The sequence below is a fragment of the Cucurbita moschata genome, unplaced genomic scaffold, assembly GCF_002738365.1.
Source record: "Cucurbita moschata cultivar Rifu unplaced genomic scaffold, Cmos_1.0 Cmo_Scf00007, whole genome shotgun sequence".
Classification (NCBI taxonomy): domain Eukaryota; kingdom Viridiplantae; phylum Streptophyta; class Magnoliopsida; order Cucurbitales; family Cucurbitaceae; genus Cucurbita; species Cucurbita moschata.
The window spans coordinates 1,023,848-1,089,774 of record NW_019268523.1 but is presented as its reverse complement, the minus strand read 5'-3'; the positions used below and the strand labels follow the sequence as shown (position 1 = coordinate 1,089,774).

At 37.3% G+C, this 65,927-nt stretch overlaps 16 protein-coding genes across 27 annotated transcripts in view; 11 read left to right on the top strand and 5 right to left on the bottom strand.

The window, feature by feature from the left end:
- LOC111444861 (cell polarity protein mor2-like) overlaps positions 1-1,818 on the top strand; it is a 15,131-nt gene extending 13,313 nt beyond the window's left edge. For both annotated transcript variants that reach the window (XM_023082950.1, XM_023082951.1), the window contains one exon: positions 1-1,818. This exon is cut by the window's left edge and continues 1,458 nt beyond it. In XM_023082950.1, coding sequence (XP_022938718.1) covers positions 1-1,611 — 1,611 coding nt within the window. In that variant the 3' untranslated portion in view covers positions 1,612-1,818.
- Positions 1,819-2,407: 589 nt separating this feature from the next.
- Positions 2,408-5,449, bottom strand: LOC111444737 (pentatricopeptide repeat-containing protein At3g02330, mitochondrial). Its single transcript, XM_023082761.1, has one exon. The coding sequence runs from the start codon at positions 5,357-5,359 to the stop codon at positions 2,699-2,701; it is 2,661 nt and encodes an 886-aa protein (XP_022938529.1). The 5' UTR covers positions 5,360-5,449; the 3' UTR covers positions 2,408-2,698.
- Positions 5,450-5,747: 298 nt separating this feature from the next.
- LOC111444905 lies at positions 5,748-9,604 on the top strand. 6 transcript variants are annotated; one of them, XR_002710755.1, is made up of 3 exons: positions 5,748-7,054; positions 7,164-8,452; positions 8,591-8,910. XR_002710755.1 is itself a non-coding variant. In XM_023083031.1 (2 exons), the coding sequence occupies exons 1-2, from the start codon at positions 5,781-5,783 to the stop codon at positions 9,324-9,326; spliced, it is 1,320 nt and encodes a 439-aa protein (XP_022938799.1). In that variant the 5' UTR covers positions 5,749-5,780; the 3' UTR covers positions 9,327-9,604. The 6 variants fall into 6 exon arrangements, 5 of the variants coding, with proteins under 5 accessions (XP_022938799.1, XP_022938800.1, XP_022938803.1 ...); XM_023083031.1 differs by lacking the exons at positions 7,164-8,452; positions 8,591-8,910 and adding an exon at positions 9,281-9,604 and having other exon boundaries at positions 5,749-7,054; XM_023083032.1 differs by lacking the exon at positions 7,164-8,452 and having other exon boundaries at positions 5,749-7,054; positions 8,819-8,917.
- Positions 9,605-14,677: 5,073 nt separating this feature from the next.
- Positions 14,678-15,923, top strand: LOC111444906 (basic leucine zipper 43-like). The gene has a single exon (XM_023083036.1). It carries the CDS (start codon positions 14,924-14,926, stop codon positions 15,461-15,463), a length of 540 nt encoding a protein of 179 aa, XP_022938804.1. The 5' UTR covers positions 14,678-14,923; the 3' UTR covers positions 15,464-15,923.
- A 3,794-nt stretch (positions 15,924-19,717) lies between these two features.
- Positions 19,718-23,686, top strand: LOC111444702 (6-phosphogluconate dehydrogenase, decarboxylating 3). Of its 2 annotated transcripts, none has more exons than XM_023082711.1 (2): positions 19,718-19,971; positions 22,023-23,686. In XM_023082711.1, the coding sequence occupies exon 2, from the start codon at positions 22,031-22,033 to the stop codon at positions 23,492-23,494; it is 1,464 nt and encodes a 487-aa protein (XP_022938479.1). In that variant the 5' UTR covers positions 19,718-19,971; positions 22,023-22,030; the 3' UTR covers positions 23,495-23,686. The 2 variants fall into 2 exon arrangements, with proteins under 2 accessions (XP_022938479.1, XP_022938478.1); XM_023082710.1 differs by having other exon boundaries at positions 19,718-19,973; positions 22,026-23,686.
- A 2,922-nt stretch (positions 23,687-26,608) lies between these two features.
- LOC111444700 (protein NSP-INTERACTING KINASE 1-like) lies at positions 26,609-33,662 on the bottom strand. 2 transcript variants are annotated; one of them, XM_023082706.1, is made up of 14 exons: positions 33,523-33,662; positions 33,270-33,392; positions 30,116-30,300; positions 29,849-29,981; positions 29,638-29,709; positions 29,402-29,545; positions 29,248-29,319; positions 29,100-29,159; positions 28,921-29,018; positions 28,670-28,819; positions 28,166-28,507; positions 27,666-28,045; positions 27,089-27,405; positions 26,609-26,627 (listed from the first exon to the last, which is right to left on the bottom strand). In XM_023082706.1, exons 1-14 carry the CDS (start codon positions 33,543-33,545, stop codon positions 26,624-26,626), a joined length of 2,103 nt encoding a protein of 700 aa, XP_022938474.1. In that variant the 5' UTR covers positions 33,546-33,662; the 3' UTR covers positions 26,609-26,623. The 2 variants fall into 2 exon arrangements, with proteins under 2 accessions (XP_022938474.1, XP_022938473.1); XM_023082705.1 differs by lacking the exon at positions 26,609-26,627 and having other exon boundaries at positions 26,677-27,405.
- LOC111444701 (pentatricopeptide repeat-containing protein At3g02490, mitochondrial-like) lies at positions 33,619-37,565 on the bottom strand. 2 transcript variants are annotated; one of them, XM_023082707.1, is made up of 5 exons: positions 35,420-37,565; positions 34,844-34,975; positions 34,688-34,740; positions 34,003-34,355; positions 33,619-33,749 (listed from the first exon to the last, which is right to left on the bottom strand). In XM_023082707.1, exon 1 carries the CDS (start codon positions 37,468-37,470, stop codon positions 35,485-35,487), a length of 1,986 nt encoding a protein of 661 aa, XP_022938475.1. In that variant the 5' UTR covers positions 37,471-37,565; the 3' UTR covers positions 33,619-33,749; positions 34,003-34,355; positions 34,688-34,740; positions 34,844-34,975; positions 35,420-35,484. The 2 variants fall into 2 exon arrangements, with proteins under 2 accessions (XP_022938475.1, XP_022938476.1); XM_023082708.1 differs by lacking the exon at positions 33,619-33,749 and having other exon boundaries at positions 33,927-34,069; positions 35,267-37,565.
- A 1,006-nt stretch (positions 37,566-38,571) lies between these two features.
- On the bottom strand, positions 38,572-38,863 carry LOC111445473 (late embryogenesis abundant protein 2-like). Its single transcript, XM_023083874.1, is given in 3 exon segments — positions 38,572-38,649; positions 38,651-38,692; positions 38,786-38,863. Coding segments are annotated over 3 exon segments (180 nt in total). The 5' UTR covers positions 38,846-38,863.
- Positions 38,864-40,118: 1,255 nt separating this feature from the next.
- LOC111445472 (stress-induced protein KIN2-like) lies at positions 40,119-40,316 on the bottom strand. Its single transcript, XM_023083873.1, has one exon. The coding sequence runs from the start codon at positions 40,314-40,316 to the stop codon at positions 40,119-40,121; it is 198 nt and encodes a 65-aa protein (XP_022939641.1).
- Positions 40,317-41,361: 1,045 nt separating this feature from the next.
- LOC111445537 (probable inactive ATP-dependent zinc metalloprotease FTSHI 3, chloroplastic) lies at positions 41,362-44,060 on the top strand. Its single transcript, XM_023083979.1, has 4 exons — positions 41,362-42,651; positions 42,913-43,236; positions 43,322-43,622; positions 43,724-44,060. Exons 1-4 carry the CDS (start codon positions 41,602-41,604, stop codon positions 43,921-43,923), a joined length of 1,875 nt encoding a protein of 624 aa, XP_022939747.1. The 5' UTR covers positions 41,362-41,601; the 3' UTR covers positions 43,924-44,060.
- Positions 44,061-44,973: 913 nt separating this feature from the next.
- LOC111445322 (proline dehydrogenase 2, mitochondrial-like) lies at positions 44,974-48,145 on the top strand. The gene is made up of 4 exons (XM_023083624.1): positions 44,974-45,730; positions 46,428-47,073; positions 47,607-47,847; positions 47,926-48,145. Exons 1-4 carry the CDS (start codon positions 45,182-45,184, stop codon positions 47,981-47,983), a joined length of 1,494 nt encoding a protein of 497 aa, XP_022939392.1. The 5' UTR covers positions 44,974-45,181; the 3' UTR covers positions 47,984-48,145.
- Positions 48,146-48,548: 403 nt separating this feature from the next.
- On the top strand, positions 48,549-51,302 carry LOC111445435 (tryptophan synthase beta chain 2). Its single transcript, XM_023083814.1, has 5 exons — positions 48,549-48,690; positions 49,450-49,976; positions 50,129-50,666; positions 50,758-50,856; positions 50,977-51,302. The coding sequence occupies exons 1-5, from the start codon at positions 48,651-48,653 to the stop codon at positions 51,228-51,230; spliced, it is 1,458 nt and encodes a 485-aa protein (XP_022939582.1). The 5' UTR covers positions 48,549-48,650; the 3' UTR covers positions 51,231-51,302.
- A 298-nt stretch (positions 51,303-51,600) lies between these two features.
- On the top strand, positions 51,601-55,058 carry LOC111445377 (protein FLX-like 2). Of its 3 annotated transcripts, none has more exons than XM_023083720.1 (6): positions 51,611-51,775; positions 51,969-52,093; positions 52,179-52,758; positions 53,109-53,254; positions 53,351-53,445; positions 54,449-55,058. In XM_023083720.1, the coding sequence occupies exons 3-6, from the start codon at positions 52,199-52,201 to the stop codon at positions 54,815-54,817; spliced, it is 1,170 nt and encodes a 389-aa protein (XP_022939488.1). In that variant the 5' UTR covers positions 51,611-51,775; positions 51,969-52,093; positions 52,179-52,198; the 3' UTR covers positions 54,818-55,058. The 3 variants fall into 3 exon arrangements, with proteins under 3 accessions (XP_022939487.1, XP_022939488.1, XP_022939490.1); XM_023083722.1 differs by having other exon boundaries at positions 51,946-52,093; XM_023083719.1 differs by lacking the exon at positions 51,969-52,093 and having other exon boundaries at positions 51,601-51,775.
- A 611-nt stretch (positions 55,059-55,669) lies between these two features.
- LOC111445117 (protein trichome birefringence-like 19) lies at positions 55,670-59,121 on the top strand. The gene is made up of 2 exons (XM_023083348.1): positions 55,670-56,504; positions 58,084-59,121. Exons 1-2 carry the CDS (start codon positions 56,004-56,006, stop codon positions 58,882-58,884), a joined length of 1,302 nt encoding a protein of 433 aa, XP_022939116.1. The 5' UTR covers positions 55,670-56,003; the 3' UTR covers positions 58,885-59,121.
- Positions 58,599-62,533, top strand: LOC111445116 (protein trichome birefringence-like 19). The gene is made up of 4 exons (XM_023083347.1): positions 58,599-58,730; positions 60,720-61,246; positions 61,313-62,068; positions 62,441-62,533. Exons 1-4 carry the CDS (start codon positions 58,715-58,717, stop codon positions 62,462-62,464), a joined length of 1,323 nt encoding a protein of 440 aa, XP_022939115.1. The 5' UTR covers positions 58,599-58,714; the 3' UTR covers positions 62,465-62,533.
- Positions 62,474-64,913, top strand: LOC111445114 (endo-1,3(4)-beta-glucanase 2-like). The gene is made up of 2 exons (XM_023083346.1): positions 62,474-62,549; positions 62,613-64,913. Exons 1-2 carry the CDS (start codon positions 62,531-62,533, stop codon positions 64,820-64,822), a joined length of 2,229 nt encoding a protein of 742 aa, XP_022939114.1. The 5' UTR covers positions 62,474-62,530; the 3' UTR covers positions 64,823-64,913.
- The last annotated feature ends 1,014 nt before the right edge of the window (positions 64,914-65,927 follow it).

Sequence of the window (65,927 nt, the reverse complement as noted above, 5' to 3'; positions counted from 1 at the left end):
GAAAACAATGATGGAGAGAACAAGCAACAGGTTGTGAGCCTGATCAAGTATGTTCAGTCAAAGCGCGGAAGCATGATGTGGGAGAATGAAGACCCGTCTGTTGTGAGAACAGAGCTTCCTAGTGCGGCACTTCTCTCTGCACTGGTTCAGAGCATGGTAGATGCTATCTTCTTCCAAGGTGATTTGCGTGAGACTTGGGGATCAGAGGCACTGAAATGGGCTATGGAATGTACATCGCGACACCTTGCTTGTCGCTCACACCAGATATACCGTGCACTGCGGCCAAGTGTTACAAGTGATACTTGTGTGTCTCTCCTTCGTTGTCTGCATAGATGTCTTGGAAATCCGGTACCCCCTGTGTTAGGGTTCATTATGGAAATTCTGTTGACCTTGCAGGTAATGGTTGAGAACATGGAGCCTGAAAAGGTGATACTCTATCCTCAACTCTTCTGGGGATGTGTGGCTATGATGCACACAGATTTTGTCCATGTATACTGCCAGGTTCTTGAGCTCTTCTCCCGTGTGATTGATCGTTTATCTTTCTGGGATAGAACAACTGAAAATGTACTCCTTTCAAGCATGCCTCGGGATGAACTTGATACTAACAACGACATTGGAGACTTCCAACGGATTGAATCTAGAATGGGCTATGAGCTGCCTCCATCTACTGGGAATCTTCCAACTTTTGAAGGGGTGCAGCCTCTTGTTCTTAAAGGGCTGATGTCAACTGTTAGTCATGGTGTCTCAATAGAGGTTCTTTCACGGATTACAGTGCACTCATGTGATTCCATATTTGGGGATGCGGAAACGAGACTTCTGATGCACATCACAGGCTTACTCCCATGGCTCTGCCTGCAGCTCAGTAAGGATCCACTGACAGGGCCAGCTTCACCACTCCAGCAACAGCATCAAAAAGCATGCTCAGTTGCATCTAATATTCATATCTGGTGTCGAGCAAAATCATTGGACGAATTAGCTACTGTTTTTATGGCATACTCTCGAGGTGAGATCAAAAGTATCGAAATTCTTCTTGCTTGTGTCTCCCCTCTACTTTGCAACGAGTGGTTTCCAAAGCACTCTGCATTGGCTTTTGGTCACCTACTACGTCTGCTGGAGAAAGGACCAGTCGAATACCAGCGCGTAATACTCCTAATGCTGAAGGCATTGCTCCAGCATACTCCTGTAGATGCTTCTCAAAGTCCACATATGTACGCAATAGTCTCACAGTTGGTGGAGAGTACGTTATGCTGGGAGGCATTGAGTGTATTAGAAGCACTTTTACAGAGTTGTAGTTCAATGACAGGTCCACACCCACACGAACTAGGGTCCTTTGAAAATGGACATGGTGGAGTTGAGGATAAGATGCTTGCTCCTCAGACATCGTTCAAGGCTCGCAGTGGGCCCTTACAATATGGCATTGTATCATCAACTTCTGGACCGGGTTCCATCCTCGCGCCAGGGGTTTCAAATGAATCAGGACCCTCACCGAGAGAGGTGGCTCTGCAAAACACACGACTTATTCTTGGGCGGGTTCTTGATAGCTGTATACTGGGAAAGAGGAGAGACTACAGAAGGTTGGTTCCTTTCGTCACAAGTATTGGGAATCCTTAACTCCACGTCTCTGTAAGTAACTTCTTTTATGTAGAGGCAATGTATATACACGTCAAAAAGTAGTTTTGTAGCTAGTCTTGAATTATGTTGTGTAGTTCTAGCCATCAGAGATCCTTTCCATTTACAAGTCACTATTTAATCTTTGTAAATGTAAATATATTTCCTTGCGAACAATGTTAATTTGTTTCCTATTTCCGTTCCCCTAAATTTTTGTTCCTCGGAGATAAATTCAACCTCTTTGATCATGGAAGCTGTGAGATGTAGTGGCACTCCCGGACATAATGTGCACAGCTCGAGTCCTATATGTTATTTGATATCAATCTTTTTAAACTATCTTTTATTCTACAAAAGATTTCAATTTAAGTAGGGGAGGGGTATATACATTATTCTTGGACACAACACTAACAAATGCATCCTCCGTAATGCTATGATTAGGAGTTGAAATGAACTAAACTCGAGGCTTCTTGAATGATATTGTTCTAGTCACCATTAATTTTTCTGTATGATTTCACTGGATTTAGTCAATTGTTTTGATGGAAGGATATCACTCAGAAGTAGAAATCTATGGTATCGAAGAATTTTCAGCCATTATTTATTTTATGGAATCAGTTAATGAACTTTGGCATCTTATTGAACACTCACGATAATATTGTTCCTCCTTTGGTTTCTTTATCTCCTTTGGTTTCTAGGAAGTAACATGATCCTCCAATAAGAAATCCACAAAATCTCGAACTTATTCGGATTTTCTTAAATTAAAAAACTTTCAGAAACTAAAAAGAGAAAAACTACTTCACACTGCATTTGAACTCGATGGCCTCAAATTAAACAATAAAGAATTAACATTGAAGTTTATATCAACTATTTTGCTTTGGGTTAATGCACAATAGTACGCAAGGTTACCATCAAAAGTTTGTAAGAAGCCCAGCTAGTTCATCCTATCATTTGTTGGGAGCTCATGACTCCATTGTGCATGTGGGATTGTTTGTGCCAATACTTCAAGAGTCTTCTTCCCACCAAAAGAAAAAAGAAAATACTTCTGATGTCCTAGTTAACAATCCAATGCCCATCATCATTCTCAACACTGACACTAAGAAAAGCCATAGGATTTGACCTCCTGATGCCCATTTTCTTCAATCCCTTCAACCTGTATGGTGTCTGTATCAGGCGCATACCCAGCCCTTCTCATATCACAAATCAGCACATCAAGCAGCTCGTAGATCTGTTTGCATTTTGGATGTGCTTTCTCACAAACAAGAAATGTATGTACTTCATCCTTAACCTCAATCCAGCTGCAACCTGGCTCCTTTTTCAAATTGTGATATCTCATTGTTTGTCTCATCTTTGAAACTTGTTGCCACATGCCTGCATCAGCATAGATATTTGATAGAAGGGTGTAAGCAGCCGAGTCTTCTGGCTCCAATTGCAAGAGTGAACCAGCTGCCTTCTCTGCAACTTCTACATTCCCCTGGATTTTGCAGATGCTAAGCAGAGTTCTCCATATAATTGCATCTGCTTCAAATGGCATGTCCTGTATGAGCTTTAATGCCTCCTCTACTTGGCCTGATCTCCCTAGAATATCCACCATACACGAGTAGTGCTCGAGTTGGGGGTCTAAACCATAGATACTTGCCATTTTGTGAAAATAACATTGGCCCTTCTCAGCATTTCCCACATGTGAACAAGCTCGAAGAACCGAAACAAAAGTTGCATGGTTTGGTTTCATATTCTCAAGGAGCATATGTTCAAAAATCTCAAGGGCCTCTTCCCCTAGACCGTGGTGAGCACATCCACAGATCATGGCATTCCATGTGACAGAATCCCTCTTGGGAGCTTTCTGAAACATAAGTAGAGAATCGTGCATATTTCCACATTTTGAGTACATGTCAACAAGAGTGCTTGTAATATACACATCTGATTGCAATTCCAGCTTGATAATTTGTGCATGGATTTGCTTTCCCAGTCCAACAGTAGCCAAGTTAGCACAAGCGTCCAGAACGGTTGCATAAGTAAAATTGTCAGGTTCTACACCCATTTCCAACATATGAGAGAAAAATTTTTGTGAATCTTCACTTTTCTTTTGCAGTGAAAATCCTGAAATGATTGCATTCCATGAGACCATTGTTTGTTCTTCCAGCCGGTAATGGATCTTTTCTGCCTCTTCCATCATTCCACATTTGCAGTACATATCAACGAGGGCACTTCCTACAAACATGTCCAGACCCATTCCAGATTTGATAATTCTTCCATGAACCTCCATGCCAGTGTTGAAAGCTTGCTGACCTGCACAAGCTTTTAAAACACTACCATATGTGAACTCATCAGGTTCCATCTTTGTGTGTAGCATTGTAGCAAAATGTGAGAGCGTTTCCCGGTCGCTTTCATTCTGTTCACAAGCTGTAATGATAGCATTCCAAGACACCGCATCCCTTATTTCCATTTCATCAAACATGCAAGAAGCTTCAACTAAGGCTCCACATTTGCCATACATATCCAGTATGGCATTTGCAACACAGATATTTGATGAAAAATTAGACTTAATGGCTAATCCATGTAGCTGAACCCCCTCAGAGAGCACTTTGATCACTGCAGCTGCACTCAATGCACCAGAAAGAGATATTTCATCGAAACTGAAACCGGTTTTCTGCAACTGAAGAAATAGCTTTAAAGCTTGAAACCCTTGCTGATTTCGAGCATACCCGATTATCATGGCATTGTAAGATTGCAAGTTATGGTCTGGTAACAAGCTAAACAGCTTGTGGGCATCAGACATGTTGTCACACTTAGCATACATATCCATAGTAGCAGTTCCTACAACAACATCAGATCCAAAATCAGCCTTCAATGCATGGCAATGCAACTGAGTACCTAATCTAGAGGCAGATAATCCTGCACAAGACCTGAAGACACTAGCATAAGTAGATTGACACACCCCAATTCCCCTTCTCTGCATCTCTTTGAATAGTTTAAGGCCCCTAATCAACTGATCATTTTGAACACAGCCTGCAATTGCAGCACTCCATGAAATCCAATTCTTATCTGGCAATTCAGAGAAAACACTAAGTGAATCCTCTAGTTTGTTACACTTGGCATACATATCTACTAGAGCACTTCCTGTCACAACATCATAATCAAAACCCATTTGGACTGCAATACCATGAATCTGAATTCCCAGAACGTAATTTTCCAACATGGAGCAAACTTTTAAAGAAACCGCCAGGGTAGTTTGGTCTAACAAAACTCCCATTTCTCTCATTTTCAAAAAGACAGCAATTGACTTATGTATGTCACCATTTTGCAAGTACCCAGAAATCAAAGAATTCCATGAAACCACATCACCATGATGAGGCATGGAATCAAACAACGCCTGCGCAACTTCCATCATTCCACCCCCTGCGCAGCCAAAAATCATGGTGTTCCAAGACACAATGTCCCTCTGCGGCATTTTCTCAAACACCTTAAATGCATACTCCAAAGCGCAACATTTAACATACAATTGAATTAAACAATTAGTTACAAAGACAGTGGGCTCAAACCCAGATAGAATCATGTGAGCATGAGCTTCTTTTCCTGGTTTCAGAGCTCTCCGGTTCGAGCACTCCTGAAAAATATGAGAGAAAGTCTTCCTGGTGGATGGGATTGTTTGGGTCGCAGAGAAAGTTGAAGCTGCACATAATTGCAGAAACTTGCTCGACGTTTCCAATGGGAGATATAAAGTTCTTACAGACCAAAAGCGAGAAAGAAAAGCCATCAACAATGGTACTCATGCTTTGGCGGGCCTTGGACGTTTGAACTTAGGCTTCACTTGCCTCTGCCATGGAGCTGTGCCCGCACATTTGCACGCTGCACTACTTAATAAAACAAATACAAATCTTATATTATATCTTTAAATTATACGTGTATATATATATAGTAGTATTTTTTAATTTTTTAAAATGTTAAAATGTATTAATTAAAAGTAATTTCAAAAAAAATTAAGATATTAATGCAATTTTGAAGGTATTTTTAAAACAAATTATTAATAAAAAAATCTTATATTCTTTTTTTTTTTTTTCCTTAAAAATTAATAATTAAATAAATTTCTGAATTTTAGTTTATTGAGAATGGAGAAGAAGGGGTATAAAAGCGTGACTTGGTCAAAATCCGCGAACGTCATTTCCCCCAAAATTTCTATGGATTTTCTCTCCATTCCTAAACTTAATCTTCAACCTAACGTGGCTCTTCCTGATCAAACCCACTCCGATTCTCCTTCTCCGGTACCGTCTGTCCCATCCCTCCGCCGCGACGATCTCCCCAACACCATGGATTTCAACCCCTTTGCCACTATCTCCTCCATCGTCACATCTGCCGACGATTCCTTCCCTTTCGACACCGATTGGTTTTCCGACGCGGATTCCGAGTCCGAGCGTGATGTTAGTTGCTTCGTGACTGATCTTTTTGAGAATCGTCGCTTCACCGATCATTTGCACGCTTTCAGCGATTACGATCGAGGTCTGGATTCTGGGCCAGACCCATTTACGCATTCTGCTAACGACTTGGGCATTTCGGGATTTGAAGATACCGGTGAGATTGAATCTCACTATATTGAGGAGCTGTGGTCGGCTTTCGCTATGGAATCTGATAGCCGGGTTTCGGAGGTGGATGTGAGCATGCCAGTTGCGGATTCGACTACTAGTGGCCTTCGGATTGTTGATGTGGATTCGGACTCGGAGTCTGATAACGGGATGATTGGTGCTCTGCAACTCGTGACAGGGGATGATGGCGAGAATGATGCTAATTGGGTTGAAAATCCGAATCCTCTCTCGGATAGCTTCAGCTTTTGCTTTCAGGGCCAGAGGATTCCGTACGAGGATTTTGAATGGGAGGAGGTCGAGGAACGGGTGGACGAAAGGGATAATTTGAGCGCAGTGGTAGATGGAGCTGAGGAATTGTCTCTTGCATCGGGTTTTTCCAACGAAGAAGAAGCGGGTGAAGAAGCGGGTCGATGGGAAATCCTATTGGTAATGAACGATATCGTAAGGAATACGAACTGGGAACGGGATAACGATGCTGAGGCGTACATAGCGGACCAGGATGATTACATGTATGCAGGAGAATACGATACCCTTTTTGGACAATTCGTTGAAAATGAGAATGCTTTGAAGGGTAGTCCTCCAGCAGCTAAGAGTTCTGTGGAGAACCTTCCTCTGGTTGAGTTAAAAACAGAGAATCTGCTGACAGAGGAACTCGTTGCCTGTGCCGTTTGTAAGGATAAATTTTCAATGGAGGAAAAGGTGAGGAAGCTCCCCTGTGCTCACTATTACCATGATGATTGCATTCTGCCGTGGCTGAATATTCGAAACACATGTCCTGTTTGTCGATATGAGTTGCCAACCGATGATCCAGATTATGAGCGCAGGAAGAGTCGGAGGGCGGGTGGTGGCCTGCAAACGGATTTGCGGGTCAGGTACAATTTTGAACTGATAGCTTAAGATTAGTCCAATCTGTGAAATGCAACCTGTGAATAGCGTCACTTTTAGATGAAGAAAGTTGCTTACGATTTTGCATTTGTAAAGGTTTTGTGGTAAGATTTCTTTTAAAAGTTCTCCTCCTGGAACAACTAGCATTGCTGTTGATACGCTCAAATTGTCTTCACAGGTATCCATTGTTATTCAAATGCTTGGTAAGTTTTAGTCGCTAATAGTAGGGGGAAACTATACTATCTTACCTTTGTTGAATTCAATTTAGGAATTATAAAGTTTGAGACAAAGCATACTAAGTGCTGAGCTTTGAAACTGTTTACTTGTGAAGTATTAAATTTGTATATTTATATGCTTAGAGTATCCGTTGGTAGACTTGTTAAATAGGAAACTCCTGGCGTAAACTTTTGTGTGGCGCAATTGCTTGATTTTGGGTCAAAATAATTCTTGTAAGTTTGCTTAATAGGCGTGGGAAGGATGATGCTTCTGTCATCGTGTTCTGGTTATTAATACTTCATCCGGTTATTGGACATAGAAATCTTAGTGGATATGCTTTGGCCTTTTGATTGTGTTTGGGAGTGTTTTCTCTCCTAGTATATTAAAAGTGCTTTGTCAAATAAAATCATTTTCACTGTGCTTGACTACGTGTGAAAATTTTGTTTATGGATGAAGAAACGTTTAGTGGACACTTCTAATCATTCATGATATTGGTTCAGAATCGGGATTCTATTAAATGAAATCTTCGTTTTTGAGAAAAGAAGTATCTTGAGAAATGGCTTCCCGCTTATTGATTATTGAAGTGTTGTGGTGTGAATCATACTTTTTTTTTTTTTTTTCTTTGGAATTATTTTGGGTTTTTTGTTTAAAGATTTTTAGAAAAGCATTTCTTTTATCAAACAATCTTTCAAAGTCACAGACTTCTGAATTCTGGTGTTAGCTATTGTTACATTTACTCGCCTGTTATCTTATTCTTCCCTTCTTTAAAATCTCTCAGAAATTGTCTTATGAAATATTATTCTGGTGTTTTTTAGTTTCTATGAGTTGAATCTCGGATAACTTGAGCAGTAGATACAATGATCGTCGTTTACTTTTATGCCTTATCATAATATCCATTGATTAATTGATTTAGCTACTAAAAAAAGCCTGCATTTCCTTCATGATCTATATGATGTTTGCTGCTTCTTGAACACAATGTAGACTATGACATTAACCCAATGAGTTGTGTGCCTGTATTTCTTTCATGGTCTGTATGCTGTTTGCTGCTGCTAGAATGCAATATAGACTATGACATTAAACCGAGGGTGTGTTGTGCCTGTATTTCTTTCATGGTCTATCTGATGTTTTCTGCTACTAGAACGCGATATAGACTATGACATTAAACCAAGGTTGAGTTGTGCCTGCATTTCGTGTTTTCTGCTACTAGAATGCGATATAGACTATGACATTAAACCGAGGTTGAGTTGTGCCTGCATTTCGTGTTTTCTGCTACTAGAACGCGATATAGACTATGACATTAAACCAAGGTTGAGTTGTGCCTGCATTTCGTTCATGGTCTATATGATGTATGCTGCTGCCAGAACACGATAAAGACTGACATTTAAGGATGAGCTGTTGTAACAACTTCCATGATTTATCCTCATGTTCTGGATCAGGATTATTCTCTCTTCTCACTTGTGATTTGTGAATCTGTGATTGGTACTTTTGTTATTATCGTTGAGAACCATATTTGTTACCATATTCTTCTTATCCAGGTTCCCCTTCCACCCAAGTTTTGATTGAATGATTCATTCGGTTGAGTGAAACTCTTTCTCCTGAATTGGAAATTGGATTTGAAATTATTGAAGTGTTTACTACGCCTCTGCAATTTCGCCCTTTTCGATAAAGGTTGGTTTGAAGTATTCTTTCCAGGTTTAAGATGCTGAACATATGAAATTAGCTGCGTTGGTTATGGAGTTGTTTGCTATAGTTTTTTTTTTTTTTTCTTTGTTTTTTGCTTTTTATAATAATTTTTTGTTTTAAACATATAAAAAGTTGTCACGAGATGATTAATCGTGAGAGGTACATAGAGAGGTCTTAACTATGCCTAAGAAACTTAATTGAATATAGATATGTTATATTAATGATTATGGATAAATTTTTCTAAATGTTTTTAGTATTACTCGTCTCAACATTGAAGAATCTTTCTTTTATCTTTTTATCTCTCGACTTCTCGGGATGGGGGCAACTATGGAAAAGCTATGCTCGTGTTGGTATATGTAAACGTATGAATGTGCACATACTTTGAGAAGGAAATGAAACTATTACATGCACATGCTTGAAGAGAATAGTCCAACTCTAGAATTCACTTTGCATTCGTAGGTAAAATTTCAAGTAGATTTAACTAGTTAGCTTTGTCTTTTGCATCTCTTTGCCTATGATTCTTGTCTCATCATGCATCTATTTATAGCTTCTTGCCTATAATTCTTGTCTCACTGGAGGAGAGTGCAAGGGATCACCAATCAAGACTTTTTCACACTTTTACCAAAGAGTAAAAATATTTCGACGATCAAACTTGAATTAGGTTTGGCACTATTGAATGTGTATTAATGGGAAACTAAAAAGCATGAAACGGAATTTAACAAAGATAATTGCTTTAATAACTTTAAGAGATTCAATATATGCTTAACGCACGAAAGAGAGCATCTACTAAAGCGACTTTAATGTTAAATCCCAAAGACTTGAAGGAAACGTTTCCAAGTTAAGCTAGACCATAATTAATATCAAGTGTAATACCTTGTAGTTCGTAGAATTGCATTACGTCATTTATGGGTCGGTAATCTCAAGGACTAAAATGGAGTATTATTGAAATGTCCTGTCAAAGAGAGAGTTATGCCTCTAAAAGATCGCTTATTAGCATGGGCAAGGAAGAGAAGAAGAAAAAAGCAGGGCAATATGATGAGTGGTAGCTATCTTGTCAAAAGGTTGCCTAATGTTATTGTGGTTATCCTCAAATTATGATAGTGGATTAGGATTTTAATCCAAATTTTGGTGAGCAAAAAAGAAGCTTAAGTGATTGTCTTAATCCAAATTAAAAATGCACTACCACTCCCTTAACTGCACTTAGCATCATAATCTAAAGCATATACATTCATTGCACGTTTAAGTATGGAAAATCACACAAAGTTCAAGATGTTACCCAATGAGTTAATCTATCCGTGTGTATAATTGAAGCAAGAAAACGATAGGCATAAAAAAGCAACATAATGGTTCAATCTCATGAAACATCAATTATTCAAAGGAAGGAAATTGAGACCTCAATGTGCTTAAAAGTTTGATTTGTCTTTCATTTTAACTAGGGTATGGGTAGAGCCAACCCTGCCCAAAGAACTATTAAGGACGAGTCCTTCCATTGCTAATAACCATCGAAAGGCTATAGTTATACACGAGTCACCTAGAAGTACAATATGTGATGTATGTAAAGTAAAGGAGAAGAAGAAAACTTATCTTCGAAGCGCCGATGATTTCTTTCTTTCTAAAGATTTCACATCTCCGAAAATCTTTTTCTTTCTACTAAAAGGTCAGCCATCGAGTATTTTCGAGAACCAACCGTCCACCCTTTTTGAAAAGTTCGTAGACTCCTTGAATGCTATTAATATGAAGGAACTTCCTTTTACCACAAAGAATAGTGAATGAAAATGTGCTCAAATATTTCTTTCATTAATGAGAAAAAATGAGGAAAAAAAACCTAAATTTGTAGCGGAAAGAAACACAAGACAACATTTTTATTATAGTTACACGAAACGAAAGTATTTCAAAACGTTTGTAACACAAAACTATTACAATGTCATAAATAATTACAACGAAAGAGAAAATGTTTAGGGATACATTCAAATCTTTATCCACTAATAATTTTCTCATATTCTTTTTCGAAGTAGACATGAAAAAGGAAAGAAAATGATGGCGCAAAAGAAATGGTATATAAAAGAGAAAAAAGAAGAGAAACTTGGGCATTTGAATGATGAACACTATTGGATGAACATGAAGGAATAGAAAGAAAGCCAAGAAAACAAGCATCTAAAATAGGACAAACACTATAAAGATGTTTTGGGCATTTTCCTCTCTCTCTGCCCAAAAGAATCACCAAATTATAGAACCCAAAAAAGCTCCAATAATGTACATTTTGAAGCTCTATCCAATACTTTATAGGACACCCACCACAAGAATTTGAATCGAAAGAGAGAAAGGGAAAGAGCATCACCAAATACCATTCAACAAAAACATATATTGAGGTTGCTTTAATGGGGTTCATTGAAAAGCTACCCATTCATTCATTCATTCATTTATTTATTCGTTTATTTTTGCAATCTCTCTATAAAATTCTTTCTTTTTTAACAAAAGGAAAACCTGAATTGACAAGATGAGCAATAGGAGGGGTAGGATGCAGGGGATGGTGGCATTAACCCATGCGCACTTTGACCCACAACTTGTCATCTATCATCCCCTGTCTCTCTTTATTTTCTCTTTTTGGCTTTTTTCTTCTTTTTCTTCCTTTGCTTACTCCATCATCCTTCCTAACACAATTGTCTTTCCCCATCAAATTATTTTCACTTTTGTATATAATGGATCAGTCTAAGTACTTTTTAAAAAAACATATATTATTCCATACGATATTCAGTCTTTTAAGTTTTAAGCTATAGGAGGAAAGAAAAGGAAAAGAAGATTGGTCAAGTTTCCGCCTATGTAATTTGATGTTTGCTTTTGGTGAAATAGAAATCTCCTAATTCGGTTGATCATTTCGGTATGGGATTTTAGGTATCATACCGTATTATATGTTTAGGGTATTTGGTTCCTTGTATAACTCTTAAGTTAAGCAGTTGAGCATGTGTTTGATATGTTGAGTGACTCACTTGTTCAAGCTACTAGTTTGGTAATTCGGTATGTGTCTTCACAATTATAAGTTCCTAAAGAATCCACAAACTTGTACTTCTATAACCTATTCCTTTTTACACTACAAATCCATAATTTAAGTCAAACATCATGGCAAACAAAACATCATGGCAAGTTTGAGAAGTGCTTCTAATGGACGAAAACAATTTTTGTTTTGCAAAGTCATCTTAAGCACACCCTCGATCAAAGTATGATATTGAATAGCAATAGTAGTTGTTCATTATGAATTATTCTCTCCTTTGCTTTGAAGTTTGTACCAAAATTTGTGAGTTCATTCAAAAGGGCAAAGGAAACAATAATATTGCTTAGCAACACTCTACAACCCCTTAATATTAGAGGAAAAACGGAGCCTAAAGAACATTGCCAGGAAGGAGCCCTCCTGTTTCATACTGGCTGGAAGTTTGTTCGCGATCATCACCGGATATATAACATATTCATATGATTTAACATATTCATATGATGTACACTACAAGTACAATTGCAGAAAGACTGAACCATCTGTGAAGTTTCTGATACTATTGGACAGGAAACATGCTGAAATCTGTACCTTTCCCACATATCTACTAACAGCTTCCCACCCAAATCTCAGACACACTCACAGCTGAGTGAGGGAGAGAAAAAAAGACAAAGAAAGAGAAATGGTCAAAATGTTTCTAATGACAATGTTGACTAAGCAGTCCACTCAATCAGACAAGAGCCTCAAGTGTGGGGAAGCAGTATTTTTTGTTTTTCAAGTTCTCTTTTCTTCGGTAAAGATTATGGTATTACATGAATCAGAGAAAAGCTCTTTATTGAATGGAAGACTAACTTTCAAAGCAAGTATACAATTGCTTGCAAGTGTGGCTGTTCCCTCCACCAATCAGACAAGATTTTCCACTCTGAAAGTAACTTTTTACCTTACTGACTGAGTGTGGTTAGGACCTCAGCTACACTCTATGTCTTTTAGCAGCTAGTAAAATGTGATCCCCAGTTCCACCAACAAGCTAAGATTTGACCAGATTTTAAAAATAACATGCTTGATTGAAGCAATTTTACACGGTTGGCCATTAATTTTTTAGCAGCTCAACATCGTGCAACTCTAGCATCTAGTATCACTTTCCCGGACGACAGAAACTTGACAGTGATTGAAACAACAAGACTAAGAAATAATGAACTAAGGTTAAAGTTTGAATTAATCTTATTTTCCAAAAACCATCAAGTCAACAATATCATTTTGCGAAAAAAAAAAAAAAAAAAAAAAAAAAATTTATATGGAGTGCTGGGTGTTGACAACTTTCGTACGACGATGTTTCAATTGACTAGGTCCCTTATGATGTAGGATGACGTTGAAGTTTTCTACTGAGTCTAGATCTCTATCGACTTTGAAAGTTCATATATCATGTAAATTTTTCGACATACTTAGAGAAGATATTGCAATGTCTACTACTTTCATTCAATCAGATTATATACCTAAACCAAAGATCTTAATTACAGAAAAGTGCCTTTCTTTCACCTCAACTTTAAAATTTTAATCTCTTCGTTGTGCTAAACAAATATACATCGGGACTTGGTAAGAAAGCCAAATCTGAAAAAAGATGAACCACCAATAAAAGATTTGAGTACTCTGCATCTCTCAGCAGTGTTTTTAAATCTAGTCTATTTCCAGTGACACAATAAATAAGCCTCGAGTTATCTATCTTTATAAAACTTAATTCATAACTTTACATGAATATAATATAATATGATAGTTAGTGCCTTGAAAATTGAAGTTTTTTTTTCAGCTACTTCTGCCTTTCTAGTGATGTCCTCCCTCCTTTTCCTTCTCCTTTTCTATCTTTTTGTGGGAAGGTGGGAGAAGGTTGAGTATGCATTTAAAATTGTGGCCATTATCTTTAATTATTGCTCTGAAATTTAAAGGATAAGATGTAAATGATTGGATCGAATTGCACTAAATATAACCAAAATGAACCTAAAGGGTGAAAAAGCATCTGGGAAGAGACTGCATCAGGGCCAATTTACAATCCTATAGTCTTATCCCAAACCTCAAGAATAGATGGTGAAAAGGTTAAGATGGTAGAATGATACTAAGAGAATTGGTATGCCTCAGACCTTTAAGATTCAGACACCAAGAAGAAAGAGACGTAACTATAACCTCCACTTAGTGCTATGATTGGTTCAATATCATCTATGAGACTAAGGGGTCAAGTTTTTTATTTTTATTTTGTTGTTAGTTTAGAGAGGATTGGAGCCGTGTATTTTAAAATGAGATTGAAGTCATTAACCTATTAATAGCTTCATTAGACATCTACCCTATTGATAGTTGATGAATAGGAATGCAAAAGAGGGCTTTGCTTGCCTTGTCCGTCTTTCTTTTGCTTACATCACTGGATTGATTTGTTTAGTAGAGTTATTTTTTCTTCTTCTTGTTAATATTATTGTCATTTTTTAAATTTTAGATTGACTTCTCCACATCCTTTGATGTACCGTTCTTCTTTTTCTAACCATTCTATCATAACAATAATTATACTTCCCACAATATGTATGCTCTCTCTGATGTAAGCAAGATATGATGTGAAAACTATTATCACAGAGATAATCAATTCTCATGTATATATATATATGAATCATGCATATATCACAAACACATACTGTTCGACATCAAGTAGCCATAACGAGAAGGAAGATACACAACAGATATAGTAGAGTACCTGAATGATCTCATGACATGAAAGCAAAGAAGCCGTGCCATAATAGGACATAGACAAGATCTGCATGATATTCAAGTGATTCAAGCTCTGACAAACTTTCTCAAAATCATCCACGTTCTTGAGAGTGGGCCAATGAAACCTTTTACATGCTATAAAGCATCTTCACCACCAAACTTCCCATTCTCCCAGAACAATATCTTCTCCCCTTCAAAGACCCAGAAAGCTTTCAATAAGGCCTAAAAGATGCAGCCTGGTGAAGTCACAAGTCTCCAATATCTCATCCCCTCCAATTTATCTCCATATGCTACTCACTTTCCCATGGCTCAGAACAACTTATCTACAATGCAACTTAATGAACTCTCCAATCCTCTATATAACTTCCAAGGTTCTTCTCAGTTCCAAGATTTTAATCGACATCCATGCTTGAGTAGCAATTCAACTTCTGATGAAGCAGATGAGCAGCAGCAAAGCCTCATTGACGAGAGGAAGCAGAGAAGGATGGTATCCAATAGAGAGTCGGCACGCCGGTCACGTATGCGCAAACAGAAGCATTTGGACGAGCTTTGGTCTCAAGTGGTTTGGCTTCGGAATGAGAACCATCAGCTTATAGATAAGTTGAACCAAGTTTCAGACTGCCATGACAAGGTTGTTCAAGAAAATGCTCAACTCAAAGAGCAGACATCTGAACTCCGTCAAATGATCACAGAACTACAGGTCAATAATCCTTACCCCAAATTCAGAGAACTTGAAGAAATCCCCCCCAACACACCATCCGAGAGCTGAGTCTGCACCAAGATAAGCCAGGGTGAGGAGGAAATTTTTTCCAGTCCCTGTCTCCATATATGGTTCTTCTGTCTTCAGTCTTTTCCTCCGGTCAGTCTGTAACATCATGCACGTAAAGAACTGCAATAACTACTATTTGAGCATTTTCGTTGATTAATGCTTAATTGTGATTTCTTTTGGCATACAAGGCCAGCTTAGATCTTCTGAGTTAGCTCCATATGGAAACACAGTGAAGGATCCATCGTAATTTTATTTCAAATATGGTTCTAAAAACTAATGACAACAGGACAACAAATTATGGGCAATGGTTCCTTGTCTCACCCCAACTTGGTATCCTCTTCGAGTGGTGTGGATGGTGAGAAGAGTGTTTAATGATATTAAGAGGCTTTGGGAGGATTATCAGGATAGTTTCGTTCATTTGGCTTCCTCTTGAAACAGATTTTCTAAAGATTTTTGCAACTATCTTATTTCTTTGTTTAGCTGATTGCGTGTCGTTTCTGTAGCTTCTCAGACAGGATTTTTTTCAGCTGTTCCTTACTTTTGTACATTTTATTTTACCAATGAAGTTGCTTACAAATTTGACGTGTTTAAGAAAAACCAGTACAGGAAAATTTTTCTTGACAGTAGCTACGCTGATTAAGTTTCATATTGTGCAGTGAAGATAGTAGCAATCGTGATGTTGAGTGTACTGAACAAGGAAAGCAATGAGCAAAATGATTGGATTATTTATATGTGATGGAGAAATAAGTGGTGGTGGATGGTCTTGGCTATTACAGATTACCCTTAAAATTTAAAACGAACAAAAAAATATCCAATCAAATTTTGAGCACTGCTAACAGCTTTTTGAGAGGTTTCGCGTTTGTGAATAGACCAGAGCAATATGATTGTGTATAGTTTTCTGTTGACCAATGACTACCACTCTTTTCCTTTTTAATTGTTTTTCATAACACAGACACTTTTCACCTTTTGTTTCTTTAAAACGTTCTTGAGCATCTTTTGCTAATTTCAAAATACAAACCAATGCTGAATTCTGGTAGTGTACAACTACTAATCCTCTAAATTCAGATGTTATAGAACCACGCCGATCCATAACAGCACACAAAATAAAAGGACAACCAGCCAAATCTAGTTGTGTTCCAAAGATTTGAGCTCAAGAAGATTGAGGAGATAAGTCCATTGCCTTCACAATTGATGAACTGTGCAGAAGGTTTTTTCGTAATCTTCTGCACAGTTCATCAATCACTAACTAAAACGGGAGTATTTGGATCAACCCAGGAGGAGACCTAAGTCTTCAGGGGTAAATCATGAAGAGAAAGAACTCGTAAAGCTAACAGTCATTCCATTAATCGATTGGAGACAATCGATATGGTATAGGCAACGAAACTCTTGGTTGTCCTAACTTTAAAACCCAACGTAATAACAAGAGCCTTGAGAGGTACAACGGGCGCGTCTTTGCCCTCCTTTGGAGACTATGGGTTGAAAGAAATGCTAGAATTTTTCTTGGTCAAGAGATTAACATGGTTATTTTTTGGGACTTGGCCACTCTTTTTGCTTCTACTTGGTCCTCCACAATTATATTTTGTAATCATAGCCTAACTCATATTTACACCACTTGGGCTTGGGCTTCCTCTACTTAATGTCTAATGTCCTCTTGTATCATTAGTCTCAGCCAGGTTTCATCATGCGCTTTCTAATATGTAGACGATGGAGGAGTCAACCCTTTTGTCTCTTTTGAGTGTTTGTTTTGTGACTGCTGGGTTGTAGTTCTTGGAGAAAGAATGATTCGTTCCTCCCTATTTCCGGTTCGATCCACATCGTACCGGAGTTAATGGGCCACGTCCGGCCACCAGTCCAAATCTTAGAACTCTAATACCAATTTTGTGCAAACCAGATGCTGAAGTTCTAATCAAAATGGTCAAAAGTTCTCCACGGAAATTATTGAAACTGGTGGAATAGATAACCCCACAGCACACACAATAATCCCAACAGAAAACATATGAACTTAATCCGCAGAGTGCCAACACTCAATTCACGGTAAAGCCAGGCATAGAAGACTGATGAAATCTCATAGCCAAGTGATGAACTCTTGAGAGGTAATTTCTAGTGCCCATATTCAGATACATTATAGAAAACCCAAAAGGAATTTACTCCATTTTCACTGTTCCATTTGAAAGCTTGAAGTAATTTAAGCATCGTTTTCTGGATTTCTTTTCGAAAAGTTTCTAGTAGTAAATTCCCAAGCAAGAACCCAGAAAGCAAATCTAGCATACATACCAACTGTGATAAGTCCTCATCTCAGACTCGAGATCGCAAAATCAAAAAATCTGGAAGAACAAGATTACAAAATCCAGCAACGACCCAACATCGGAACAAGCTTCCATTCAAAAAAACTTTCCAGAAAAACCACAAACATGAAGATAATCTAAATGCATTCCCAAGACACATTAATTTAACTGTTCCTCCATAGAAGTGACTAGAGAGGGAAATTCATACCTGAAAATGCGCAGATGATAGATGGGGAGTGGATGAAAAGGGATTTTGGGTGAAGTTCGCTTTTCACCTCCTCCATCCAGAGAGGGAAATCACCCAACTTTTGTTGACCCCTCAGAAAAAATCGTGTTTTCTTAATTACTTTTCGCACTAAAAGTACGTAAAGTGTCCTGATTTTTGGTCGCAACTCTAGTAGCTTAGATCTAATATTGATTCAAATGTAAGAGCATGATAATGTCGATCACCTTATTCCACCTTTCTTTAGGTCAAAAAGGTGCGCTCAATTTTAATTTATTTATAAAATATTTAAAAAAATCTTAACTATCTATATTCCTAAAATATCTAAATCTTTCGTCATATTTAGAATTGAGACGATTATTTTTTAAAATTAATTTTATTTTTTGTTCTGTTCATTTTAATTCTTTTAATAATACAATAAATAGTTTAGAGATCAATTGCGTCTATCATCAAAATGAAACCGTTCTTATGCTAATAATTAATAATTGACAAAAAAAAAAGTAAAAATAAATCATTGCAAACATAAAAATTTATAAATGAATTTGAAAGTAATTAAATTGAATAATATTTTCTCTAAATTTATGAGCAAAAAGACGACCCAACAAAAAGTAAAGGCTTAATTGTTGAAAGCATAAAAGTTTATAAATGAATTTAAAGCTAAGTCGACGAGATAATTATAGTAATACCTTTCTTTAAATTTAAGAAAGAAAATATTTTTTCTCGAGTGGAATAATTTTTGAGTTTTTAGTCGATATTATAATTGCTTTACTAATTACGTTCAAAATTTTAATAGAATAAAATATAAATTATTTATATTCAAATTGGAACCTGAAAGTTTTAAATTATTAGATAAATTCAATGTATTAATATATACTTATTTTTTATATATTACCAAATAAACAAAATATTTATTAAAGTCAAGTTTGGTAACATTTATTTTTGTTTCTTTCTTGTTTTTTGGTTTGTTTCAATTTAAAGAAAATGGAAGGCGTTTGGAATTTTTTTAAATTATTTTTTTTGTATTGGAAAAATAAAACTATGAATATATTTGGTAATAATATTTTTTTTGTTTGTTTCTTAAAATTTTTAATTTTAAAATATAAAATCTCATATGAAAATAAGTTTTTAAAATAAAAATTCAAAAAGTAATTATATAATCGAGAAAAATCAAATATTCTTGAAAGTATTTTTTTTATATTAAAAAATGAGAAACCAAAGTGGGATGTCCCACGGTTGTTGAGAAGAGAATAAATCACCATTTACAAGGGTGTGGAAACTTTCCCACGCGTTTTAAAGCTTGAGGGGAAGCCCGAGGGAAAGTCCAAAGAGCACAATATCTGATAGCGGTGGGTTTGGATTGTTACAAATTGTATCAGAGCCAGGTTTCGAATGATGTGTCAGCCTTCTCGCTGTTCTCCGAAGGAGGTAGACACGAGGCAGTGTGCCAGTAAGGTTGTTGGCCTCAAAAGGGGTGGATTTGGGGGGCGGTCCTACATCGGTTGGAGGAAGGAAAGAGTGTCAGCGAGGACGCTGGCCCTGAAAAGGGATGGATTGTGATGTTCATGAAAATCGAAAGAAAACAATATCTACTAACTGTGGATTTGAGTTGTTACAAAAACAAAAGCAAAAAAAAGTGAGTTTGGGAACATTTTAAAAAAATAAATTTTAAAAATAAATCCTTCTTTTATATATATATAAAGGTTATATGACGATGGTATGACGATATTCTCACCAACTGCCTATGCCCACCTACCAATGTCTCTGCTCTGGAGTCTGGAGAATGCTGCCTTATAAATTATCCTATTCGTGTTCGTCTTGGATGCCTCAGTTTTCTTATTCATTTCTTGTTTCTTCGTTGCGGACCCGCCAATTTCGACCTGCAATCCGAAGGTCTATATAGCGAGTTTTCGACTACCACCCATTTCAATCGATCGCAAGATCTTACGTTCTTGGGGTTTGCTTCTTTCTCGATCCGTTCCTTAGGCTGCGGATATTTTCAGGTTTGATTTCTTCTGGATCTTCATTGAATTGTCATCTTCATTGTGCCCTTTATGTGTTTGCTGAGATCTCCCTTCCCCCCGCGCGTTTAATGGCGCTTAATTCGTTGTGCAACTCTTCACCTCTGATTTTCCTTTTCTGATCTTGAGTATTCAAGTAGAACATTGCGGGTTTCAGATTTGAATCCTTTCCCACATTTTCTAGCTTTTTATGTGTTCTTACTCTTGGTTTTTTGTTTGATTTAAACAAGGATTTAGAAGTTACAGATTATGATGATTTTTATGTTGCTGATATGGTTCACTGCTTTAAGAAGATTCTAGATCTTGCTTTACTCTTGTGATTCATGGCCATTGTTTTTATAATTATAGAAGTCTCTCTTGTTGGTCTGTGATGCTGTGGTCGTTTTATTTGGTTATTTTTATCTGAGTGGAAGTTGTGCATGTTGTAAACTGTTTGGGTTTTATGGTGAAAGCATGAATGTAGGGTCCTGAAACAAAATGGAGGCTGTTGAGTCTCTTTATTGGCATCTTGGAGACCCAAGTCCAAACATTTAAGGCAACCTTTCTCTGCCAGAGATTCTTATTTTGCACTCTTCTCCTCTCTTTTGTTATTGTTACAGAGATGAAGAAATACCAGGGGAGTTTGTATTTTAACTAAATCAATTTGGAAAGAAGTACTATTTAATGTTCCTTCCCTATATTCCCGCATTTTTTTCCCTCTCTTCTTCAATACTCTATTACTCCACCTTTTCCATTTCCCAAACTCTAAAACTACCCCCTTTCAGTCAAGGTATATAGGCTACAACAAGAAGAAAAGAGAAGAATGGAACCACCAAGGAACCTTAGGACTGAATTTTTTATCAATGTTGTGTGAGATCCCTTATCGGTTGAAGAGGGGAACGAAAGCTTCTTTGTAAGGGTGTGAAAATCTCTCCCTAGCATACCCATTTTAAGAACCTTGAGGGGAAGCCCGAAAGGGAAAGCACCTTTGACGATTCTCTTTCTTTTTTACCATGTTTTCTGAAGGTAGCTGAAATTCTCCTTTTTTCCAAAAGTTGATGAAAAAGTGGACGGATATTGATTGTTCTTGGCTTGGCGCTCTTGCTTCCCTCTAAAGAAGCCCAACCATAACATTTTTCAATCTTAGGTGAATCACTAAATTCTTTCTGTACCGCCCTCTCTCGAAGCAGTGGCGGTGTGCTAGCGAAGACGCTGAGCCCCAAAGAGGGGGTGGACATCGGACGGTGTGCCAGCAAGGACGCTGAACCCTGAAGAGGAGGGTGGACATCAGACGGTGTGCCAGCAAGGACGCTTGGCCCCGAAGGGGAGGGTGGACACCGGATGGTATGCTAGAGAGGACGCTTGGCCCTGAAGAGGGGTGGATTGTAAGATCCCACATCGGTTGGAGAGGGGAACAATACATTCTTTATAAGGCTGTAGAAATCTCTCCCTAACAGATGCTTTTTAAAAACCTTGAGGGGAAGCTCGAAAGGGAAAGCCCAAAGAGGACAATATCTCCTGGCAGTGAACTTGAATTGTTACAAGTAGTTGAGTGTAAGTTAATACATTTAGGTTTAATACACTAAAAGAGAGACGCGTTAAGAATTTAGGTTGTAATTTTGAGAAAGTGGGTGGGAGGGATATTTTTTAAACAAAGCACAAAGTTCAAGTATATTTCTATAATTGGAATCAATTTAATTGTGTAACCAAATACTGTAAGTTATATGTAATGGGATATCAACACTTCTAACCGTTCCAAAAAAATTATATCAAACTCATACATTGTGTGAGTTCTAAGAATTTGGAGGGTTGTAATTTTAAGTGAATGCATCTTTAAACGGACTATTAGCTCTTCTTCGATGGGCTACTTTCAGGGAATTGACACTTTGCATGTTGTGTAGTTCTAACGAGGGGTTTTTCTTTGACACACGCAGCAATTGTTTTTCCTTGATACTTTTACTTGGAGTTTACAATAAGTTATTTTCTTTGGATCTTAGCGAACTATATATCTGTTTTTATCGGAGTCCTAATTATAAATCTTGAATGTGCGGTAGGTAAAAACATGGCTGCTCCTGCAAAACCTACAAGGATTGGCCTTGCTGGTCTAGCTGTGATGGGTCAAAACCTAGCCCTCAACATTGCAGAAAAGGGCTTCCCTATTTCTGTGTATAACCGAACGACCTCCAAAGTAGATGAAACAGTTGAACGAGCTAAGGTAGAAGGAGACCTTCCTCTCTATGGCTTCCATGATCCTGAATCTTTCGTTCAATCAATTCAAAAACCCCGTGTCATAATCATGCTTGTTAAGGCCGGGGCACCAGTTGACCAAACCATTAAAACCCTCTCTGCTTACTTGGAGAAAGGTGACTGTATAATTGATGGTGGTAATGAATGGTATGAGAACACTGAGAGAAGAGAGAAAGCCATGGCTGAATTAGGTCTGCTCTACCTTGGAATGGGAGTTTCAGGGGGTGAAGAAGGTGCTAGGAATGGTCCTTCGTTGATGCCCGGAGGATCATTTGAGGCCTTCAAGAACATCGAGGACATTCTTGTTAAGGTTGCAGCCCAAGTTCCCGATAGCGGTCCCTGTGTGACTTACATCGGCAAAGGTGGATCGGGTAACTTTGTCAAGATGATCCACAATGGAATAGAATATGGTGATATGCAGCTGATTGCAGAGGCATATGATGTTTTGAGATCTGTGGGGAAGTTGTCAAATGAGGAACTTCACCAGGTTTTCTCGGAATGGAACAAAGGCGAGCTTCTAAGTTTCTTGATCGAAATCACTGCAGACATTTTCAGTATCAAGGATGACAAAGCCGATGGCTACTTAGTTGACAAGGTTTTGGACAAGACTGGTATGAAGGGTACCGGAAAGTGGACTGTTCAGCAAGCTGCTGACCTCTCAGTTGCAGCCCCTACCATTGCTTCTTCTCTTGATGCAAGGTTCCTAAGTGGTTTGAAAGAAGAGAGGGTAGAAGCAGCCAAAGTCTTTGGATCAGGTCTTAGCGACGTCTTGGTGCCTCAAGAGGTCGATAAAGCTAAGTTGATCGATGACGTGAGACAAGCTCTTTATGCGTCCAAAATATGCAGCTATGCACAGGGCATGAATCTGATCCGTGCCAAGAGTAACGAGAAGGGATGGGATTTAAAGTTGGGGGAACTTGCCCGAATTTGGAAGGGAGGTTGTATCATTCGAGCTGTATTTCTTGATCGAATCAAGAGGGCCTACGACCGTAATCCTGATCTAGCTAACCTCCTTGTGGATCCAGAGTTCGCAAAGGAAATCGTCGAACGACAGTCAGCTTGGCGAAGAGTTGTATGTCTGGCAATCAACTCGGGTATCAGCACCCCAGGAATGTCTTCCAGTCTCGCCTACTTCGACAGCTACCGGAGGGAGAGACTGCCAGCAAACTTGGTCCAAGCTCAAAGAGACTATTTCGGTGCCCATACTTACGAAAGAACCGATGTCGAAGGATCTTTCCACACCGAATGGTTTAAGATCGCTAAACAACTTAAGAACTGAATGCATCCGTTGCCTAATCCCGAGAGTAAGAACACCTTTTATTTACAATAATCTTACCTCTGAACCATTGTTGATCATAGCTCATTTCATATGCATTTTGGTGTGAACTTGGTTACATAAACTGTGTTGTTTGAGTTTCAAGTTTGAATATGTTGTCTGATCAGGTTATGCTTTGAAAGATTTTCCATTTGATTTGCAATGAAAGCTGAATGGAGGATAAGAAAGAGAAACCCATCATTTTCCTAACAAAAGGAAACACTTTCTTTTTCTTTGTCTGATCAGGTTTTTTTTTTTTTTTTTTGCCTATTCCCTTCACCTTTTCAAAACTTTCGACGTGTTCGGTCCTAACTCGAACAGCGGTCAAATTTACCGAAAAAGATGTCCAAACCAATCAATGAAGCTGAAATCATTTAAAAGTTGAAGAAGTATTAAAAAAGAAAGATCGATACTATATAATTGGATATACTCGAGAAAAAAGCGATACCCAAATCCCATAGCTTAATTATATTAATTATATAGGCTCATAAAGTAGGTCAACTTTTGATCCTCCCATTTACATAAACTAGAACCCATAAATGGGTGTTTCCCTAATTTATTAAGGAGTTCATTGAGAATCAAAGTTAAGTGATGAGACAAGGGAAGCCCACATGTTGGTGTGGCAAATTTAAATGGCGGCTACTGTGTCGTCTGCCGCCGCAGACACTGCAGCCTCTATTGTGATTCTTACTTTTTTGTGTTCTTATTACGCGGAAAACAGACCAAAAATGGAATTTTCTTCTCTCATGTTGGTCTTCCATTTAAGTTTAAATTAATAAAAATATCTCTCTAAAAAATATCCTTTAAATTTTATAAGTTTTTTTTTTTTTTTTTAAATATATTTGATTTTTAAATTTTTATTAGGAATGTTTTTGAACTTTGGAAAAAAATTAAGGATATTTGGAAGATTTTAAAAGTATTTAAGGATATTAACGAATTTTTTAAAAATTTGATATTTTAAATACTATCCTTACCAAAAGTTATATACTGTTACTCTCTTGCTTGCATATATAACGTCTCTTTTAAAATCTCTCCTTCGAAAATCTGTCTTTGCTCTCGTTTTCTAAAACGTTCTTCTTAAACTAAGATAAGAGGCTCGAGCATACGTTGCTTGGCCGTAGGCGATACAAGAACGAATTGACTTAGCTCAATTGTCGTTGGAAAGTGAGCGTTGCACAATCGCAAGTCCGCTACCATCAAGAGTACGATTGCGACAAGTGTTAGAAAATGGAAGAGTATTTTTTAATTTAATCTAAGGTATTGTTAAAAAAAATTATAAAGTTAAATTTGAAAGAGAATATAGAAATAAGAATATAAAATTTGATTCCTTTTCTAACTTGTTTCAATTTGTATGGAAAAATTCTGTCAATGCCACCTGGATTTTGCTAACCTGTGGTAATGATTATATAAATAATTTAATTTAATTTAATTTGTAACAGTCCATAACTCGTTTTCATCGATTTACACTTTCCCGCTGCTAACAAAATTGGAAGAAGAAGAAGAAGATTGAAGCAAATCCAGAGATCGATTTCAGAACTGCTGGTTCGATCGAGAAAAAGAAGAAGAATCGGAAGGCGTAGCGGTGGCGAGGAACGACGGCGTGTTATTTCCGGCCATTATGACGACGATTTGAGGTTGCAGATCGGCGGCCGTTTTTGCAGGAGTATCGATCTTCGTCTTCTGGTCTTCTTCTTCGGAAGACGATGAAGAAGGTGAAGATGAAGAGCGTTTCCGGCAGGAACAAGTGAGTAAAATCAATGCGGTGAGGATGAGAAGTAGAGTTAGGCCTATTCCGCCGAAGAGATATGGTATCGGAGTGTTCCAGAGGTGGTGATGGCCGGTTTCCATGGCGGCGGGAGTGGCAGCGGCGGCTAATGACCTCATTCCTCTCCCTTTCTCTGTTTTTTNTTTTTTTTTTTTTTTTTTTTTTTGGCAGTGGGGGAATGAGAATGGAGTTTCGATGATACATGTATTTATAGGGGAAAAGATATTTCATTTAATTTTTATTAAAAGTAAAAAATAACTATTTTAATTAATCTACTATAATTTTCAATTATTTATTTAGTGGGTTTTCATTTTTTTTTCTAACTAAGAATATTTGAAATTTTATTTTTTAGTTTTTAAATTTTTATTATTTTTAAATATTTTAATTCGATACCTTGTCACCATCTCGCGATTGTGCGGCACCCACTTCCCAGCAAGAAGTGAGTTAAGCCAATTCAGTCTTGCGTCGCCTACGACCAAGCAATGTATGCTCGAGCCTCTGTCCCCAATTAAAGAAGAAAGTTTTAGAAAACGAGGGCTTGCGCCGCCTACAGCCAAACAACGTATGCTCGAGACTCTGGCCCCAAGTCAAGAAGAAAGTTTTAGAAAATGGGAGCAACAAACAACGTATGCTTGAGCCTCTGACCCCAGTTCAAGAATAAAGTTTTAGGAAACGGGTAGTGAGATTTCGAAAAAGAGTTTTGAAAGCAAGATATGAAAGATCGAAATTTGTGTTATATGTGATGCGAGAAAAAAAGGCAACAACAACGGTTTATAACATATAACTATCGGATAAGGCGATAACCCTAACATTTTCCTACGACTAATTCTCTCTTTAAAGTATGAAGCACCGCATTGATGTAGAAAGTGACTTTCAATTCTTTTAAGTTTTTCCTTTATTTGCTATGTCAGATTATGGTTACAATCTTCGATATTAATTTAAATTTATGATTTATATAAATAATAAAATATATTAGATAATTATTGAAAAACATAACATTGGTATAATTTTAAAAAAAAAATTGAAAATTTATTAAAATTTAAAAGACCATAATTCAAACATGGCTTCCACACCAACCCATTTCTCCCTACGTCTTTTAAAAAAAAAAAAATATATATATATATATATATATATATATATATATAATGGCTGTTTGTTTTATTGACTATGGTGGCAACTTCCAATAAATGCAGTAACTTTGGGGCCAAAATTGCTTTGTGGTTCATGGGCTTATGTGAGGAACAGATCAGCATTGGGCTTAAATGAATTTGGGCCAAAAGCCCAAAGCCCAGTTCCTTCACCTGGAGGGATGAGCTGACCAAAATATATCAGCTTTTGCACATCAGTAGTATGAATTGTACCAACACTTGAATAAAAATTCTATCCAAAACACCCATAAACCGACAATCCGTTTGATAACGTTCTTGTTTTTTTGTTTTCTGTTATTGAAAATTATGCTCGTTTAGTAGTCGTTTTTGAAACCGTAGCCAAATTTTTTTCAAATGAGAGTTCGAAAAAACTGTCTTTGAAATTTGGCTAAGCTTTCAAAAACGCTCGAAAGTGAGAAAAACTAAACAAAGAGAGCATAGCTTAATTTTACTAAACAGAGAACTCAAACAAAATCGTTATCAAACGGATCTATACAATTAGAGAACGAGAGAATAACAAAACCGTTGTGGAGCTTCGACGCTCTAATATGATACAACAAACTTTTTCAAAAGCTTAATCTATGAAAATTTTCTCATAATACTAAACTCTTCAAGAACTGATAAAGAAAGAAGAAGGATTTTCACCTTGGACCAGAGAGCTCCATGGCTTGGACCAACAAGGATGAGTCATCTGTGAGATCAGAGTATCTGTCAGATGAAGAGAAATCATGAGGTTTGCACTTTGTTGAGTCAACTCTCTGAGAAGCTTCCCATCTGACAGCAAGACCTTCTCCTTCAAGCATTCTGACAACTTCTGACATCTTTGGTCTGTGCCCTGGTTGGTATTGTGTACACAACAGAGCCACTTGAACCATCTCCTCTAGCTCAACTCTGTCATAGTTGGCTTTCAGATCCTTGTCCACTAGCACTTCCAGCTTCTTCTCCTGGTGAATCTTCTTCACCTGTAATTATAAACTCAGTGTCATTCATTTTCATCTTCTAATGCTCAAACCATGCCTTCCCATTTCAATCGACACGTATTCGTAACTTCCTTTGGTTTATCGATGTCGAAAGCTCGAGAGGAACACAATAACAATGGCATATTTTGTTGTGTTCTCCTCCCTCTTGAATGAAAACTTTGAGAAGCTATAAAAGTTCTTAAGAATAATCAAAGGATAACAAAGATGAGATATGTGTATTGTTTTTATATGGTGATGCATACCCATTCAAGAATGCCTCCTTTCTGATTAGCTGCTTTGCCAAACTCAAGGGCTTTCTGCCCTGTGATCAGTTCAAGGAGTAGAATTCCGAATCCAAAAACGTCTGTTTTCTCGGATGACTGCCCAGTCGAGAGATACTCAGGAGCTATATGACCCACGGTGCCTCTCACAGCAGTTGTGACATGTGAATCTTGGTGGTCGAGAAGCTTTGCCAACCCGAAATCTCCAACGACAGCCTCGCAGTAGTCGTCGAGCAATATGTTTGCAGCCTTAACGTCTCTATGTATGATCTTTGGGTCACATTGTTCATGGAGGTATAACAATCCCCTTGAAGCTCCTATAGCAATTCTCTTCCTTGTTCCCCAGTCTAATACTGGTTTTCCTGCGAAAGAAACCGATAATTTTCTCGTGTTTCAGTGTCGGACATTGGATATTGTAGCCTGCATATGGTCAGTTATCAAATGTATAGATGGATATTCAATGATGCTCTTAAAATGGCCACCTTTGAGACGTGATGCAACGCTTCCATTAGACATATACGGGTAAACAAGAATCCTTTCGGTTGGTGTGTTGCAAAACCCGTACAGTCGGAGGAGATGACGGTGCACGGCTAGGCTGATCATCTCGACTTCAGTCTGAAACTGGATATCACCTCTACTCGCATTGCCATCCTTGAGCCTTTTAACAGCTACAACCGTTCCATCTGAAAGAATTCCTTTGTAAACATTTCCAAAACCTCCCTTTCCTAGTATGTTCTTGCTGCTGAAGTTGTTTGTTGCTATCTGAAGTTGTCTAAATTGGAACCTTCTCAGATTTCCAAGCGAAATTTCCTCATGTTGTCCGTCTGCAATTGCAGTAAGATGCATAGGACATATATTAGAATGATAATACAATCAATACTGAAGCTTAACGTTTGGCCTTATCGTTCAGTTCAGATGTTGGGATTAGCGTAAATTTAACAGTAATCATGAGAAGAAAAACCGGTACAATGCTCCAATCAATTTACCTTTTACATCGAAAAACGTCGGGCGATTGCTTCGTCTTCGCCACCATATGAACAGTCCAAATACAAGAACAATCAGACATAGGCAAGCTAGGCTCAAGCCAAATGTAAGGGCCATTTTATGACTTTTCAATCTCACAGCAGGTAAACCAGCTAAAGAAGCAAAGAGAACAGAATTCTTACAAACAATAACTACTGAATTGGAAAGGCTCTGAAGGAATTCATCAATGGCAATGTATTTACATGAACCTTACTTTGTGTACTGTTCAAGTTCATGGACATGGGCATTAGAGTTGAACCGTGGCAACCGACCTCGGACCCAGTTGCACAGATCAGAGGGTTTCCAACAATGCTGCAATATCATAAATATTACGTGAGTGAGATTTCACACAGAAAACACACACACATACAGAGGAAAGAGAGTGATATATACTTGAAAGTTTTGCTGGGAAATCTGGGGAGAGGGCCACTGATATTATTATAAGACACATCGCTGCATTACAAACAAATTTAGAATAAGAAACTAAATTCAAGAGCAAGCTTTCGTCAAGATGGATGAATTTGAAAAGATTTGAACTTACAGAAACACAAGCTGTGTCATGTTAGCTACAGACATTGGAATTACCCCAGAAAGACTGTTGTTGTTAAGCCTCCTAAAATCATTGAAGAACAGACCAAATTAAACTAAAACATTTGAGGGAAAGCAAGCAAAAGGCATAATAGGAAGATGCTTACAAGTACTGTAGGCTTCTCAAATGGCCTAAAGAAGAAGGAATTTTCCCTGTGAAGAAATTGCTTGATAGATCAAGTGTTTGGAGCTTTGAGAGCCTCTCAAGCTCTGGGGGGATTGGGCCCGTAATATTGTTGTTCTGCAACAGCCTATTGAGCAAATGCAAACCAATTCGGTTACTTATTTTTCTCCATTTTCAAGGGGGAGAAAGGAAAAGAAAGGCCTTGTCATTTTAACTTACACAATTTGAAGGTTTGTCAAATTCCCAATGCTTGAAGAAAGAGTCCCAGACAGGTTCTGACTTGGAGTCCCTCTGCATTACGTACAAAACCCACCAAAAGAAAGAAAAATGAATCAGAACTTCAATGGTGGATTGCCTCCATTTTCCCAACTCTTCATCTACAAATTTTGAGTTCAAATTCTTAAAGAAGAAGGTGGAGAAGAGGATTAACAGGCCAATGACAAGGCTGTCAGGGGAGCAAGTAACCATAGTCCAACTACATGGGTCAACAGAGTCTCCATCCCAATTCTCAAGCACGCCATGGGGATCTTGAAGTGAAGCTTTTATACCCATCAGAGCTTGAACTGAAATGAAACAGTGAAAAAATGAAACCATTTCCCCCATGAAAATTCTGCATTTCCCATCTTAAAATGGCCTAAACAGACACACCCATCTTGCAGAAAGAAAAAGAATTTTGTTCTCTTTTTCTCTTACTTACCTTCATAGTTAACACCTTTGGGAGATAGCAAGCCATTTATTGCAGAAGCCCAAAACAATAAAGAAGCCACAAGACAAGAAGCAGTAGCCTCAGTTCTCTTCATTCCCAGTAAATGCTCATGTACCAAAAACCAGACACAAGCCAAGCAGAAGGCTGGAACTATTGCAAATGGGGGCTGGGCTAAGCTGGTTGAAGAACAACAACAACAAGGAAAGAGGGGGTCTGGCTGTTTAATACGGAAATCTTCGAATCACAACCAATTTTTGTGGTTTTTATGCCAGAAATCCCCCATCAACCAAAAATGGAGGTGGAGGGGCAGTGTGCTTTTGGTGGCAGTGAGCAGAGGCACTAACAAAGCATGCTTGTCGTTTGAGACAGTAAATTTTGAAGAATATAATATGGAGAGCCTTAAAAAGCATCAAACAAAACAAACCAAATCCACGTAAGTTCAAGATTAAAATAAACAAAAAGAGAACAGAGATTGGGCATTATTTTACCTTTAATCTTGTCCTATGCTTTTAAAATGGTGCCATGTGAATCGAAAATTCCCTTAACATAATATTATTCATCTTGTAAAACAAGTACAAACTAAAGGATATTGAAAGCGGTGAATCAAAACCATTCAAAAGCTCCTTTTTTTTTTTCAAAAACTGCCAGCTGGAATAAGAAATCTAAGCTCTTGATAAATCCTCCAAAACCAAACATTCTTTTCCTTTCCTAAAGACGACCCAGTTAAAATTACACGATTTTGATTCATGGGTCAGTGAAACCAAATGTAAATTCACCCAATATCATGTAAAAAGCTCATTTTTTTCCCAAGCTGATGAAGAATGAACCACTCTGAGAGATTAAAAAAGGGGATAACCCAGTAAAAATTAGTCAGTAAAACCATACGAAAATTCATTCACCCAATTTCATATCATTCAACAGTCCAGAATGAACAAATCAAGGCATTGAAAGTCAGAAAGTTAGAGAATGTGAGAATCTCAAGGAGGCTATGGAGCTCGAAGGTGATGATAATGGAGTTGGCTATTCCATTCATCTTTTCGTGAATCTGGTTTTGCTTTTTTTCTTCTGTCTTTAAAATTCTGGATTCGTTCATTTCAAAATTCTGTCTCAGTTTTGAAATGTTGGGAAGGAAAGTGGGGATTTACAGATGCTGGCTGGCTTTGTATCAGAAAAGAAGCATTGTCGGAGACAGTCATTCCACCAAAACCGTTCAAAAAGAAAAGTGCTTTTGGAAAAGCAAAAGCTGACATGTTTTTTTCTCTCTCTTTCTATTTGAATTTGTTTTGTGTCTGTAAATAATGAGTTTATTTTGTTTGGTGATGAGATCCTCCGTCGCAGGGCCTGCGCGTGCAAAGAGAAGAAGCTCAAATTACAGGCTTCTTCCGACCTCCACCTCTCTTCATCATCATCCTCATCATCATTGTCTTTTCACATCTTTCTGTCCCACTAATCTTTCCCAAGTTTCTTTTTTCTTCTTCTCTATGGGTTGAGTTAAAGAATAGAAAGATTTAGCATTATCTAAAATTTGGAGACGTTATAAGTAACTTACAAAAGCAGAGAATATCTACTAGTATTACAAATAGAATCAGATCTAAACACTAGATAGTGTGCTAACGAGGGTGTTGGATCTCCAAGAGAGTAGATTTTGAGATCTCATGTCGGAAAGAGAACGAAACATTCAATAATCTTGCACCAACCTATCTCGAGAGAGCTACATTTTATGGATGATACTTTAAAGATCTAATATTTAAATTTTAAAAAATGATAATAAAAAACAAAGTTTATCTACCATATAAATTATACAGGAAATGTATATAAAAAATGATTAATTTGTTTAATCATATAATAGATTAAAATAACTGAAGATTTGATGAGAGAAGGTAATCACATATACAAAATTCAAAATTGAAATAAAAATCTAGTAAATTTTCTTAAACTGATGATGGTTCTAAAAAATTGTGAAAATGAAAAATAAAAAGTAGAATGGACCAAGCATAACAAAAGAACACAAAACTTTAATAAAAGAATGACAAAAGTGAGCAAAGAGATTAAATTCCCAAAAATTGTAACAACGCCTACACCTTCATTGTCTTATTCTTCCACCAAATCTATATATATATATATATATATATAATTTTTTTACAATTCCAATAATACCCTTATACTTTTAAGAAAATAATTCAAATATCCTTACAATTTGTTTCAAAAATACTCACCCAATATAAAAAAAAAGTGAAAGAATTAAAATAATAATAAATAATGACCAACAAAACACTATTTGCTTAGGAAAAAGGGATATATGAGGGAACAAGGTGTCCCATTTTCTCTATTCTCTAAAGGAGACTCACCAAATTTTAATTGCATTTTTCACGGGTTAATTTGGTCAATTCACTTTTCTATGTAAAAATAAAATAAAAATAAAAAAGTTTAATCAATCAAGACACCCTTTGTTGGGATAATTTGCCTCCCAAAAACATTACAATTTTCAAACCAAATTTTGGATATGGTTTTGGGATGCTCTTTTATCTTACTATCATTGTTTAGAAATTATTTGAAATTATTTTTGGATTTCATACCTTTCGATTTCCTAGAATTTTGAAATATTCGGGCATAAATTTGAATTTCAAATGGTAATACAAAGTAATTATGACTATTTGATATTTAAATTTTGTGGATAAATAAGAGTTCTTAAAATAATAAAAAAAAAATGGACAACTCATACTACTCAACTTGACCTAACTCAAAAGTAGAAAGTTAGGTTCTGATTTATTCTAGTAGCCAATCCGACCAATCTTAAATTTCGGGTTAGTCTAAAAAATTTCCAACCAAAGTAGTAAAAATTAAGTAGCTATTTATTACAAAATAGTTGTATTAATGATCGACATAATTGTAATTAAAAAAGGTTCAAAGGTGAGACAAATTGTAGGACTTTTTATTTTATTATTTAAAAAAAAGTATATATATATTAAAAAAAAAACTTTTAAAACCTCCTAATCTGTCCCCTAAAGTTTAAAAATTTTGGCTTGGACAATATCAAATCATACACCATCTTAATTTCTTCATTAATCAAATTTCTAATCCAATATTAAGCAAAAAGAAGTAATCAGCAGAGATCAAAACTAAGATAATGGTAGGGAAATCCAACCTTTTTTCTTTTTGTCGAGACAGCATAATAACCCTCCCAATGAAAACTTGAAGGCCTGATGAAATGGCTAAAGATATTGCAAAGTTGGTCCCCCAACAGCACCACCACCTCCATTGCTGGTCTCTGCAATAAATGTAGTGAGAAATGGATAAGCAGCAAGTGGGGGAAGCAATGGCTACTAATCATACAAAAATGATGACAAGTTTGTCACACTGTCTGTAAGAACCTAAGTTGTCTTTTGTTTGCAGCCTACATTCTGATCAACATCACAGCCATTGAAGATGACAATCCAAAGGCTCCAACACAAATGAAGACACTTTCTTTCTTCTTTTCTTTTCTTTTCTTTTTTTCTCCTCTTCTATTTTCCAACCTGGTAATGAACGCACAGCAAAGTGATACAAACCCTCTTGGCTCGTTTAGTCTCACTCATATCGTTTTGCTCATGGACATGTCCTAATCAACCTGTTTGGCAAAGTTTGTCTTCGCTTGCCAAAAGAATTATTATTCAATTCAACATGGGGAGAAAAAACCAAGTATCAGCAATCAGAACTATGATATCAAACAAAAAGAATGATACATGACTAATCTTGCACTATCGTTCTACTTTTAATTTGAAAACTCAATAACGAACCCATGACGCATCAATAGATAAGTAGGAAATGACCGCATTAGTGAAATAAAATATCTACTACAGTCAATCCAAACATAACTTAATAGATAAGGTACTCATTACCATTTCAAATATCGATGGCTAAATCTCCCCCTTACAATTTATATTTAATCCCATGGTACAAGAAAACCTGCATGAAAGTATATAACTAAGACAAATATTTGAGCAATTATCAAATTTGCAAGAGTTTTGAACTTTTAAGACTTCGAACACATTCTGGAGACTAACAACATGTATGGCTTTTAAGAAAGCTAGATTGTTTGTCAAAAGTGACTGCTAATAAGACTAGGTAGCTTTATGTTAGCTAAACAGATTGATGGGGCATTTGATGTTTCATGCTATGCGTTATAATGCGTATAATCAACATCTTCTTTTACCACCTTTGCTGCTATGACAAGCTAGAATCCATTGCTTTGCTTTAGACCAAAGATAGGCATTTGTATCACTTTTCAAATATATTAAAGAAAGAAAACTCAAGGCAGCATAAACATGATTGGCATTGGTTACATTAATACACAGATCCACCAAATTTTCATAACTAATAGAAGGAAAGAACATCATTATGAAAAATTGTTAAGCTCAACACGATTAAGCACATTATGAGTCAGGTAGGCGAGGTGGGGGTATTAAGAAAGACAAGATGTAGTGCTAACAAATGTTTTGAATGTAACCAAATCAGTTGTCTTCCATAAAACACTAAGAATGAACAACTCAAACCAAGTTCATTATGGGTGAGAACACACGCTACCTTTTCCACTCGTTTAGCAATGAGAACCTTTAACACAAGGAGTGAGAAAGTTTCTGCATGAACAAAAATGGTTATAATAAAGTAAACAAGGCAGAATGCTGGTAGAAATGTGCAGCCTAGTCTAGAGTCCAAGATAAGCAGAGTTAAGGGCTTTACCATACAATAAGCCTCTTATACAGCACCACCTACAGAATTTTATCTGATGTTCTTGGCCCCCAAGAAGCTTTAAGAGCAACATCTTGGAGATGACGGCCTGAACTTTCAGCTTTTCTGGAAGTTTCCTATTTTCTACATAAAACTCAAATAGGAACATGTACTAGGGGTCAAGAATCAATCACTTCATCGATGTTTTTCCCACTATAATTTTGAAACAAATCCTCTCTGCATCTCATGAAGAGATGTTGAAAAAAAGTTATTAAAATAAGTTTTTAAAAGTTAATTGGTTTAAAAGAATAATAAAAAGCTGGTTTTGCCAACAAAGTAATTCATACTCAATTTAGAACATTTAGTAATTTGATAACGATTTATTAACTACGTAAAAACACAACTTTAAAGGAGGCTACAAATGAGAGACCCTACATTACATAAATAAGACAGGAAGTATAAACTGGAGCTTCCTTGATCACAGGAAACTTGTTTCCTTGACTTTTATTCACCACAAAGAAGTTAATCGAATCAAGCTCCAATGGGTCAACAAATTTTGAGAAACAGATGAAATATTTGAAACAAAACCTTTTAATTGATCAAATAACACATGAAACCTCATAAACTACATCGTAGGGAGACATTATGCGATTCTAAGAAGCCAGATTTGGGGAAGCAGCAGCTTCTACAGGCTTCATGGAATAAAAAAGATTCAAAACATCAGCATGGTTACGAATGTCACTGGGGCATTTTGAAAGAAAGTCTTGAGCATCTCCGTGCCTTCCAGCTTGGAAAAACGCTTCAAACAAATGGAGAAACACTGACGTAGAAGGAAATCTCTTTGATGTCATTGCCTTTAGGAAACCAATGGCATCATCGGCGGTTCCAGACTTCGATACGTAAGAGATAAATGGTTCAATAAATGGTGGGAATTCATGATTTCTCATCATCCCCAACAATTTCAAAGCTTCTTTGAATTCCCCTCGTTGCAGTAGCTTGTTTATCAATGCTTTGTATGTAGAATGCCATGGCTTTAGCTGCTTTCCATCAACAAGATCGGAGAGAAGGTGGCTAGCATCAGTTTCACGTCTCTTTTGACAGTAAGCATTTATTATTAAATCCAAAGCATATCCAGCATTAGAGACGTCTCCTTTTTCAACCATTTTGTGGATGCAATCAGAGGCCATAGCAAGATCTCCAGCAGCACAAAGCCCTTCAATCAGAGATGCCCAAGTCTTGTTGTCTGGATTACATCCAGAAGCTTCTAAGCCGTTCATGAAATCATTAGCTTCATCACTTTTTCCAGTCCTACTGAGTCGATATGCTACCTTTCTCTTCAAACTACCACTAAATTCATATCCATACTCTTTCATTACATTTAAAACCTCAGTGTACTCTCCAATCCTACCAACAGTAGACAGAGACTTGAGAACTGCAGAAACCATTGAATCTGTCAACACATTACCTGTCTCTGTAAATACCTTCAATGTCCTTGAGAATAGATCTAGATCTAAGTGCTTACTAACTGCTATTTTCTTTAACAGAAAAGTAAGACAATCCACCGAAGGCTTATTACCTCCTGCCATTGCAAACACATACAAATTTACAGCTTCCTCAATCATTCTTCTTTTACAAAATCGTCCCAACACCTTGGCAAATGTCTCTACCCCCATTTCGTAACCATGGCTCCTCATTTCATCTACTACTTTCCAAAATCTATCTATACAATCTTCCCTTCCTAACACCCTGGCCATGGCATTATAAGTTTGCTCATCGTGCTTAAACATCCCACTCTCACCAATCCATCGGAAAAATATAAATGCTTTTGCCGGATCTGTGCAAAGATTCTCCAATATCATCTTAACCATGTCACTTGAAAACGAAACATTCATATCACACAGTTGCTGCTCAACATCATCTCCCCACACATTGTTCCTGACAAGTTTGCAGACAATTGAACCAATCTTCTCCGGAGACTTGTCTGTGGATCCCGATGCAAACACATCTCTCAACTTCTCAGCTTCACTCTCCAATCCATCCTTCTCAAACTTCTCCAATACCTTATCCCGTACAGTTTTAGATATCCCATAACCCTTTTTCTTCATATCGCAGTTTAAATCCCAAAACTCCCCAACGTGGTCATTAACACCTAGGATTCCCAGCATCAAGTTATACGACTTGGAGCTAAGTTTCTCGCCATAATCCCCCGAAACCCAATTGAAAAACCTGATAGCACTATCAGGGTTCGATTCGAGCTTCCCCAATACCTCCAACACCAAATCATGACTAATAACAATACCATTCGACTCTAAATCTTTCCTAATTTCATCCACGTCCCGAGATTTAGAGAAAATATCAAACACAACAGCGTGATCAGACTCCTTCTGTTCAATCACCGATTCGGAGGAGAACGTTCGAGGAGTGCCGTACCTAGATTTCACGATACTCGTGCATTGAGAATCGGAGATGGGCGGCGACGCCGTGCCGTGAACGGGATGCTTAGGAAGTAGTGAAGATAGAAAGCGAAGTGATTGCAGATTGGGATCGGAATGTACCTGAAAATGTGAGGCGTTGGATGAAATCCGAAGCTGAGAGCGAAAATGAGCTCGCAAACGTAGCAGTCGCCATGAATATCTCATATTGCGGCTTTAGGGCACAGAATCGGAAGCAAGGGCGAAGCTAAGTGAGACGCAGAGAGACACTGGTAGAAGTAGGGTTTTAGAGAAGATATGCTTTAAGTCTTAAAAATAAATAAATAAATAAATAACGGTTGACACGAAAATCGAATTTATTGGAATAAAAAATCAAAACCTTTTTTTTACATTTTTATTTTAGATATTTTTTTTATTATTTAGTTAAATTTTAAATATTAATAGACCTTATTACTCATTCAATTAGTCCATTAAATTTTAATTTTTTTAAATACTTCTACCTTATAAAATTATTGATATTATAAAATATCATTTGGTATTTTTTTTAATTAATTTTGTATATTAACTAAAAATCAAAATATTGAAATTACATCTACATTTTTATTTTAGATATTTTTTTTTATTATTTAGTTAAATTTTAAATATTAATATACCTTTACCGATTCAATTAGTCAATTAAATTTTAATTTTTTTTAAATACTTTTACCTTATAAAATATCATTTGGTACTTCTTTAATTAATTTTTTATATTAACTAAAAATCACAATATTGAAATTATATAATAAAAAAATATTTAAAAATCAAAATATATTTTAGCACCCGTTTACTATTTTTATAGACTCCAAATTGAATGCTTAAATTTAATTCCTTTATATTAATTTTTTCTATACATATATTCTATTAATATTCTTTTAAATTATTTTAATTTTGGTAAATGATACAAAATATTAATCAATTTATGGTATTATATGAGTTCGTAGAAATTAGAAGGCACGTAATATTATTTTCAACTATATTCAATTATCGTATTAATTTTATTTATCTTAATATATTGTTAAAATCATTTATATAATTATCAAATTATATATAATTAATTTTATAAAATTTATTATTGTTTCAAATGTATATAATTATAAAATATTATATTTATTTTGTTGTAATTTTCTCTATTTCTAATCACTTTTTAAAACAATTATTTTAATTATTATACAAAGCCTTTAAATTAACCAACTAATCGTTTATTATTAGAAAAGCTCTAGAAAAGAGCATCAAACAAAATTAATGGAAAAATATGAACGATAGGTGATATCATTTGTTCACGGCATCCTTAACAGCATCTGCAGCTCCTTGTGCCTTAGCCTTCATTTGTTGGCCTGTCTCTTGTACCCGACTCTTTAGCTACCGTGTCGTTCATATTGCTCACTTTCTCCTATATTAAGGATACAAATTAACATGTTACCGATGTATTATCAATAGCTAAAAACAAATGTGATTCAAACCAAGACGTCAGTGAATAGAAAACCTGAGTTTGACCCTTGGCCTCTCCGACACGGTAGCTCATCTGACTCGAGTTATCCGCCATTTCAATTCTTTATTGATAAAGATTCAAAAACACCAGAAGAAAAAAAGAATGAGAATTTGGAAACCACATGTGTGAATATGGCTCTAGTTTGTTGATTTATACGGTTAGGTTAAATTAGGCTCTAGTTTGTTGATTTATACGGTTAGGTTAAATTAGTTTGTGTGTGAATATGGCTCTAGTTTGTTGATTTATACGGTTAGGTTAAATTAGGCTCTAGTTTGTTGATTTATACGGTTAGGTTAAATTAGTTTGTGACACATGTAATACGATAATTGAATCATAGCTCCACGTGTCTAATTTTCATTGGAGTTGTCCATAGAGGCCCATTTGACCAGGGAGAAGCAAGAAGTGTTCCAATGATCAATTAGTTTTTTTTTTACCGCTGTTTTTTTGGGAATGAGTCAGAATGGCATTATGGTAATAGTTTATGTTATGGGGGATATTTCTGTCATGTGTTTTTGGTCGACAAAGAATATTTTAACTCAAATAAAATAAAGGGACTTTATTTATTATCCATTTTTATTTATTTTTCGTTAATTTTAAAGTTTAGTCAATTTATTTTTTAAATTTTAAGTTTTGTAGGTAATTTTTAAAAACCAATTTTGAAAACGGGTTTTAAATTTTATTTTTATTAATAAAAATTGTTCTCATGAAAAAAAAAAAACGGTTATAAATAAATTAGGAGAAAACTCATATAAATATTTTTTATTTTATATGTATCTAATTTGTTAGAATTTGAAAAGAAAATATTAAATAGATATTAAACATTATATTAAATTAAAATATATTATACAATGATTAAAAATTTATAAATTCAACCTAAATTGATAATATATAAATCCTTTCCAAGTTTAAATTACAGTTTTAACCTTGAATAAAAAATTTATAATGTTAGTAAATAAATTATTTAACAGAAGCATTTTTTTATAATAATAATTACAAACTAGCCATTTTCTCATATATTTTTATATTTTAAACTGCACAATATAAATTAAAATTAATATTGGTTATTTTAAATAATATTTCCCTAAAAACCAATAAATAAATGAAATTTTACTAAAATTTAAATGTCTCCCTAGTTATTTTCTCTTTTAATTTTTAAAAATTTTTAAATTTGAATTAATATATAAAGTATCCAAAAATCCGTAAAGAATGAAAAAAATTAAAATCTGACGAATATAATTAAATATAATGAGGGAGAACTATTAATTGAAAAAGGAAGCTTGGTTAGCTTCGTCCAAGGCCAAAGAGATGAGCCACTAAATAACAGGGTTCATTTGTTGAGACCGGTGTTGTCCTTGATAGCCTCCACGGCTCCCTGAGCCTTAGCCATCATTTGTTGGCCTGCTTCTTGCACCGTCTCTTTGGTTGATTGAGCTGTATCGCTTGCCTTCTCTATGAGGTTGCTCGTTTTTTCTTTGGCTTGGCCCTTGGCTTCTCCCGCTTCAAAGCTCATCTTTTGAGATTCCATATTGATGAATTCTTGACTTGTTATAAAAACTAGTGTTTGGGGTTGTTATATAGCAAGTTCTTATTAGCCTAATAAAGATAGAGAGAAATTTATGGCTGTTTAGTTGCTGAGAAGGTTTGATGGATTCAAATTCCACTGTTTTTTTAAATAAAAGTATGTAATAATTCAGTAACCACATTAAAAAAACAAAATTAACCGAGCACTTGTAGACCATTCTTACCTTCATTTGGTAATAGCATCTTTGACAGCATTGCTCCATGTGCTTTTCTGATGTTCCACATTGATTAATTGGGAAGGAGAATAAACCACCATTTATAAGGGTGTGGAAACCTTCCTTAGTAGACGCGTTTTAAAGCCTTAAGGGGAAGCTCGAAAGGAAAAATCTAGAGAGGACAACCTCTACTAGCCTAGGTCGTCATGTTTCTTACACTGATTCGTTGATTGATAAATGTAGATGATAATTTACCATTAGTTATTATTATTCTTTTTTTTTTACTATTGGTATATGAACACTGCCCGTTATTCCATTACGTATTGTCCTCAAAATATTTCCACATCCTTGTAAGAAATTTTTCTTTGTTTCTCGATATAAAATTTCACAATCCATTTTGTCCATCATACCATATATTGTCGCCATTGCATATTGTCCTCAACCAGCCTCAGGATAAATATTTCCACGTCCTTTAATAAATTTTTTTTTGTTTCTCGATATAGAATTTTACATTCTATTTTGTCCATCGTACCATATATTGTCCGTTTGGTTTGGCCTGCTTGTGTCTGTTAGTAGAGGTTTTCACACACTTACAAATATATATATATATATTTATTTGATTTTATGTTGATCTCAGAATTATTATAGCTTGTGCTCTTCTTTCCTTTAATGTCTTTGCTTCAATCTATTTAGCAAATTTTTATTTATTATATTTTTTTTTTGGAATACTAAATTAATTAAAAAAAGCTTTCTCATTTATAAACATTTTTCAATCTTAGGTAAAAGCCCATATCCCTTATGGAATTGAAAACGATGATTTTCCCCTCCATTCATTTTACAATTTTTGACGAATGGTTTGCGCCTTCTGAGCCACATATGCCAAACCATGTTCATCTCCTTAATCTAAAACCTAAAATCTCTGCAACTTCCTCCATGCCATGACAATGTTAATCATCCAAACCCTTCAAAATTCCAGTCCCTTTCAACATTTCTCAGATACCCTTTTCATCTTTCTTCCCTCTTGTTCAATTCGCCTCCCATTTTAGTCAGCTCAATAACCCAGGTCGGATTTCCATGGCGGGTCTCTCGATTGTTTGTAATAATGGCTACTCTCTGCCTCCAGGAAGCTTCGGAGCTCATATCAACAGCAACAAGCATCTATGGAGGTATAGAAACTTCTCTTGTAGCTCTGTTACTCTTCCTCCCATGGCTTTGCCTTCTACATACTTAAATCTTCGATGCCAGTTGCTCTGTAATTGTCAATTTAGGGTAATAAGCAATGGGCAATGGCGATTTTCTTGTAACAGTAAACTTGAGCGTATGATGAATGATAAAATGCCTCCTCTGGGTAGTAGTAGAAGGAACAACAATTTGAGAAGAAAATTTGGTTTAAGATTACGCCCGAGGTTGAGATTGTTATCCAAAAGATTAAGAACAGTTTCTGTTCGATCAGCTATGAACAATGTAAGAACATTTATTAGGAAGAATGTTAGGAAGGTGAGCCTTTCTGCTTCAGTTTGTATTGTTTTGGGGCTGTGCTATTTGTTTCTGAAAGTAACTGCAGTCCCACCTTCTAAGAATGTTCCATATTCAGATTTCATTACCAGCCTTCAGAATGGAACTGTCACCAAAGTTTTACTCGAGGAGGGGTCTCGTCGTATCTATTTCAATCGAAGTTTTACGGAGTCGATCGAAGGTTTAGATAGTAAACCATTAGTAGTAGATAGTTCTAATGGAAGTGATAAGGGAATGAATGATGATTCCAGAGCTGTGCAAGCCCCAAAGATGAATTTATTGACAAAATTTTCTAGGAGAAGCAAAGTTGCGATTCCGGAGTGGAAATTTTCGACGAGGAAAGTAGACCATGATGAGAAGTTTTTGCTTGGTTTGATGAGAGAAAAGGGAACTACTTATAGTTCAGCACCTCAATCGGTTCTGATGTCGATGAGAACTACGTTGATAACGATCATATCTCTATGGATTCCTTTAATTCCTCTCATGTGGCTTCTGTATCGTCAACTCTCTGCATCGAATACAACTGCGAGAAAGCGCCAACCTAACAGTCCCATGGTTGGATTCGAAGACGTGGAAGGCGTTGATGGTGCTAAAGTCGAGCTCATGGAGGTAAGCTATTTAAAAATTTGATGGTATTAGATGTTATATGATCTTGTTCTAGTTCTTGAATTTTGACTTGTTTTCCATCAAAGTTCGTAATGAATCCTACTGACTGCAAGATGATTTCGACATTAATCAATGATGAGATGTTGTTTCGTTATAATAGAAAGTTTAGGAACTAAAATAGAAATCGAGTTAAATGTTTAGGAACAGTTTAAGCCGACAAACAGATGGTTTCTTTGTCCCTATTGACAAAATTAATGATCATAGGTAGTATCATGTCTTCAAGGAGCTATTAGCTACCAAAAACTAGGAGCAAAGCTTCCAAAAGGTGTCCTGTTAGTAGGTCCTCCTGGAACGGGGAAAACGCTCCTTGCTCGAGCGGTGGCTGGAGAAGCAGGGGTTCCGTTTTTCAGTGTATCAGCCAGTGAATTTGTTGAAATGTTTGTGGGAAGAGGGGCAGCACGTATCCGAGACCTTTTTAGTGTAGCAAGAAAATGTGCACCATCAATCGTGTTCATCGATGAACTTGATGCGGTTGGAGGGAAACGGGGTAGAAGTTTCAACGACGAACGTGACCAAACATTAAACCAGGTAATCTCGATTCAACGTACTTACCTCTACTCTTTTCAGTATAATGTCTGTATGATCCAACTCTCCTCCTTTCTAATTACCATAGTTGTTGACCGAAATGGATGGATTTGAGTCGGACACGAAAGTGATCGTTATAGCAGCGACTAACAGACCCGAAGCATTGGATCCCGCCCTTTGTAGGCCAGGTAGATTCTCAAGAAAAGTTCTAGTAGGACAGCCTGATGAAGAAGGAAGGAGAAAAATCTTGGCAGTACACTTACGAGACGTCCCGCTCGAGGAAAACCCGAACTTAATCTGCAGTCTAGTTGCATCACTCACACCTGGTTACGTGGGTGCTGATCTTGCAAACATCGTGAACGAAGCAGCACTTCTCGCTGCTCGCAGAGGTCAGTCGTTTTACTAACTTAACTCCATTTTTCGACTCGCACCATCACCCTTGTAAGGAATTATCCGTTCTTTCTTTTTTTTTTTTTTTTTTTTTTTGCAGGTGGCGAAACGATATCGAGGGAAGATTTTATGGAAGCTATCGAAAGATCGAAATTTGGGATCAACAACAAGAAACTGAGATCTAATACAATAAACACTGAACTTGAAAGATTGTTTCCATGGATGACAGCTCTAATGGGAAGAAATGACACAAAAATGGATGGATCCCAAGGGCCATTGGGCTATCAAACTTTGAGTTGATTGACAATATTGATATCATTTGCCTTGTACATAACTTTCTTGATTCATAGCGTTTCGGGTTTAGGCTGAATCGATCGGGAACGTCCCTCGCAGACATGCTACTTATCGAATAGAAATTTTATTACTTGATAATTTTTTATTTTTTTTACTATGTTTATAATTCTAAGTTTCAACCATATGGCTAGTTGGCATGGGCTCATAAAAAAAGTAGCTTTATTAAAAAAAAAAAAAAAAAAAAAAAACCCTAATTGGGATAGCTTTATTCATTAGAATTTACAATAGAGTTCGATGATAGAGTTCGATGCTCGAGTGAACTCGAATGGATGGATGTTCGGGATGTCCTGATTAGATAATCGACACATGGGTTCATTCCCAATAGATGTATCTGAGTAAGCCAAGATGACCGATGTGTCTTGAGACATGAGATGACATCAACATGCACGAGTCATGTTGTTGGGAACAAAGATGACAATGGAATGCGACATTGTTGCGTTGCAATGATTAGACATCCATGCACAAACAACGTGTGTGGCCGAAAAAGCGATGTACAGTTGACCAATTCAAATCTTGCCAACGGTCTAACGAACCCAAAAAGTCAAACAAAAGAATTTAAATCTATCTTCCATATTATTGAACAAAAACATAAATATTTTTTTTTATTGAATCTGAATTTTCTACCTGAAATTCATTATCAAATGTCAAGTTAAAAAATAAAATAATATAATAAAAAAGAAAAAAAGAGAGAAGAAGTAGAAACAATTTGACTTGTTTAAGCCGTTGACAAATTCATTAACAGGTCTACCGTTTGAATCTTAACTAATTAACTAAAAAAAACATGAAGAAAAAAAAAACACGATTTAAACAATTAAAACGATTAAGACAGTTAACTAATTTTAATCCGACAATTAGAAACTAATTATCCACAAAACACGGTTAATGACATGACGACGGAATCCAAAAGGATTCCTTAACTAATTTCGTGGCAAAAACAGAAGTCCAGGAGAATTGTTTTGATTCGTTTCTATCCAAGTTTTTATTTAATTTCCGTAAATATGACGTCAGCAACCCTTCTAATCCACAACTGTATCTAATTAATTTATCCACGTCGGATAATTGATTATGAGCGTGTGTACTTACGTGTAGTGCTGATCCTAACCATTTGTCCACCTGTCAAATTGTTCTTCTATTTAACGCACAGGTCAGCAGCAAAATTCATAGAATCAGAAACGAAGAAAAAAAAAAAAATTTGAAAAATTTGATGGCCAGAAGTATCCTTTCAACCCAATCAAAGATCCCCAAGAACGTATTTTTTTACGCTTTCAATCGGTTGTTGAACACCGCCGCATCCTCCTCCGCCGCTGCCTTCACTTCCGCCGCTTCTACGCCGCCGCCGCATCTCAATCTCGCTGTCTCTCCGGCGGCACCCACCGTCGATTTTTCTGACACGAAGGCCTTGTTTGGGTCGTTATCAACGTTGGAGGTCCTACACGCCGCCGCCAGCCTCCATGTCGCCGCTGTCGGCCCTGTCGTAGACGTCGGAATGTGGGTTATGAACTCTAAATTGATGGATGTTGAGTTGGCTCGTGATGTAATTTTTGGTACCGTTAGACATAGTTTTTACCGACATTTTTGCGCCGGCGAGGACGACACGGCTGTCGGGAAAACCGTTCGCCGGTTGCATAATGTCGGGCTGAGAAGCATGCTCGATTACGCTATTGAATACGCCAACGATGAGGAGTCCTGTGATCGGAATCTTCATGGGTTTCTCCGAACCATTGAGGCCACTAGAGTGCTCCCACGTGGCTCTGTAAGTTTCGTAAGAATTTTTTTTTGTTTAATACGGGAATAATATTGTCCACTTTTAGTATATGTTCATGATTTTGTTTTGGGTCTCTCCAAAATGTCTCAGACCACTTGTAAACCGCGATTCATTCTCTAACTTAGTCTACCTAGGACTCCCTCCCAACAATCTTCCGAGCCTTCCTTTGATGTCTATGTAGCCCTCGAACAGTTTCTCCTTAATCGAGGTTTAACTCTTGTCTCTGGAACCCTAGAACAAAATACACCCTTTGTTGACACAAGTTACTTTTGACTACACCTTCGATGCTAGTAATATCTTTGTTCTCATTCTCTAAATTAGTCCACATGGGACTCCCTCCCAACAATCTTCCGAGCCTTCCTTTAATGTCTATGTAACCCTCGAACAGCTTCTCCTTAATCGAGGCTCAACTCTTGTCTCTAGAACCCGGGAACAAAGTACCCTTTTATTGACTGCCTACACTTTTAAGGCTAGCAATTTCTTTATTCTTAAGGGCATGACTTTGACACCATGTTAGGAACTATACTCTCCACACGAGTATGATATTGTCAATTTTGAGTATAAGCTTCATGGCTTTGATTTGGGATTTTCGAAAGGGTCTCGTACCGATAGAGATGTATTCCTTACTTATAAACACACGATCATTCTCTAAATTAACATTCGATTTGTTTCGTGCGATTGATAGGCAAGCTTTGTGGTGGCTAAAGTGAGCGCAATTTGCCCATTGAGATTGCTTGAGAGAGTGAGTGACTTGTTAAGATGGCAACAAAAGGACCCATGTTTGAATCTTCCATGGAAGCTCAAAACATTCCCAATTTTCTCTGAATCAAGCCCTCTTTACCACACTCTTCAACAGCCCAATCCCTTAACAAACGAAGAACAAAAAAGCCTCCAAATAAGCCATCAAAGGCTAATGAAAATCTGCCAAAGTTGCGTGGATGCCAACGTTCCTTTAGCCATCGACGCCGAGCACACCAAAATTCAACCCGCCATTGATTACTTCACATACTCCGCCGCCATCATCCACAACAAAGACCATAACCCAATAGTGTATGGAACCCTCCAAGCCTATCTAAAAGACGCAAAGGATCGGCTTTTGTTGGTCACCAAAGAGGCCAACGAAATGAGAGTTCCTCTTGGGATTAAGCTCGTGAGAGGTGCTTATATGTCTAGTGAATCCAAGCTCGCTTCTTCTCTTGGATTTGAATCTCCCATTCACAATAGCATTCATGACACACATGCATGCTATAATAGTTGCGCGTCGTTCTTGCTCGACAACATCGCCACAGGCTCGAGCGGAGCCATTCTCGCTACCCACAACGTCGAATCAGGTATCCAAAATCGTATCTCATTTAATAACATAGGTACCTAGAACCATGTCTCGTTTCATAACATGGGTATCGAGAATCGTGTCTCGTTTCATAACATGGGTATCCTGTCTCGTTATGGGAACCCAAAATCGTGTCTCATTAAGAGTACTCAGAATCGTGTCTTGTTTAATAACATGGGTACCCAGAACCGTGTCTCGTTTCATAACATGGGTATCCAGAATCGTGTCTCGTTTAATAACATGGGAATCCAGAATCGTGTCTCTTTGAATAACATGAGTACCCAGAATCGTGTCTCATTTAATAACATGGGTACCCCCCAGAATCGTGTCTCGTTTTAATGAGTACCCAGAATCGTGTCTCTGTTTAATAACATGGGTACCCAAAATCATGTTTCGTGTAATAACCATGTTAGAACGTTGTTCATAATCTAGATCTCGTTCGATAACCATTTTATACCCACAATGTCGAATCCTGTAACACCCACATTAGAACGTTATTCATAACATGGGTCTCGTTTGATAACCGTTCTACAGGAAAATTAGCTGCAAAAAAAGCGTACGAGATAGGGATCGAGAAGTTGAAGAAAAAGCTCGAGTTTGCTCAATTGTATGGAATGTCGGAAGCGTTGTCGTATGGGTTAAGAAACGCAGGGTTTCAAGTAAGCAAATACATGCCATTTGGAGCAGTGGATATGGTAATGCCATACCTTCTAAGAAGAGCAGAGGAGAATAGAGGCCTCTTATCGGCCTCAAATTTGGACAGACAGCTTATGAGGTATAGAAATATAAATATTTTGTAGGGAGGGACTTGATAGCAAATTTGACATCTTTTTTAATTTCTTGATATTTGCAGAAAGGAGCTCGGGAGGAGGGTGAAAGAGTACTTGAGGGGTGAAAGAAGGGCCTTTTAGAAAATTCTCCTTTCTACAAAATTTGCAATTTAGTCCCTTTCAGTCATTTTTGCCATTTAGCTTACCGCTCGCTATGGTCTCCATCATTTATAATCTTGTTTTTCATAAACCGAACGAGAAATCTTCATGTAAACAAATAATAAAACAGAGATAAATTTCTTCCACCTACCTTGTTTATTTCTTTATTTATGTACATACGTATTTATTTACTTAATAAATAAATAAATATTTACTTAAAATATAAAATAACAATATTAAAATTTAATTTTTTTTAGATATTATGAACTCATTATACTGTATTTTATTAGAATTTATCTATTAATTAAAAAAAAATATATATGTATATCATATTTAATAAGTTAATCTAGCGGGATAATGATTAAAATGAAAATTAATTTATTAATTTGCTTAAAGTCGTTTTCAAAAATAAAAAAACAATTATCAAATCATAATTTAATTTATTTTTTCAGAGAAAGTAATATAAAACCCTAGTTATTAAATATATTATTTATTATTATTATTATTATTTTTAAATAATAAAAAATAGTAGTTATCGTGATCAACTCGGCATCGTGGGGTCTCTATTTGACTTGGAGTCATCGAGTAGCAGTTCATGCTTCTCTTTTCTTTGTTTTTCGCGGAAAAGGGTTGAAGATCCGTCTTGAAAATGGTCGCTTCATTAATTTCTTCAGGCATCAATGGTGGAGGTACTTCATTTCTCCTCTTTTTCTTTCCTGTTTTTGTGTTTGAAACTTCGGCTCTTTTGAAATTAACCTAGAATCCTTTTCATTTTACTTCTTGTGGATATTGATCATGTTTTGTTTGGAGATTTTGTGTATATGTTTGTGATGTTGAGTTTTGATCAAGGTTGTTGGATGAGTTTTTGCCTTCGAATTCGTCTGTTTTTGTTACCATTTTTAGAGATGAAATTGCGGGAACTTTGCTAGATCTTTTATTTGGAAGATCCCAGGATTTGTCACTGTTGAATTGGAGTTTGTCTGGTTTGTTGCTTGAGATGCTGGCACTTTTTGGAAGAGAGTGAGTGAGAAGCTGTATCGGTCTGGGTTTTTTGCTTGAAATGGTGATGTTTTTTGGAAGCTTTTTGTTGGTTTTGTGTGATTATTGCTGGATTTCACTTTTCCTGTTGGAATCACTGCATTTTCCTGTTTTTGGTCTCGAGATCCCACATCAGTAAAATCTTGAGTGGTAGCCCTGGAAGGGAAAGTCCAAAAAGGACAATATCTACTTGCCGTGGGCTTGAATTGTTACAAATAGTATAAGAACCAGTCACCGGACGGTATGTCAGTGAGGACGTTGGCTCCTCCCAAAGGGGTGGATTGTGAGATTCCACGTTGGTTGGAGAGGGGAACAAAACATGTGTTGCTAGTGGTGGGCTTGGATGGTTATATTAAGCTTCTCAGCCCTTCCCGCTTTCCTCTCATCTTTGATAATTTAAACCTTTTCAGGATGTCTTTCACTTGAGAGAATTCCAAGACACTTGAGGTTTTCAAATGGTTATAGAACAAAAGCAGCATCAAATCCTAATTTGAAGGCAGTCGAGGTCCCGCGTCAATGGTACAATCTCGTTGCAGATCTTCCTGTAAAACCTCCTCCTCCATTGCATCCCAAGACTTTTGAACCAATCAAACCTGAAGATTTGTCGCCTCTCTTTCCTGATGAATTGATTAAGCAAGAAGCCAGTGCTGAGCGGTACATAGACATCCCCGATGAAGTTGTCGATATCTACGGGCTTTGGCGTCCAACTCCTCTGATTAGAGCTAAGAGGTTAGAGAAGCTTCTGGGCACACCAGCTCGAATTTACTACAAGTATGAAGGAGTTAGCCCTGCTGGGTCACATAAACCCAACTCTGCTGTTCCACAAGTTTGGTATAATGTACAGGAAGGCGTTAAGAATGTTGTTACAGAAACAGGAGCTGGGCAATGGGGATGTAGTTTGGCCTTTGCTTGTAGCTTGTTCGGTATCGGCTGCGAGGTAAGAAGCAATTGTTGTGATCAATATGTAGTATAAACTCGAAGTTATTGATGAAGCAGTTGAATTAAGATGCTGGAAAAATGGTTCAAAACTCAACTTCTTAGTTGCTTCTGTAACATATCATATGAAGTTTATCTTGTTTCCTTAACTAGGTGTGGCAAGTGCGTGCGTCGTATGATCAAAAACCGTATCGTCGAATGATGATGGAAACTTGGGGAGCAAAAGTACACCCATCTCCGTCCAACGTCACGGATTCGGGTAGAAAATTTCTTCAAGTTGACCCATCAAGCCCAGGAAGTTTGGGAATTGCCATTTCAGAAGCTGTGGAGGTTGCAGCTCTCAATGCTGATACCAAGTACTGTTTGGGAAGCGTCCTCAACCATGTCTTGCTTCACCAAACTGTCATTGGTGAAGAGTGTCTAAAACAAATGGAAGCCTTAGGTGAGACCCCAGATGTCATCATAGGATGCACTGGCGGAGGATCGAATTTTGCAGGTCTTAGCTTCCCGTTCCTCCGTGAGAAACTTGCTGGAAAAATAAGCCCCGTTATTCGAGCAGTTGAACCTGCAGCTTGTCCTTCATTAACAAAAGGCGTTTACGCTTATGATTATGGCGATACAGCCGGGATGACGCCATTGATGAAGATGCACACACTTGGTCACAACTTTATTCCCGACCCCATTCACGCTGGTAATGTATAATATGCTATCGAAACTGATACGACGCATTGAACTCTTTGTTTCTTGTCTTGATCATCATCTTGGCTTACTTTTTTTGGTAGGTGGATTGCGGTATCATGGTATGGCTCCATTGATATCACATGTCTATAATCTTGGTCTTCTGGAAGCTGTATCACTTCCCCAGACAGAATGCTTTCAAGGTACCCGAATTTTATCCGAAAGTTAATCGATAGGCGCTCGGGAAATTAAACCAGTTACTGAAAATTTGGCTCTGCATAAGTGACCAACAATGCAACAACTGAGTTTCTGTTTGTTTGCAGGTGCTATACAATTTGCTCGATCGGAGGGACTAATACCAGCACCGGAGCCAACACACGCCATAGCGGAAACGATCCGAGAGGCTCTTCGATGTCGAGAAACCGGAGAATCAAAAGTTATTCTCACAGCCATGTGCGGGCACGGTCACTTCGACTTGGCAGCTTATGAGAAGTATCTACAAGGAGGGATGACAGATCTTTCTTTTGCAGAGGAGAAGATAAAAGAATCACTAACCACCATTCCTCAGCTGGGTTGAAGTCGTCTCTAGTTTCTTCTTTCATAGAGATTACAAGAAATCTTTCATATATTAAGTTGCAAATTTTGTTAATGCTTTTTTTGTTTATGATTTGTCGTATGAAAAATGTTATCAGAATTTGATATAAATAAAATATTTTAAATAATTTTATAACATTAATTAATTACGCGATTCACATAAAAACTTTCGAACTAATATGAGTATAATTCAATCGTATCGGTAAGTAATATTTAATTAAAAATAAAAATAAAATTTTATTAGTTATTTTGCATATTAGAAGACATCTTAAAATTTATTTAAAATATAAATAAGATATTTTTAATCTTAATTGATAAAAATAAAGATTATAGGGAAAAAATTAAAAGAAAAATTCCCAAAATTTAAAAATTGGGGCTCACATTGCGAGTCCCCGGTCTTCTTCTTCTTGCTGAACAGTGGAGTGGGGATTGGCGAAGAAATTCCTCCGGTAGGCCATTTTCCCGTTTGTTTAATTCTCCGATTTCAACCTTCGCCGACGAGTTTCAGGTGCCAACTAATTGTTGCAGGTAAAGCAACCTATCAAAAACGTCATGTTTATCTTCGTTATAATTTCTCGAAAACCCTAAAGTTTTCTTTTGGCTACAACGCCCATGTTCCCCTGCATCAATTTATGTTTTCTAGTTTTTTACGGCACTATTTGATGGAATATGTGATTTCTTTCGTTGGCGACATCAAGAGGTGTTTTTTCTTCATTTACAGCGTGCCAATTTTGGGTTTGGACGTATTGTTGCTGCACATTAAGATTTAGGTTACGAAGTGACTGTTGTTTGTGTTGCATTTGTCATCGTTGTGGCATGATTTGTATACAAGCTTTTTGCTACTTGGTTAGCACCGGTTCTTTGATTTTAGTTGGTTGTTAGTCAATTAAAGTAATGGAGTTGTGGTAAGATTTTCCTTTGATTTACGCAGGTGACTTCTGGCTATTGAAAATGGGTAGTAAAGGTCGTATTCCGCCTCCACATGCAAGGCGTCCTCTTCCAGGTTCTGGTGTCCTGCATCCAGAAGCATTTGGTCATGGGCTACGTCCTCCGCACGGTACTTTTCCTCCCTTTGACATGATGCCTCCTCCAGAAGTAATGGAACAGAAGCTAGCTGGGCAACATGTTGAGATGCAGAAACTCGTCACCGAGAATCAGAGGCTTGCTGCTACCCATGGAACCTTGAGACAAGAGCTTGCTGCTGCGCAGCATGAGCTTCAAATTCTTCATGCTCAAATAGGAGCTGTGAAATCTGAAAGAGAGCAGCAAGCAAGGAATCTTTCTGATAAGATTGCAAAAATGGAATCAGAACTACAAGCTGCTGAGCCAATTAAGTTAGAGTTGCAGCAAGCAAAATCAGATGCTCAGAACTTGATTGTAGCAAGGCAGGAGCTTATTACGAGAGTGCAACATTTGACCCAAGACCTCCAGAGGGCCCATGGAGACGTGCAGCAGGTTCCGGTTTTGATGTCAGAACTCGAGAGTTTGAGGCAGGAATATCAGCATTGTAGGTGCGTAATCTGTATAGCATTTAACTTTAGAGGGACTTTTTAGGATTTCACATAACTACGTATGTTAGTTCATGTGTAGGATGTCCTGTGAATTCAATCAAGTTCAGTCTTCGACTCCTACGGTTCAGTTTCTTTGCATTTATAACTAGGCCTCTGGCTTGTGGTTATAGAGGCTGTCCTAGCTTGACTTGTTTCCTTAGCTATTTCTTAAAGGCTTATGTATTCTGTTTATAAATGTTAAGCCTAACTGCATTGTCTATCCTTTACTGGACCAGAGTTTGATCATAATGTGCTTCAGGGGTTATGTTTCTTGCTTGTAAAATGACATGACCTTGCTATTGACCTTGCAGGGCGACCTATGACTATGAGAAAAAATTATACAATGATCATCTTGAGTCACTTCAGGTGATGGAAAAGAATTATATCACTATGGCTAGGGAACTGGAGAAGCTTAGGGCAGAGTTGACGAATACTGCTAGTCTAGAAAGAAGACATGGTACTCTTGCTTGCCTCTATGTCACTTTCTGTTGGATTATCTTATCCTTCTCGAATTTTTCTCCATTGACAACTGATATCTGACGACTGCACGTAGGTGGGCCTTATGGTACTACCCAAAACAACGAGATAGAAGCTTCTGGGAATCCAGCTGGACAAAATACTTATGAAGACGGCTATGGTGTTGCCCTGGTTAGTCACATATTCCACTTTCTAGTTTTCATGAGCTGATATGTTTGAATTTATAGTCCTCTCTTTTTGTATGTTTCTTACTATTTTGATTTAAAAGGAGAAACACCTTTTGATGGGCTATGAGGTCTCTTTCCTATCCACGTTTTATCTAGGCTTTCCTTTGAGTCATGATCCGTGTCTCCGTGGTTTTGGGACCCATTTGTTGAGAAGGTTCAGAAATGTTCATCTTTCTCTTGGGAAGCTTTCATCTCTAGGAGGAGGAGACTTGTTTTGATCCAACCTATACTTTCTTCTTTCTTTTAATTTTCTTTTTCTAGGAAGAAACCAAGTTTTCATTGAGGAAAACTGTAAGGATAATAAGCAAACAAAAAGGCCTAGGAAAATACAGCTCAACAAAAAGAGCCACTAAGCTAACCATACAAAAAGGGTCTCCAATCACATTTATACTCTTCCCTTGTATATACAGAAAGGCCGGATTCTTCGGCTGGCTAGTTGCCCATGGAAGGTTAAACACCTTCAACCGTATCTAAGACTCCTCTTCTATAGTTTTGGGTCCTATGCTTTGTTCGAACATGTCATATGACTCGAACCGCAAGATTTGGATCACATTTTATGAAGACACGACTTTACCGTGAAGATTTAGGTTAGCTTTTGGTACTTCTTTGGTTTTAGTTTGGCATCAAACAGAACTGTTCGTCACTACGTTGTTTTGTAAATCTTCTTTAGTTTTGATTCTAAACCATTGGAGCATCCTTGGTAATTTTGGCCCTGTTTCATTTGGGCTTGTGTTTCTGCACATCCTTTTTATTTCCCTTTCAAGCTATCACTATGTATGAGTATATTAGTTAGACATTTCAATGGTTAATATCATGCCTCTCATGTTTGTGCTTTTTGAGGTTTTTTTTTTTTTTTTTTAGTTTCTAAAATTTTAAAAGTGTGTAATAAGTCCTTAAACTTTTCATTTTATTTTTCTTAATTATTTGTTGTTGAAAATGTGCAATAGGGACGTGGCCTGCTGCCTGCTACTGCAGGTGGTGCATCCAGTGCGGGTGCGACGGCATACACAGGACCTCAAACTGGTTCTACTGCAACCCGACCCAACTACGATGCAGCAAGAGGTACCCAACGAGGATCTGGTTACGAAGGAGCAAGAGGATCCATTTACGATTCACAGAGACCTGGTTATGATGGACAAAGAGGACCAGGTTACAATGTGCCTGGGCTACCTACTTATGATGCACCTAGGGGAGGAGCTGGCTATGATGCTCAATCTAGAGGTGTGGGGGGACATGCTGCGCCTGGAAACACCGCTCCGTATGGGTCTTCAACACCGCCTGTTCGTGGTGGCGGAGGAAACCCCGGCCGGAGATGAGCCAAAGGTACCATTTGAGAGATAATCTTATGTAGTGTTTTCTCATCAGCCTTAGTTGTCATCATCTGTTGTGCCATTCCCCCAAATTTGCAACGCCTTTTTTTTTCATTGCTACTCCAATCTGTCAACATTGATGGTAAGTTTATTATCAAATGCAGTTACTTGACAAACTTGGAATGAAATCATTGGAGCACCTTACTGAAATCAACGTCAAAATCATATCTGGTTTAGTGATTCATCATTTTCAGCTGTCTAATCAATGAAACTTCACGTGATGAACTAAGAAAATCGACTAAATTTCAATTTCTAATCATTCTTCTTTCCCTTCTGTTTATTGAATTTTATTAGTGGGATATGATATGTTATGTTGGATGGTTTACTTTATGAAACTTCCATAAATACAAGTTTAGTTGTATCCAAAAATAAAGTATAACTTAATCGATGAACAGATGAAAGATATCTATGATCGAATAATTTATCGACAATGAAAGAAGAGACGTTATTGAACCAAAAAGTTAAATAAAACCAACCCAATCAATGATATATTATATAGCAACCTAGCTGTCATGACAACAAAAAAAAGAGCATTATTTGTGAAGGAAAATCCAAATGAAATTGGGTTTCAATCAATCTATCATTCATGGAGCCTCTCTCCCTTGCCATTGTCTGAACTTTTCAAGGCTTTATTCTTTACATTTCACCTTCTTTTTAGCTCAGTCAATGCCTCTCGCTATTCATCAGGGAATGGATAAGAAACTTGGCTCATGAGTTTGCCTATTATAAAGCAAAAGAACAGCCAAGGAAATGCCCAAGCCTTTAGATCACCCTTTATTCATAACCCACTTTTCTAAAAGCCACAACCTTCACGAACTTTAATCAAAGAAGTGAGATTTTCGAGGATACAACACATACTACTCAAACACATCTCGGATCGACTCGACGAATCAAATGCCATAATGATTCCGTTCCTAGTAGTATCAATGATACAAGTCAGATCCTAATCCCCTTCTTCATCGAAAGAAGTGAGAATGTCTACTCGTTTCGACACATCTCAGGATCCATAATCTCGAGACTATGTTCGTCTCTCGATTCTATAATCATTGCTCTCTCTCTCTCATATCATTATAAAACTTCCCCCATCTTTGTTTCTCCTCAACTTTTTCCACCATTTCTGAGGCTTTTCTCCATGAATCTCCATGGAAACGAGGTTCCCTTGGGGAAAAACTACACCCTCAACAAAACATTAGCCATAGTGTTCACTCTTGTGATACTCACAGTGATTCCCCTGTTATACAATCTTGTAGATTACTACTCTGTTTTCCTCCTCAACAGCTCCCCCAAGTCCCCATCTGATTCTTACTCAAGCATTGAAGAGGGTGAAGAGCTTCAGCCATTGCCAATCCAAGAAGAGGAATGTGACCTTTTCACAGGCGAATGGATACCCAATCCCAATGCTCCATATTACACAAGCTCCTCTTGTTGGGCCATTCACGAGCACCAAAATTGCATGAAATATGGACGCCCTGATGGCGGCTTCATGCAATGGCGATGGAAGCCTGATGACTGTGACCTCCCCATTTTCAATCCTTCTCAGTTTCTTGAGCTTATGAGAGGTAAATCTTTGGCTTTTGTTGGTGACTCTGTTGGAAGAAACCAAATGCAGTCTTTGATATGCCTTATTTCCCGGGTACGATCCAACTTTTAACTTTTTAAATTCATATTTGTATATCATAATGTCTTCTTAATTACTCATATTAGCTCTTTGATGTTTGTTAACCGAGTAGAATTATTTTTATATTATGTTTGAAAAGAAAAAAAGAAAGTTAGGGGAATCTTTTGAAGAGTTGTGAGAAGGGAAGAAGGTAAGATGCATGTGACTCTCTCTCTCTCTCTCATCCTTTTTCAATTTTGATTCTTTGTTCCATATTTCTTCTTCTCCGCTTCCATATCTATAAGATTATATTCTCTGTCTCTGCCTGTTATGTCCTCTCTCTCTAACCAAATCTTTGTTAGCCCTCTCACATAGATAAATGGGTCACGATTGTATTCTTTGTCTTTGCCTAAATCTTTGTTATCACGGTATATTTTCTGCCTAAATCTTTGTTAGTCTTCCCACTATCTTTGTTATGGGTCACGGGACACGATTATGTTTTTTTTGCCTAAATTTTTGTTAACGGGTTAGAGACAATATTATATTATTTGCCTAAATATTGGCTACATGTTTGTTAGTCCCATTTATTTACATTTTTAATAAATATTTTATTAAAAAGTGAACTTTTAACTTATCTACCGTTTTTAATAAATATTTCAAAGTGAACTTTAACCTAACCATTTTTTTTAGAAAAATAATAAAAAAAATTATCACGAAACCATCTCCAAATGGGAAATGAATGAAATAGGTGATTGGAAAAGGTTTCACCGTCTCCGCCCCACCTTATTTTTTTTCTCTTGTTCTCGGGAGGACTCAAACTTCCGACCTTTTACTTGAGACCTCGTGTCTTAGCCAATCTAAACTATTAGATAGGTTAATAGCTCAGTCACTCAAATTGTTTAGTTTATTTTATTTTATTTCTTCAATTTCATAAATTTTCAAATATTCTAAAAAAAAAACTATTTTCATTACATATTTCTATTGAAATAATTTAACAAAAAAATCACACTTATTCATATTATTTCATTAAATAAAAATAATAAAAGATATATGTATCTCCTTTTAGTTAAATAATTTAGTAATAAAAATAAACATTAATTTGTTTTGACATATATGGCAGCATCTGTCATAAGAATAATCTAACTAAAAAACCCTTTAATTTAAAAATAAAAATAAATAAATTTCTTTGCAGCAAATAAAATCTGAATTTAAATTAAAATATTATATATATATATATATATATTTCTCTCTCTGACAATTTTGGCGACAATGTCAGAATATAAATGAAATATTACAAACATTTGACCAACAAACTTTTTTGTGCTTCATATTATTTGTTTTTTAAATTAAATAAAAATTTAGGGAAACTAATTATAATTATTAGCTCTTGTGAGTAGGGATCATGATTTTTCATAATAATATTGCTTTTTTTTTTTTAATTTATGGAGAGAGAAAAAAAATGTAATTATGAAATTAAAATAACTAAAATTGAGTTATTTAAATATTAAATTTTTTTTTTCATTTTTTTCGAGTTGTCTATAAAAATTATGATAATTTTTTAATAATTAAAAAATATTTTTGTTTGATTAATTGTGGAGACGATGGTGTTTCTCAGGTGGAATATCCGATTGATGTGTCGTACACGGCGGACGATAATTTCAAGAGATGGAGTTACGAACGCTACAACTTCACCATGGCCATTTTCTGGACCCCTCATCTCACCAGAGCCGCCATCGGGGACACCGACGGCCCCACCAAAACTGGTCTCTTCAATCTCTACTTGGATGAGTACGACGTAGAATGGACTACTAAGATCGACGAATTCGACTACATCATCATCTCCGGCGGCCACTGGTTCTTCCGTCCTATGGTTTACTACGAAAACCACCGCATCGTCGGCTGCCATTACTGTCTCCTCCCGAACGTAACTGATCTCGGGATGTATTATGGTTATCGAAAGGCCTTCCGAACCGCCTTTAAGGCTATAAACAGCTTGAAGAATTTCAAAGGGATGACGATTTTAAGGACCTTCGCGCCGTCGCATTTCGAGAATGGACTGTGGAATCAGGGCGGGAATTGCTTGAGGACGAAGCCGTTTCGAAGTAACGAGACGCAATTGGAGGGATCTGATCTGGAGTTCTACATGATTCAGATGGAGGAATTCAAGACCGCGGAAAGGGAAGGACGAAAAAGAGGGCTGAAATTTAGGGTTCTTGATACGACTCAAGCTATGCTGCTGAGGCCGGATGGGCATCCTAGCAGGTACGGTCATTCTTCTACTGAAAATGTGACTTTGTATAATGATTGTGTGCATTGGTGCTTGCCTGGCCCCATTGATGCTTGGAGTGATTTCTTGCTTGAGATGTTGAAGATGGAAGGGATTAGATCATTCAGGGATAGGCTAGAGTTTGGTTAGATGGGGAAAGAGGCAGTTCTTATTCATTTTTCAATCTTTTTCCTGAAGGTGTTTTTTTACTTCTGAATTCATATTGTTGTTGTTCTGTGATTTGTATGATTGTATCATTGTTCATTTATAAGTTGTATGTATGTAATTAGACATTGTGAAAGGAGTATTAAGAACATAATTTCATTGAGCAACTTAAGTTATTTGCCTTTGCTTTCTGTAGAGATAATATTATGCAAGTTGCCATCATCAGATTTTATACGTGTAGATCTCTACATCTAATGGACTTAATACTCATTCCAAATCATTCATATACTTTTCAATTACTTTCATGATCTCTTCCCTGAGAGATATGAGAAGAGTACAATGTTCGGTGTTTTTTTAGCATTATATCTGTGAGATCTCACATTGGTTGGAGAGGAGAACTATTTATAAGGCTGTAGAAACCTCTTCCTAACAGACTGGTTTAAAATCGTGAGGCTAACTGCAATATGTAACATGGCTTGGCTTGAGTTGTTACAAATGGTATTAGAGCCACACCGGGCGGTGAGCTAGCAAGGCCGCTGGGCCACCAAGGAGGGTGGATTGTGAGATCCCACGTTGGTTGGGGAGGGGAGCGAAACATTCTTTATAAAGGTGTGAAACCTCTTCCTAACAGACGTGTTTTAAAACCGTGAGGCTGAGGACGATACGTAATGGACCAAAGTGGACAATATCTATTAGCAGTGAGCTTGGGCTATTACAAATGGTATTAGAGTCAGACATCGGGCAGTGTGCCAATGAGGACGCTGGCCCCCAAGGAGGGTGGATTGTGAGTTCTCACATTGGTTGGAGAGGGGAACAATAAGGGTGTGGAAACCTCTCTCTAATAAATGCGATTAAAAATCGTGAGGCTAACGACCACGGGTCAAAGTGGACAATATCTACTAGTGGTGGACTTGGACTTGGACTGTTACAACGAGGATGCTGGCTCTGCTAATCCGTTGTACGAGTTTTTTGTAACGAGGGTTTGAATCCCTCTCTTTCCCTTTCAGTCAATTGGTATTTTTTCATAGTTTAGGAAAGATGGTGAATAAATAAAAATTTTAGAACATTTCAAAATCAAGTAAGGAAAAAAAATCATTTTTTTATCCTTCACGTCCCGAATACCGAAAATGAAAAGAGAAACAAAGACTATTTATTTGATCAATAGATAGATAAACTGAAAAAATCATAACTATAATATACAATAAAATACTCGGAAAAGACCACATACGTCGAAGGTTTTTGGTTGCGGCGGAAAAAGTAGAAGTCCCACTCTTATTAAGATAAGAATTGGAAGTGAGATAACGGGCCAAGCCGGACAATATCTACTAGTAGTGGACTTGAGCTCTTACAGTATTGGCTCTACTCCACACCATGTCGCCAAGAACAAAAGAAGGATCACAACTCCTTGCATGTAAAATCTAAAACCCAATGGCTATATTTTTTAATCCAAGAAGATTCTATTCTTTCACAAACGTTGTTAATTCAGACTCTACCTTGGTTCATTGACCTTCATTAGCCATTATTTGAGTCATTATTCCAGTAAATCTCAGTGTAAAGAAAATCAATATCCCATTACAAAGAAGCAATGATTAAACAGACAAACCTTCATTGCTACGCCAAGTTTTTATCACTCTGCTCCCAACATAATCATCAACAGCCTCTATCACTTGTAGACCACACAACAAGCCGATGATTCAGCCCCTACGCTATGAGGTGTCTCAATATTGAAACTATTTCTATGATTGCTTCAAGTATTTAGCTTAAGTATGAAACCTTACTTGAATTGGTTAATTGACCTTCATTAACCATTATATATTCAGACCTCTGCTATGAGAGAGTTATATCATATATGAGTGAAGACATTTGGTATCTCAACATGAAGCTTCATACTTTTGAGGCTCCAAGTGGAAACAAATCAGTGCTGTGGAATTTCCACAAAGGGCTTCTGCTTGCTCTGACACTGATTCTTCTTACCATCATTCCTCCTTTGTCTACAAACAAGAACTTGCCTTCATCACTGCCAAATATCTGGAAAAACACCACCAGCTTGAAGATAGTGGAGTTAGAGAAGCAATGTGACTTGTTTCGTGGCAGTTGGGTACCGAAATCCGAGCTGCCATACTACACGAACGACACGTGTGACATGATGTTTGAATATCAAAACTGTTTGAAGTTTGGAAGAACAGACAGAGAATTCTTGAAGTGGAGGTGGAAGCCAGATGAATGTGAGCTTCCTCTCTTTGATTCTACTCAGTTCTTGGAAATTGTTAAAGGGAAATCGCTTGCTTTCGTTGGAGACTCGGTTGCTCGAAATCATATGCAGTCGCTGTTGTGTCTCCTCTCCAATGTAAGCTCATTCTCCAAACACTTTAAAACTTTCCCTTTTATTAATTGTCTGTTGTATATGCTGCAGGGATCTCATCCAGAAGATGTTTCTCTTAAATACAACCTAACATATGATTTCAAAAGGTGGTTCTTTGCTGATTACAATTTCACAGTGGCAAGATTCTGGTCACCATTTTTGGTTAAAAGCAGGGATGCAGACCAGAATGGTTTCTCCTCCAACAGCCTCATGAATCTATACTTGGATGAAGCAGACCAATCCTGGACTTCCGCCATTGAATCTTTCGACTACGTCGTCTTCTCAGCAGGACAGTGGTTCTTTCGCCCTCAAGTATACTACGAAAATGGTCGAATCATAGGATGCTTCAATTGCCAGAAAAGTAATGTCACACAGCTTATGAACTACTATGGCTATGGGAAAGTCTTCCAAACTGCCTTTAGGACGATTATGAGCCTCAAAGGCTACAAAGGAGTGACATTAATGAGGACGTTTTCTCCCTCGCACTTCGAAAATGGCGAATGGAACAAAGGAGGGAACTGTGCAAGGACAAGGCCATTTACAAAGGAAGAGACGAAGCGGGAAAGTTATGTGTTTGAGTTGCATAAGGCTCAGGTGGAAGAATTTAAAGCAGCAGAAAAGGAGGGGATGAAGAGAGGCTTGCAATTCAGGCTGTTGGACACAACGGAAGCCATGCTGATGAGACCAGATGGGCATCCAAACCATTATTCTCCTCCTAGGAAAGAGAATGTAGCTGACTGTGTGCACTGGTGCTTGCCAGGCCCCATTGACACATGGAATGAGTTCTTACTCTCTATACTGAAAACAGTAAGGAAAGATACTCACTGAGAACGTATTAGATGAGTTCTGTTAAAAATTACTGTTTTTTACATATGATCCATACTGTAATATCAATGCATTTGTTTCTATGAATTACTCCAGATTCTTTGTTGGGTGGCCATTAAGAACTAGAAAGTTGGCATAGTTTGTGGTTCATTCTTTAATCAGTGGGATTAAGACTAATCCAAATTAGGGACTGGCAAGAACAAATTAAGAAAAAGAACCTTTTAACTAAACAGGTTTAAATAAATAAAAGCATCTTCTGTGTAGATTGTGTTGCAAAAAATAGGTTCATTTTGTTGTACACTCAACATGTTCATTCTCTTAGATTCAAGGAATCACAGATGATCTCTTTTGTAGGTAAAGCAATGGAGGATCCCATGATCCCTTCCTTTTCTTGACAGGAAACACCTATGGGCTGTTCATAGCTTGCAATCACCGGATTCTTTCATGTTTGAAACTATAAAAAGTGAGTATATATACCTTGTATATCTCAATCACAATCATACTAAAAGTTTCAATCTTTCTGCAGATCCCATGTTCAAGAAGATTGAAAGAGAACTCAGGCGGGTTACCAAAGGGAAACGCAGTTCTCCTCCGCCGCGCCTTCCACCACCACCACCAACTTCTCCTCCTCCTCCTCCTCCTCCTCCACCTCCACCACCACCAGAGCCCCCCCAGTCACCGCCGCCAGAGCCTTCTCAAAATCCATCAGAACCCACTCCATTCCTATTTCCTTCAACTCACTCCACAGTCCTCCCTGATCCTTCACTTTTCTTTTCCCCTGAACTCCTCTCAGCTCCTCTCCCTACAAACAGTTTCTTCCAGAACTTTACACTCAATAATGGTGACCAACCTGAGTTCATCCATCCTTATTTGATCAAATCCTCTTTGTCCTCCGTTTCTGTTTCCTACCCATCAATCTCCTCCAACTCTGCTTCAATATGCCAAGTTTTCACGCCTGATCTCACCATCTCTCCCTCTGATAAAATAGACCCACTTCCCCAGAAATCTCATGTAATCTCCTCATTCAATGATTTGAATGTCACTTTGGATATTCCTTCCTCCAACCTCCGTTTCTATCTCGTCCGGGGAAGCCCCTTTCTGACTTTCACAGTTTCCAAAGGGGTCGCCTTTTCAATCTCCACCATTCATGAAGTCATCTCCTTTTCCTTTAACAATGCACTCACCAAATACACAATAAAATTGAAAAACAATCAGACATGGATTATTTACTCCTCGCTTCCCATCAATTTGACGCATAGTCTTTCTGTGATTACTTCTGGGGGATATGCAGGAATCATTAGAATTGCAGCATTGCCAAATAATGACCCGGAATGTGAACCGATACTTGACCGGTTTAGTTCGTGTTACCCCGTGTCAGGCGAGGTACGATTTACAAAGCCATTTTGTTTGGAATACAAATGGGAGACGAAAGGGTGGGGGGATTTGCTCATGCTTGCACACCCTCTGCATCTTCGTCTCCTAGCAGGTACTGATAAAGATGTAGTCATTTTAGATAAGTTCAAGTATAGAAGTATAGATGGTGAGCTGGTTGGTGTGGTGGGAAGTTCATGGGCTTTGAAACCAGAACCTATTTTAGTAAGCTGGCATTCAATGAAGGGTGTAGAGGAAGAATCCTTTACTGATATCATTTCTGCACTTGATAAAGATATTGAGTCTCTAAATTCAACAACTATGACAACAAAATCTCCTTATTCATATGGGAAATTGATAGCAAGAGCAGCAAGGTTGGCAGTGATTGCTGAAGAAGTGAGATATCTTCAAGTACTTCCAGACATAAGAAAGTTTCTAATGGGCGCAATTGAGCCTTGGTTAAATGGGACACTGGAGGGGAATGGCTTTGTATATGATGAAAAGTGGGGTGGAATTATCAGCAAAGAAGGGTCCTTTCATTCTGGTGCAGACTTCGGATTTGGAATATATAACAATCACCACCATACTCTGGGCTACTTTTTCTATGCCATTGCTGTGCTAGTGAAAATCGACCCCGCTTGGGGGAGAAAGTACAGCCCTCAAGTTTATGCTCTTATGGCAGACATCATGAACTTGAGCAGGCGATCCAATTCAAAGTTCCCAAGGCTGAGATGTTTTGATGCGTATAAATTGCACTCTTGGGGTACAGGATTGGCTGAGTTCATGGATGGCCGGAGTCAAGAGAGCATCAGTGAAGCAGTAAATGCTTACTATTCTGCAGCGTTGGTGGGGCTAGCCTATGGAGACGCCGACCTTGTATCCATTGGCGCTACGCTAGCAGCGCTGGAGATTAAAGCAGGCCAAATGTGGTGGCAAGTAAGGGAAGGACAAGCTTTGTACGAGGAAGAATTTGTCAAGGAAAACAGGTTGGTCGGAGTGTTGTGGTCTAACAAGAGAGACAGTGGCTTATGGTTTGGTCCTGGTGAATGGAAAGAGTGCAGGCTTGGAATCCAGGTGCTGCCCATGTTGCCCATCACTGAGCTGCTGCTATCAGATGTTGGGTTTGTGAGAGAGGCTGTGAACTGGGCGTTGCCTTCTCTGGGAAGAGAAGGAGTTGGGGAAGGATGGAAAGGCTTTGTTTATGGCATGGAAAGCGTTTATGATAAAGCTGGTGCCTTGCAGAAGATTAGGAACTTGGAAGCTTTTGATGATGGAAACTCACTTACCAACCTGTTATGGTGGGTTCATAGTAGAGTCAAAGAAGGAGAAGCTAATATCAGCTGCACCAAAGTGCAGCTACTTTAGCACCAAATTTCTCTTATTCAGATCAATGTCAACTTGTATACATAAACAAATAAAAAAATCAAGCTCCGACTGATTTGACTTGTTACGTATCGCCATGATTTTTAAAACGCGTCTTGTAAGAAGAGTTTTCGAGGTTTTCACTCCCTTATAAGGGATAAAGAGGGCCTAACGTCCTCACTGTTACACCGAACGCTAAGCACACCAACCAATGTAGGATCTCGTAATCCACTCTCGGTGGTGGCCCAACGTCCTCGCTGACACACCAATCGAGATATGGGATCTCACAATCCACTCTCCTTGGGGCTAGTGTCCTCGCTGGCAAATGCTATTAACCCCATGGTTTTTAAAACGCTTCTATTAAGAAAATGTTTCTACATTCTTATAAAGAATTCGCTGGTACTTGTTAGCCTCATGATTTTTAAAATGCCCTTATTAGTAGGGGCGTCCGGGTTGGAGGATTTTTTTGACCCAACCCAAAAGTCTACTTTCGGGTTGGGTCCGTGAATCAATCCATGACAAAAAAAAAAAAAAAAAAAAATCAATAAAAAACGTCAAACTCGGATGTGAGCGTCTTTGGACTAGCTACAATACCACTCTGACAAACCCATTAATACTTAAAGATTCTTTATATATTTTATTGGGCTCGGGTCAACCCGAAGGTTTGGTCCACGAACTCGAAACCGAACCAATTTAATTCGGGTTAAGAAAAATGAACCCAGCCCTACCCGAAATGCTAATCTAACCCAACCCAACTCTTATAGTTCAGGTTAGGTTGGTCTGGATTGTCGGGTTTCCACGTCCTTATAAATAATGTTTCGTCCCCAACGAGATCTCACCCCAATCATTATTGACATTTTATAGTTAGTTGTCGACTTCTTTCTTTTCATTTTTTTCTTATACAAGAATATTTCTTGTGCACTTTTTTATTTTTTAATAATTAAAATTAAATCCAATAAATGAGTAGATAATAGAACAATATTTTTTCAAATCTAAAATTTTACCTTTAAGGGAAAATGTCAAAATTGTAAAATTGAATCAAATAATTGATTCCAGTTCATTTCAATTCATCTTTTATTTTCATTGAATATTGAAATAAAATAATTAT

What these genes read in the sequence shown, in the direction of transcription:
- LOC111444737 (XM_023082761.1), bottom strand. Translation starts at nt 5,359, where the DNA reads ATGGCTTTTCTTTCTCGCTTTTGGTCTGTAAGAACTTTATATCTCCCA.
- LOC111444905 (XM_023083031.1), top strand. Translation starts at nt 5,781, where the DNA reads ATGGATTTTCTCTCCATTCCTAAACTTAATCTTCAACCTAACGTGGCT. An exon ending in CAAACGGATTTGCGGGTCAG is followed by an intron (nt 7,055 to 9,280) that starts GTACAATTTTGA and finishes TCGACTTCTCGG; the next exon opens with GATGGGGGCAACTATGGAAA.
- LOC111444906 (XM_023083036.1), top strand. Translation starts at nt 14,924, where the DNA reads ATGCAGCCTGGTGAAGTCACAAGTCTCCAATATCTCATCCCCTCCAAT.
- LOC111444702 (XM_023082711.1), top strand. Translation starts at nt 22,031, where the DNA reads ATGGCTGCTCCTGCAAAACCTACAAGGATTGGCCTTGCTGGTCTAGCT.
- LOC111444700 (XM_023082706.1), bottom strand. Translation starts at nt 33,545, where the DNA reads ATGGCTGTGATGTTGATCAGAAT. An exon ending in GACAGCCTTGTCATTGGCCT is followed by an intron (nt 29,710 to 29,848) that starts GTTAATCCTCTT and finishes TACGTAATGCAG; the next exon opens with AGGGACTCCAAGTCAGAACC. An exon ending in TTGAGAAGCCTACAGTACTT is followed by an intron (nt 29,320 to 29,401) that starts GTAAGCATCTTC and finishes CAATGATTTTAG; the next exon opens with GAGGCTTAACAACAACAGTC.
- LOC111444701 (XM_023082707.1), bottom strand. Translation starts at nt 37,470, where the DNA reads ATGAGATATTCATGGCGACTGCTACGTTTGCGAGCTCATTTTCGCTCT.
- LOC111445472 (XM_023083873.1), bottom strand. Translation starts at nt 40,316, where the DNA reads ATGGAATCTCAAAAGATGAGCTTTGAAGCGGGAGAAGCCAAGGGCCAA.
- LOC111445537 (XM_023083979.1), top strand. Translation starts at nt 41,602, where the DNA reads ATGGCGGGTCTCTCGATTGTTTGTAATAATGGCTACTCTCTGCCTCCA. An exon ending in GTGACCAAACATTAAACCAG is followed by an intron (nt 43,237 to 43,321) that starts GTAATCTCGATT and finishes TAATTACCATAG; the next exon opens with TTGTTGACCGAAATGGATGG. An exon ending in ACTTCTCGCTGCTCGCAGAG is followed by an intron (nt 43,623 to 43,723) that starts GTCAGTCGTTTT and finishes TTTTTTTTGCAG; the next exon opens with GTGGCGAAACGATATCGAGG.
- LOC111445322 (XM_023083624.1), top strand. Translation starts at nt 45,182, where the DNA reads ATGGCCAGAAGTATCCTTTCAACCCAATCAAAGATCCCCAAGAACGTA. An exon ending in GAGTGCTCCCACGTGGCTCT is followed by an intron (nt 45,731 to 46,427) that starts GTAAGTTTCGTA and finishes TGCGATTGATAG; the next exon opens with GCAAGCTTTGTGGTGGCTAA. An exon ending in TACCCACAACGTCGAATCAG is followed by an intron (nt 47,074 to 47,606) that starts GTATCCAAAATC and finishes ACCGTTCTACAG; the next exon opens with GAAAATTAGCTGCAAAAAAA.
- LOC111445435 (XM_023083814.1), top strand. Translation starts at nt 48,651, where the DNA reads ATGGTCGCTTCATTAATTTCTTCAGGCATCAATGGTGGAG. An exon ending in TTCAGGCATCAATGGTGGAG is followed by an intron (nt 48,691 to 49,449) that starts GTACTTCATTTC and finishes AAACCTTTTCAG; the next exon opens with GATGTCTTTCACTTGAGAGA. An exon ending in TGTTCGGTATCGGCTGCGAG is followed by an intron (nt 49,977 to 50,128) that starts GTAAGAAGCAAT and finishes TTCCTTAACTAG; the next exon opens with GTGTGGCAAGTGCGTGCGTC.
- LOC111445377 (XM_023083719.1), top strand. Translation starts at nt 52,199, where the DNA reads ATGGGTAGTAAAGGTCGTATTCCGCCTCCACATGCAAGGCGTCCTCTT. An exon ending in TAGTCTAGAAAGAAGACATG is followed by an intron (nt 53,255 to 53,350) that starts GTACTCTTGCTT and finishes GACTGCACGTAG; the next exon opens with GTGGGCCTTATGGTACTACC. An exon ending in ACGGCTATGGTGTTGCCCTG is followed by an intron (nt 53,446 to 54,448) that starts GTTAGTCACATA and finishes AATGTGCAATAG; the next exon opens with GGACGTGGCCTGCTGCCTGC.
- LOC111445117 (XM_023083348.1), top strand. Translation starts at nt 56,004, where the DNA reads ATGAATCTCCATGGAAACGAGGTTCCCTTGGGGAAAAACTACACCCTC. An exon ending in TGATATGCCTTATTTCCCGG is followed by an intron (nt 56,505 to 58,083) that starts GTACGATCCAAC and finishes GGTGTTTCTCAG; the next exon opens with GTGGAATATCCGATTGATGT.
- LOC111445116 (XM_023083347.1), top strand. An exon ending in TGTTGTGTCTCCTCTCCAAT is followed by an intron (nt 61,247 to 61,312) that starts GTAAGCTCATTC and finishes TATATGCTGCAG; the next exon opens with GGATCTCATCCAGAAGATGT. An exon ending in TACTCTCTATACTGAAAACA is followed by an intron (nt 62,069 to 62,440) that starts GTAAGGAAAGAT and finishes TCTCTTTTGTAG; the next exon opens with GTAAAGCAATGGAGGATCCC.